Source organism: Diadema antillarum, unplaced genomic scaffold, assembly GCF_040938485.1.
Source record: "Diadema antillarum isolate AM-2024a unplaced genomic scaffold, OU_Dant_1.0 seq00001769_RagTag, whole genome shotgun sequence".
Classification (NCBI taxonomy): Eukaryota; Metazoa; Echinodermata; class Echinoidea; order Diadematoida; family Diadematidae; genus Diadema; species Diadema antillarum.
In genome coordinates this window covers 5,127-66,074 of record NW_027272450.1, presented here as the reverse complement: position 1 = coordinate 66,074, position 60,948 = coordinate 5,127, and the positions used below count along the sequence as shown (strand labels likewise).

General features: G+C 38.6%; 3 protein-coding genes across 3 annotated transcripts in view; 1 reads left to right on the top strand and 2 right to left on the bottom strand.

Annotated features, from left to right (window-relative positions):
• Positions 1-3,832: 3,832 nt before the first annotated feature.
• Positions 3,833-36,381, bottom strand: LOC139712173 (uncharacterized). Its single transcript, XM_071624013.1, has 19 exons — positions 36,273-36,381; positions 31,992-32,072; positions 25,449-25,537; positions 24,176-24,368; positions 22,860-23,188; positions 21,929-22,075; positions 20,203-20,329; positions 19,682-19,914; positions 19,050-19,250; positions 14,333-14,512; positions 12,199-12,477; positions 11,311-11,604; positions 10,621-10,725; positions 9,973-10,100; positions 9,139-9,256; positions 8,521-8,650; positions 5,733-5,936; positions 4,620-4,798; positions 3,833-3,919 (listed from the first exon to the last, which is right to left on the bottom strand). The coding sequence occupies exons 1-19, from the start codon at positions 36,379-36,381 to the stop codon at positions 3,833-3,835; spliced, it is 3,213 nt and encodes a 1,070-aa protein (XP_071480114.1).
• A 12,365-nt stretch (positions 36,382-48,746) lies between these two features.
• LOC139712178 (exosome complex component RRP41-like) lies at positions 48,747-52,746 on the top strand. The gene is made up of 3 exons (XM_071624017.1): positions 48,747-48,932; positions 51,055-51,261; positions 52,381-52,746. The coding sequence occupies exons 1-3, from the start codon at positions 48,762-48,764 to the stop codon at positions 52,744-52,746; spliced, it is 744 nt and encodes a 247-aa protein (XP_071480118.1). The 5' UTR covers positions 48,747-48,761.
• A 7,954-nt stretch (positions 52,747-60,700) lies between these two features.
• LOC139712174 (uncharacterized) overlaps positions 60,701-60,948 on the bottom strand; it is a gene marked incomplete at its 5' end in the record, with an annotated part of 4,842 nt that continues 4,594 nt past the window's right edge. Inside the window, one exon of the mRNA XM_071624014.1 lies at positions 60,701-60,948. This exon is cut by the window's right edge and continues 260 nt beyond it.

Below are 60,948 nucleotides of genomic sequence, written 5' to 3'. Positions count from 1 at the left end.
TAAATGCTTTCATTCTGAGAAATTTCCATGAAAATTGTTTCTCACTCTGCTATACAAACACACACTCCCCTTTCCCCTTTCTTGATAACATGGGAGATCAGTGGATGCATTACTGTTCATTCGGAGGTTGCATAGCATTAAATCACATATTCTGTGCTACTTCATATCGTCCTGCATGATAACAGACATTGATCCCGTAAATGAATTACCCATAGCAAATTTAACCAAAAATACCCATAAAACACTGAAGGACCCACATGGATGTAACAACAAAACAAATGCGTGTAACCTTTGATGGTCTGGTGCTCACTGTTTGCATGAAATTCCCCCAAACTCTGAAGTCAGAAATAGAACCCTTAACCGTGGGAGTGTACTGAGGCAATATCTTTTATTTTGCCTCTAAACTGACGAAACGTCAATCACTTTGCAGTTTTTACATGTCACTTCCAGTAGATAGATATTAAAGAGCGGTGAAAATAAATCACTACATGACCTGTAGACAGTAGAGATGGCTGGCCTATATGAATGCACATAGGAGGAATACTTGCTATACAGAAGGATTACACAGGAAATAAACGGGCAGTACACCTTTTGCAATTTGTAATCACTGGAAGTACTATAGTATTTCACTCTACCTGGTCTCTAATATTGCTTTCTGGCATTTCACTCTTCGATTCTGTTTTTGTTTTTTGTTTTTTGGCAGTACATATTTCATATTCATTTTACTATCATACTGCAGACAAGCAATGTACAAATTTCCTTGACTTTCGGTGCGAGATTGAAAACGAAGAGCTGCCCTACGCTTTGCACAAAAAGATCATCACATCATTTGTTTCATGGAGAGTGCACAAAAATTTCAAGCAGCAAGATGCAACTATGTCAGTTTAGTCCTATGTCATGTCATTGACTAAGGCAGCTAGGATGAGAACAATGCACAAGATTTTGACAACAACATGCCTCTTTGGTATCCATTCCAGACCACTATTTGGATTGACACACTGATGCAACTGTCAAAAAAAAATTATGATAATAATAAATAAAAAAATTTAAAAAAATTCCACCAAATTAAAATCGCCAAGTATTACATATTTCAGATGCCATTCTTAAACTATACATCAAGAAGCCCACTTTTGTATCTTTTTGTTTCTTGTCAAAAATTGTTCCACACAACAAAGACAGACAGAACATTCTACAATTTGTTTTTCCCACTTCAAGGAAGTAGTCTCGCCAGAGGACTGACAAAGTAGCTCCTCTCCAAAAGAAGAAAGAAAAAATAATTAAATCACTTTAGTGATAACGCTTTCACAACCATGTTTACAGGCTGCTACAGACACTGCAAAGACTTCTCACATAGACAACAAATGTGACCGTGCATCACAAAACCAACAAAAAGTTGCATCCTTTGATTTTACGTGAGGACTTAAAAAAAAAAGTGAAATGGGTCAACCATGTCAATCTTGAGTTTTTCATATTTTCTGAAAGAGCGATCCTTCTTCAACATAATTCTTTAGTTTGGGATCATAACATGAATGGGAAAGTGTGTTTTCAGCAGTTTTTCTACAACCCTATTTGGGAGGAGAGTAGAATGATCAGGTATGTCTTACAGGCCCCTTTTCATTTCTTGAAATTCTTTGCACACTCTTCACTTTCAAATCCAATAACTTTTGAAAGGATAACCCAACTGCTTTGAAAGTTGGCATTAATCATGGACAGAATGTGTTCATAGAACATGCTCATTTTCAGCTCAAGTGGATAATCCCTTCATTGTTGTTGCTCCGGTGGTTTACATCCTGTGTTTTGTCCCGTTTCATCGCACAGCTAGCATGGCTTGGAAAAGATTAAGTGCTTGAATAGACCCAGTACTTCAGAGCCTCTTTTATCAGTTCACACTTTCCCAGAGTGTGTGCTTTCTTTCCATTATTTAGATAGGTTAGGGAAGTCCATTTGAATTGAGTTATACATCATTCTAAAGCTTAGAGTCTGCTCTTTCAGAATCTGACCTTAACTACAAATCCATGTCTGGCGACTTTTTGTTGGTTTTGTGATGCAGGGTCCCACAAATGGTCTGTTATCAACAGTGTGTGATGTGATCTCCCATGAATTGTCAGTGGAACATGTGGAGTTAATTGTGGAAAATGCAGAGGTAAGCTAAACATCCTTGTGCACATTTGACCATTTAGTGAAATCGACAAAAAAAAAAAAACCCCAAGAAATTCAAGAAATTGATGATAAATAATGATGTCATTTCATGTCATGATTCATTATCTCTACCCTCACAGTCTTCACATCACAGAATGAAATGGATGGCACTAATAACATTAATACCCTGATCTTCATGCTCTATATATTGCAAGTGCCTTCGTGTGGCACAAATAACAAACGCCACATGATCAATGCTCATTACTCGAAAAAATGCCCTGCTAAGTGATGTTTGCACAGGTTTTTGTCACATACACCATTAGATTAGACATGGTCAAAATATAATATTATACACAAAAACACAAACAAACAAGTACTTGATATTGATGGGTTTTTTTCTTTTCTTCCTAAATTGAAATCACAAATCATTACTAACTGGATGAGTGATATTCACATCAAATCTTCCTACCAACAAAACACACAAAAGATATACACCTGTAAGATATACTGGATGTCTCTGAGTGAAGAGTAATCGAAGTTTGTATGGACACACCATGGTCAATGGTATTTCTAAAGTGGTCAGGAGACAAAAACAACATTTTTGTCTGTTCTTTTACCTCTCTTTAACTTTAATTGTTACTTTCTTCAATCAATATCAATCTTAAAGCATTTGAATGTATCACGCAGAAATGTAAACATAATAACACTAACAGATAATCAAATTAGGGCAGATATCCATCGCCTAATTTACCACACAAACTCTCTTGATAGCTTGCAGAATTCTGCTCATAGCACATTTGTACCCATTTCCTAAACTCACTGCCAAGAATCATAAGAGAAATTGTATAAATACTGAGACTAAACTGTCTTATTCATCATATGACTGAGCTTTAACATTTTCTTACGTCACACACCACAAAAGGATGCCACCCAGGGCACTCTCAACCTCTAAAGGTATTTGTTACACGCTTATGATGGCTCGCTGAATTCGGAAAGCTCCCTTGCAAAATGTCGATGAATACTGATGAGTGAAGTAGCCTCAATCTGCTTTTCTCCACGAGTTCAAAACAAAATAAAGTTTCCACACAAAAATCCTCATCGATTTCCACCCATTTCTCCATCCTGCATGGTTTAACTTGCACCAAGGGTGGGCCCTATTGCACAACATCGGGGCTCTTTTATACTGGATTACTTCATCTCCATTGGTCTACCTGCAGCTAGAACGGGTCCTTATGCACAATTTCCAGGACTTTACAGAATCATGATTCACTGTTCTCCTTTATGGATGATGCTTTATATTCCATAATCCTATGCATGTATGTTGTGATATGGGAAATTGCAGAGTTGGATGCCAAACTTTTACAGGAGCTGTAATATTTTTTTTTTTCCAATCACATACCGCTCTAGACGATTCCTTTCGGTTACATGATTCAATCCAGCAACACTTCCCTATTGCTTTGCTCTGTCTGATCTATTGACATGTCCTGATGACGTCGCCTATCCCGAGCCCTTGTTACCATGGCAACCGTCAAGAGTACTGGTGTCTTTTATATCATAATCAAGGTAATACTGTTCCTACATGAAGGAATTGTTGAGAGTACTGGGTACGTGAATACTTGGGACTTGGCAAATCAGTCAATCTATTTCTTGTTTGTTTGTTGGGGGGGGGGGGGGGGGAGGACTTTTCCTTTCATCACCGCCTGGGAGTGGGACGAGACGACTTGGATGTGGGTGTCTTTGATCTGGCCGGCGAGGAGTAGCTTGCCGAAGTTGGTACATCCTGCAAAGGTGAAATCACAGAAATCATAGGCTATTTCAGGTCATGGTACATTCAACAAGTTACAGTTGATTGCAAAACTGACTTATTGGTCCTTTTTCACCTGCAAACTGTGCATTGAAGAAACATACATGTACTAACAAAATGCAAATCTTTATAATTCAGGAAACTGCTGATAAAGACATTATTATTTTCACATTGGCATGTCAGTTTAATCTAAAATAAGGATATGGTTTCATTACTTTTCACAAATTTTGCACTTCTTTTGGTTAACATCAATTCTATAATTCCTGAAAAATATCTTCATGATTTTTCTGCACATTCTAAATGGGCTGAGAATTGTGCGCTTCTTAAGTGATGCCTCCCTGGTATGAGTATGTGCATGTGCTTGTTTGCTCATGTGCCCTAGTTAGTAGTAGTAATAATTTGAATGCACGTGTGTACTGGTATGCTAGTAGTTTCTGTGCAAGCCGCGCATTGGAATGGATCAGACAACACATCAATTTTCATGCAGGGAGTCTTTTTTTTTTGTTGCAAATTGCATGAAAATATGTGAGTAAACAATAGTGCAGCGTGAATTTGAAGTACCTGCTAACATGTTTTTGAGCTACTCAGTGCAAAACATCTGTTGCGCATAAATATTAAAGTTTACAGTGATTGCTCAGTGGTCACACAGAGCACGGATAATGGATCGTGTCCTCACCTCATACTGGGAGAGTCGATCCTTGAGCGCCGCCACCTCAGCGCTGTCGGTGCGCTTGGTGGCGGCACCCAGCTCCACGCTGCGCACCCTCTGGGCGAAGCTGAGGCTGCAGTGGGACTCCCCAGAGTTCTTGGCCACGGGGGAGACTTGGACCACCATCAGTGTCTTGCTGTCACCACCTACACAGAGATTGAAACATTGGGGGACGAGGAAATGAGAAGTGTCCCTTAAAAGTGCAACTCCACTCCACATGAAAGATCACAAAGTGCACAGAGTGAAATCAAACATGCAACACAGACATTAAACAAGAACAATTAAAACAAAGATATGGAATTTCATAGAGTTGCACATTCAAAGTAAGAGTGATGCCAAAGAAAGTGATATTCAGCACACAACACATGCATGTTAGACACAGTACTGATATCACAACAACAGATACAAATCATATATGGTGCTGATGAAATTGCCTCTTATTTTAGAAGGAATTGGTTTTTGGTTTTTATCAAATGCTTTATCTGCTCTCCATTGCTTGGTTTAAACACAGCACATTGGAACTTCTACCGTATGTCCCCCAAAAAATTACAACGGGACCCTCCGCGATGGTAACTTTAGAAATAGTGAATCAATCAACTACAATTTCAGGATATGAAACTATAACTTATTACCCACATCTTACTGAAAACCCAATCCGATTTGCTTCAGTGGTCAGAGAGAAATTAGGAGTTTTGTAGAGCATGTCAGGAATCCCTTCCCTCCAAGTTCTGTCCATTGTGTCCACACATTATGCACTACCAAGAACATCCATGAGTGCTAAATCTGGAAGAATCAGACCCATGACATGTTTTACAAAGATCCACATTTCTCTGTGACAACTTAGCCAAACTGAATGGGGTTTTGTGCAAAATATAGGTAAGATGTTATATTTTAAGACCCTGAAGTAGCATTTAGACAATTCGATCATATTGGAAGTTTTCAATGCAAAAACCTAATTGTAAATTTTTTTGAGACATACTGTATATCTTTTCTCTTTGAAAAAAAAAATTCAAAAGCTAAACAGTAGTGAATTATAAGAAGAATTTTCCCTGCTGGACTGCATTCAGCTGGAAGATTTACCAAGTGATTCTTGGAGGAGGTAGGTCAGCTTGGAATTGCGGTACGGGATGTGGCCCTGCTTGGACCGCAGGGCCTGGATCACGTCGCCCAGGGCCGACAGGGACTTGTTGATGGACTGGGCCTCTTTCAGCCTCTGCTGGTCAGTGCCGGACCCTGATTTGTTGACCCGCTCTGAGCCAGCCAGATCAACCAGGTTTAGTTTCCCTGGGGAGGTGAATGGAAGCAAAACGAAAGTCTTGCAGACATGTTGTACTTTGGCCCTGGATTATCATTCATATGTAAGCAAGGGTACTACTATTCCATTTTCAATGTTAAAGAGACCCCAATAACTATCAATTTATTGCATATGCAGCTAGGCTCATCTGCTAGTCTTACTCAAGACTTTCAATAATTCAATAGATTGAATACTGTATAAGGTGTTATTTTAGCGAGGGTTTAATTTTCGCGAATTTCTGCTGGACCGCGAATTTAACAACATGCGAAAATATCTCGACCTGACAGGCACTAGTGCACTTATGATAGCGTCCGTGTTAAAATCATGAAAATGTCCGTGACCTCCTCATTCGCGAAAATTTCTGTACGCGAAAATAACAGCTTATACAGTAATCTCTGTCTAATGACAGTGTCACATGCTAATACTTTGCAAAGATTATAATACAGCTTATAATACAGCTGGATATATCAAACTAGATTTTCAACTCACATATCACATACGCTTCAGGAATGCTTTCATATTTCTTACTTTTTTGGCCAAGCGCTTTTGGATTCCAGATTTGACTCAAACCAAGCTGAAGTACATTTGCATGATATATCATTTTAAAGGACAAGTTCACCTTCATAAACATAAGGATTGAGAGAATGTAGCAATATTAGTAGAACGCATCATTGAAAGTTTGAGGAAAATCAGACAATCCGTTCAAAAGTTATGCATTTTTGAAGTTTTTGTGCAGTACCCGCTGGATGAGAAGACTACTGCAGTGTATGAACAACTTAGATGTCACATGCGTACAACAATATAAGGAAAATATAAAGAGAATTTCACAAAATTCCATCTTTTGAAAAAAGTACACATTCCCCTGAATCATTACCGACAAATGTTATGGGTAATATTATTCCCCCTGCCTTTAGAAAGAGGCAAGTCAAGTGCTCTTTTATTATGCGAAAAAAGTGAAAATATGTTGAATTCTCTTTTACATTTTCTTTATACTGTTGTACGCATATGACTCACATGCTGTAGTAGTCTCCTCATCCAGCGGTTCCAACACAAAAATTTAAAAAATTCATAACTTTTGCATCGATTGTCCAATTTTCCTCAAACTTTCACTGATGTGTTCTACTAATATTGTTGCATGTTCTCGATCCTTATGTTTATGAAGGTGAACTTGTCCTTTAAAGACTTCTCCTTAGCACTGTGACAAGAACATAAAATTCAAACAGTAAGATCATCTCTTCATTCACTACTGTTAAATACACTATAAGTCTGAGGAGTAACAGCACACATTTTCTATAACTTGTTCCTACTGGAATTGGCAACCATTCTAATTCAAAAGGCATGCCTCCCCAAATCCTGGTTTTATAAATGTAGAAGCCCCCTCATTGTAAATGCTTCCTGCTTCTACTTGAAATAAATTGCAACCTTTCGTTTAAAAAAGAAAGAAAGAAAAAAACTAGATATATCGCTACGGCGACTGATATGCCTCTGCCATAATGCATGGTTCTCCTAATAGGTGTATAGTACAATGTCTTGACAATGTGTGATGACAGTTTCACACAATTAGCAAAATATTAAAATGACAGATTTGACACAAATGTGCTGAATGTTCACTTTCCTAGAACTAGGTTCAATTGGATGAATGATTAAAATGTCAGAGTGCAGGTATTTGGGGAACTGATGATTTTTACTTGACTTTTGACCCTTTTATAAGTTTATGCATTGAGTAATTTTTAAGGTATTGAGAAAAAGTATAATTTCAGTATCAAATGGGAAAATAGCATTATCTAAACCTTTCGTTTGACCTTTGACCTCACAGTTCCACAGAGAATCACTGTTAGGTAGAACATGCATAAATATGTAAGTTTCATGATGATACCTTGAGTTACTTTCGAGATATGGAGGAAAAAGTGCAATTTAGCACTTTCACTTGACCTTTTACCTTTTGACCTTTGACCTTTTGGCAAGAAACTTCCCCAAAAATATATATTGGGTAATACATGCCATACATCAAGTTTAAAAAAAAAACCTTCAGGCATATTGCATTTTAAGGAAAGTAGTGATATTTTGAGGAGTTGACCTTGACCTTTCACCCCCCTGACCTTTGACCCATGACCCCCAACTTCCCTAGATAATCACTGCCCATCGGTACAAGCATATATACTAAGTTCCATGAAGATACCTTGAACCATTTGCGAGATATGGAGAAAAACATGAAATTTCACATTTTTTTTCACAAAATAACCTGTGACCTTTGACCTTTGACCCTGTGACCCTAAAATCCACACAAAGTATTATCCCCCACGGATATACCCTCATACCAAGTTTGATGTAAAACCACCACACGGTTCTTGGGATATCGACAAAAACAAAACAGGACGGACGGACGACCCGAAAACATAATGCCTCCGGCCACTTCGTTGCGGAGGCATAAAAAACCTACTTCCGAAGCATACTCTTGAAGACTGCACAAGTTGTCAAATGTATGCAAAGAACTGAATTTTAAATTCTAAATCAAATTTCAAAGTCTCAAATATCTATAGAAACATAGAACACAAAACCTCTCATGGCACTTACCAACTGTTCGCTTTTTAGTAGCTTTGTTGGTCCCAATGATGTTGACACAGAGCAAGGCGTGTGACCGTGAGCTGTGTTCGTTCATGTCGGTACAGGCTGTGGAGCGATTCTTATGGCCAGTCACAAAAACCTGCAGAATTGGAAAAAATAAAAAAAACATTACATTTCATTACAAATTAACAATTCACCTTATATCTATTTAAAAATATATATATATATATATTAGAGCTTCAACCAACCTTTGGACTGGCTAGCATGTGTCTACTACCAAGGGCTTTCTAAGGTCAGATAATTCTCATCACACCTCTACTGGCATTCAATATATTCTGACGACAAAAGCTTCGCTGTGCATTCTTAACAAATTGTTGCTCCTCACAAAATGCATGAAAGTTTTCATGTACGCAAAAAATGTTGTTTGTTGTTGTTGTTTTTATATTTAAGGCGCGTCATTCAATCATGAATATTTACGCCTTTATCTTTATAATATCATTATTTTACATATAACTAATTTCTCACAAAAAATATACTTTTTGCAATTATTTTTATGCGCGTTATATGTCTGCTGTTATACGGTTGGTTTCTGGTTTTAGAGTAGCCTTCTTCAAGGCAGAGACTTGCCTCATTGATGTCGTCCACCGAGGAAACCTCCACCTCTGTCAGTCCAGGTACATAAAGTCCTCCCTCTGTTGACATCTTTACATCCAGCTTGTTGGTTGGGTCGCTGCTCAACAGATCTCTGTAATGGCACAAATAACGATGGTAGTCACAGTAACAGGGCACAGGACTTCAAATGACGTATGACAACATTGATGGGAGTTTCCTTATCTATCTGCATAAGTATACGCTTTTGTTGAAACTTCAAGTTTCCTTGCCCACTGATAATATCATCAAGCTCAGTCATCTCTGTGAATAATTTAGCAACCATAATTCCTCCTTCATCAAACTTATCAACACTGAATCTATCCAACTATGAAAAAAACAACAACCATGATTTATATCTCAATTTCTTTCAAAGAGGAAATACATTGAAAGTTTGAGTGTGAAAAAATGGGACATTCAGGAAGCAATAACATCATAATCTCAGCTCATTTTGCGTTTGGTGATTGTGATATTATGATATCTTTTGGGATATCACCCAAGGTGCCACCCCCACCCATCTCCCCCCACCCCCCCCCCCCCCCCCCACACAGATGCTTGCCTATTTAATGGACATGACACTAAACTTTCCCAAATGCCTGTAAATACAGTAATATATGTTTGTATAATGATGCTCTGTTACCAGTCATAAAATCATATGAAAATAAATAATTCCAAGACTTTCATACTCTTTGGCAAATTTTGATGAAACTTTCCCTCTTCCACTTGATCTAACTCCATTTATCAGATCAAGTTTTAACATGAGAGTGGCGATTTTCTTTGTGAAGATTTCAAGCGGGGGAGAACAAAGAGTACCTCAGCATCTCATTATAGATCTCCATGACAGAGACGGTGATGGAGAAGGTGAAATCCGAGCGGGCAGCAGTCTCATCAAACAGGAGGTGGAGTGCCCTTGGATTGATGCCTGGATTCTTAGCTGGACCCTGGGAGAAATATAAAACACAAATGATTTAGGCATGGTATCTTTGAAGTTAAAATGTGAAATGTCCCAAATCTTCCTTACCAACCCCTACCTCCCCCCCCTCCTCCTTCACTCCCTCAATATCCTTTCAGCCTATCCTCTGCAGTTCTTCCTCTCTCTCCCCCCCCCCCTCCCTCTCACTCCCCTCTCTGAGAACATCCTTATCCTTACAACATAGACAGTTAGTTTTTCTCTAGTTTCGTACACCACAGGTGTGATCACAAATGCCAAATTTGGCCCCAAATATTGAGATCTACTCTCACCCTTTACCCTTGCTTCAGGAGCAAAGTGTGGACATTGGTGCTGATGGACGACACCAGAGGTCAAGGTCAGCATCACATCTACTAGCTGAAAGTAAATTTTCAGAGTTGAAAATCTACTCTGAAATCTTGAAAGTTACATTTTCAGAGTCTCTGAATCAAAGCATGATATATCTGCATGTCAGTTTTGCATGAATTGTACTGCTCTATCAGCTTCAATACCTGCATGGTGAATGTCTTCCCAGATCCAGTCTGGCCATAGGCAAAGATGCAGACGTTGTAGCCATCGATGCTGGAGATGATCAGAGGCTGGACCTCATTGAAGACCTGATGATACAGAGTGAGAGAGATGGTGGGGAAACTAATAAATGTACTGGAAGAAAAAATGCATAGGTAGAGCATTTTTGTCATTGTTGTTTTTGTTCATGTATGGGTTTTTTTTTAATAGCATTTTTAATAGCATTTAAAGCACTGTATAGCATATTTTAAAGCAAGAAACTGTCAGCAACACTTCCAGGTTTTCTGCACGGTAAATCTGATTGCAAAGGCAGCACGATCATATGCCATATAGATAGCCAAACAAAGAGTAGGGTCAGAGATATATTCAGAGTTGGACAGGTCACGCAAATACAATTTTATTATCAATATTATTTTTCCCCCTCATGTCAATCACGTCCTGTCTAGTGCCTACAACTTTTCATTAAATGTTTTAACAGTGATAGCACTCTTAATTGACCCAGGTGCAAAAAGTAGGTATCTGGTGATAGTGAGGTGATGACAAGCAGTGCTAACCATGAAGAGGTTTCAGCATCTGGATTAGAAGGACCACATTATCATCATTATTGTAATAAAGGGGCATCAGAGAAGTGTAGATTGTTAGTCGATGACATCTTGACATGGTGTGCTGCTCACCTGATCCTGGGTGGAGGACATGTCAAAGACCTTGTCCACCTCAAAGGTGGACAGTCGCCCCTTGTTGGTCAGGTTCAACAGGCCATCGTCGTCCTCGTCGAAGGTCACCACCGGCTTGGCAGCGATGCCGCTCCCGTCCTCCTTGATGAGGGGCCGGACGCGGGCGAAGACGCGGATGTTGCCCTTGAGGTCGATGAGCTCGTTGTGGTACTTCTTGCGCAGGGCCAGCTCACGCTGGTACTTCTTGTGTAGCTCTTCGTTATGCTTGGCAACCTTGGAGAGCTTGGCACCAATCTAACAGGGATCGTGAAGATGGTGACATTTAAAGGGTGATTTTGATGTTAATGTCACTACAGAGGATATGAAGTGCTTTCTACTTCAATTGCTTGTCAATTCAGTGCCTTTTCTTTCCTCATTACCACAAATAAAAAGTCTTGTTATACAGTGCAATAATGAGCTGCAAATTATCACTACTTCATCCATGAGCGTCCATTCACAACATACGTCTGCAAGCCCTTGACCTGATTTAACAGTAAAGCTTTTTCTCTTTTCATTCCTGCAGTATCAAAAACAAACAAACAAACAAAGAGGTGATGTCATTCCAACCAATCCTATTTCACATTCCTGTCTGCAAAATAGTACATACCATCTCCAGCTGGCTCTTGTAGGTTGTAGTCCAGTGGGAGAATATGCCAAAGTTAACTAATACTCTGCATTGCTGTGCTAAATTCCCATCTTGCTCATAGAGGCAAATCTGCTGTGAAATTAACACTACTACATACAGGGTAAAAACTGATTCCTAAAAAGGGGGAAAATTATATAAAATTCAAATATCCCCCTCTCTTCCCCCATCCCTTCCTTCTTCCTCCATCCTCTTGGTCTCCTCACCTCCCTCTTGGTATCCTCAATGGCCTGGCTGAGCATGGTGGGAAACTGGCTGCACATGGAGCGCAGCTGCTGGTACTCCTCCGCGATCATCAGCAGGCCCGGCCGCAGCTGCTGGAAGCGGGTGCGCATGGCCGTGTACTTCTGCAGGAGGAAGCTGCTGCGTTGCTCCGCCTCCTCCCTGGTCTGCCTCAGCTCCTCTTCCTTGGTCTCCTCCAGCACCCGGATCTCCTCCTCCATCTGCTGCTGCACCTCCGCCATCTCCTGCTCCCGCTCCTCCAGCTGTGAGGGGTGGGAGGAAAAACAACAACCCTCCAATGCATCATCCTTACATCAATATGGTAGTTCATAACATGTGGATTTAATTTGTAATCATCATCATCCCCGCGTGATGGTTAACATCAGTATGACAACCTTCAAATCAATAAGTTCACTGAATGAAGCTGTTGCAAATATTTTGTGTTAGAGTGTGTGTGTGAACTAGTAGCCTCTCTGAATGCCACAGGCATCTTCCATTGAATACAATATTGAAGCATTTTCTCAAACAGGCTTTGAAACTAGTAATGTGACGTCTCAACCCATCCAGTCTGTTTTTTAACCACTCCACACATTCCTTTTCTATATCCATCACAGGACAATTTAAATCTCAACCCCATTTCATTAAAGTTGCTATGACAGCAACTCTGGCTGCAACAACAAGTGTCACAGTAATGACAAGATTCCTGCTGTCTGATTGGTTGTTGTTACGAGAGGTTGCTATGATTTTAGCATGAGTAGGTATCCTAACGTACATCTTTTATGAAATGGGACCCTGGACTCATTAAGGGTGGGATTTCATGGAGCACGCGAACGATTTGCAAAGGACGCGAATGACAAAACCCAACATTCGGAAAAGTTTTTCTCCGAATGCGTTCCGACAATGAAGCCGAAAACTATTCTTGCGCAATTTGTGCGAAGTTTCCATGACGTATGTGCGAATGTCGTGTGTATAATTGCTAAAGTACAGCATGTTACACACACGAAGAACACGCGATGGAAATGCGAACAACGAAAAAAATGTACCCAAGGAGAGGTGGAAGCTGTCTTGAGTTGATTTTTTTTTTCTTTCCTCTATTTCTTTCTTTTTCTCTCATTTTTCTATCGAGTGCTTGCCTACATTTTTTCCCCTAGGACCTATCTCCACTAGTAAAGCATTTGATGTTTTTTTTTGCAGTTCCTCCAACACATAATCTCTATAGTTCAAATGAAATTTTGCATACTTTAGATTAATATTAAGTGTATTCTGCGATTTTTTTGTATCAAACATTTCTTTCTCTTTGCTAGTCTTTAATTTCTTTTGTTACTGTAGTTGTTAATAATTGTTTGATGTTTAGATGTATGGTACGATTTTTATTTGTAAAAAAGGTATAGGTCATACATCCCCCAAACGTGCGCCAAACGTTCGCGAGAATGTCTCAAAAGGTACGCGAACAGTTTGCGATTACGTCGTAAAATGATTGGAAAAACTTTGCAGATTTCGCGTAACATACGCGAGACATTCTCCAAAGTTTCGGAGTCTGTTTGGGGTTTCACGAACATTTTGCAAACATCGCACGTGTCTTGCGAAGGTCTTGCGCATATGACGAGGCTTTAAAGACACACTTTCGAGAACAATTCACGAGAAAATCACGACCAAGTGTGCGGAAAAGGTTCGCAAAAAATTTCAAACTTTTTTGAAATTCTCGCCGAAGTAAAAACGACATTCGCGAACAATTGACGACGCTTCCGAACCCTCACGTTCGTTTGGCGATCTTTTGCAGCCTAAAATACGAATGCTGGATTTTGCCATTCGCGTCCTTCGCAAATCGTTCGCGTGCTCCGTGAAATCGCACCCTAAGAGTTCAGAGTCCTGTGCCCAATTTCATAAAAAACTGATATGATAGTAACTCTTGCTGGAATGGCAAATTGTCACGGTAATGACAAGAATCCAGCTTTATACTGATTGGATGTTGCTATGGGGAAGTTGCCATTCCAGCAAGGGTTGTTCTTCTCCCATCTTTCATGAAATGGGGCCCTGGACTCTTTACGAGTGAAAACTAGATTCTGGACAATGAATACAAATGACACCAGACCAGGGTCAAAGGTGACAACCATATACCTTCTGTACAAGTGAATCCACCTCAGTCTTTGACTCTTCCAGCTGCTTCTCAGTGTCTTTGTGTACCTCCGTCAGCTCCCCAAGGTCCTTCTTCAGCTTGTTGTTCTGAAGCTTGAACTGCAACAGCGCCCTCTTTGCCTCCTCTGACTCGACTTCAACCGTCTTGGTAACTTCTTTGATCTGAGCAGCAGAAGAAATGTTTTTTCTTGTTTGTCTGATTTTGTTTTTTGTATTTTCAGTGATTTGTGCCTGTTGACTAAACTAACTCCCAACAACTAACCGGGGGGCCAAAAGCTAAAAACAGAGGTCGAGTTGCACTCTCTCTACAAACTAAGTAGACCATACTTATTTTCAAGTTTTTATTGTAACAAACAACATTCCACTGGTCTACCTCAAAAAATTTGTTGCGAAAGCCTCCAAATCCAAGATGGCGTCCAAGATGGCCGCCATATTTACTGAATTTGTTATTTAAATGATAGAATTCGATAGAAACATTAGATTTCAACAAATGTGATGTCATATGAAAGAGAATAAAATTGTCTACAAGTTGATACCATTTTTGTGGGTTATTGTGATAACTGGATTGAGATTTTAAGGAAAAAACACTCATTTTTTGATACTTTTCTGAAAAAAGGAAAATCATGAAAATGCTTGATTCAGCATAAATCAAAGAAAGACAAAAGAATTATCTTGAAACGTTTCCAAAATTTTGTTTGACATATAATTGATATTTGGAGAAAATTAAGGGTCAGTACCATTTTCGGTTCAGGAGTTATAATGTCTCAAACTTGAAAACTCACTACGTAAAAATGGCCACTTTAGTTGTGACCAAGACCTTGTTGGTCATAAAAAAGTCTGCGCGCGCCAAGACTACTACACGCACCACTGGCACTGGCGCTTGTAGCAGTGCCAGTGGTGCGTGTAGTAGTCTTGGCAAATGCAGACTTTTTCTTTGACAAACAAGGGTTTGTGCCTGCAAACTAACTTTTCATACCAAGTGGTAGCTCAGGTGATACTGATCGCTATTACTTCAAAGTAGATTGTTCTGAAGCAGATGAGATGAAGCCAAAAAAAAAAAAAAAATCAAATAGAGGCAATAGCTTGAAACTTGGCACCAATGTTGTTGTAGATAGTTTAAGACAGAATTTAGATCAACCGCTCAAAAAAAAAAATCAAGATGACAGCCATCAAAGTTGACATAGTGTATTGCGCCAAATTAAATGTATTATTTCGATTTTGATACAATTTTGTCTGTTGCGCTATCTTAAACCGTCTAAGGTTTTTATGGACATATTTTTAAAACCATTGATATTCTACTCTCCGAAAAAGAGTGGAAGTTTTTACTTTTGATGTGAGGAGTGAATAACAGAAAACGGTGAATTTAAAGTGAAATTGGAATGACTTTTGAGTGAAAATGTTCATTTTCACTCATTTTAGAGTGACCTTAGGCAGGGCCCCACACTAACTTTTATTTCTGGTGGCCCAAAGGCAAATATCCGACCTTTTTCGGTGGCCCGATCAGGCAACCAAATTCTTCATTTCTGACATTTTGGTGGCCCGACGTGCGTTTTTGGTGGCCCTGGGCCACCGGACCACCGTTAGTGTCGAGCCCTGCCTTAGGGATCACTCGTCACTCTTCGAGTGATCCCCGAGGTCACTCTAAAATGAATGAAAATGAACATTTTCACTCTCGAGAGATCCTTATATCTAATATGGGAAAGCATCTACCAATGGCATAAGACGAATCAGACATTATTACACAATACATCATCATTCACGTTTCTACAACAGCAGAGTAACATACAAGTAAAAACGCATATCTTTGATACAGAAGCATTTCTTTTTTATCAAAGATTGGGCCTTACCCAAACACTGGAATGAGCTCCACCCCCCCCCCCCCCCCAAAAAAAAAAGACCCTCAATATGGTTTTCACTAGTACAATATCGTTCGGATGTATAGAAACATGTAATAGACAGCAATATAAGAAGATCAAAAAATATATCAAATTATAAGTTACCCTGGTTACAGTGTATAAGTTGAGATTTAACTTTCACGCAACACACTAAAGGTATTGTTTACCATTGGGAGAGATAACACATTCGATTTATATGTGCAGGTTAGTTGTATCACAAAACATTCTACCATGTAAAAAAATTACAATAAAGCCTAAAACATACGGAGATAACACCATTTCTTATCAAGAAACCATAACCATGATAACCGTTAACAATTTAGTATATAAAAAAACATTCTTATCAGATCTATTTAGTATATCTAACAATATTTAGCATTAAATATACTGATTTAAGTTTGTACATTAGTTGTTCTATCCCTAACTCACAGGTTAGAACTAGTTTGTGGAATGATCTAAAGCTGGGTTTTTGTTTTACGTGCACTAATGGTAAATAATGCCTTGAACGACAACCTTGATTAATTACCGAGTGTGGATACTCTTTTTATCGCTAAATATTACACATTGGCAAAATTTGTGCCAAATTCCAAGCTCCTATCTCTTTTTGGAAATTACTTTCTGTTCAATCTTATCTGCCTTAGAAACAAAACAATTCTTCAGTTCTTCTTTAAAATTTATCACAATACACAGCAAAGTGGTATCAACTTTTATGAAGTTTTGCTCTGAAAAGTAAGCACGATCTTGGATGTGACCCTCTGTGACGTCTTTGGGAACAGATGCATGCAAACATATATTATGTAAAATTGGATTTCAAGTTTGAGACATTATAACTCCTCAACCAAATACAATACTGACCCCTAATTTCTCAAAATATTGATTATATTATGGGAAAGATGTTAATTTCTGCATGGTTTTCATAGCATTTTTGATTTTATCTTTTTTTTTACTTTTTAGAGAAATATTCATGGGGCATTCTGAAAAATGTCTCCATAAAAACCTAAGATGGTTTGGAATACCATCAAAATGTTCAGAATATATAAAAACCATATAAATAGACAGCAAAACAGACAAAATTGTATCAAAATCAAAATGATACATTTTCTTTGGCGCAATACACTATGTCAGCTCTGATGGCCTGCAATCTTGAAATTTTTGAGTGATTGATCCTAATTTTGTTTTAAACTTTCTATAGCAAGGTTAGTGTTTCAAGCTTCTACCTCTATTCAATATTTGAAAGATGTTTTTGCTTCATCTCATCTGCTTCAGAACAATCTACTTTGAAATAATAGCAATCAGCGTCACCTGAGCTACCACTTGGTATGAAAAGTTAGTTTACAGGCACAAACCCTTGTTTGTCAAAGAAAAAGTCTGCGTTTGCCAAGACTACTACACGCACCACTGGCGCTGCTGAAGGCGCCAGTGCCAGTGGTGCATATAGTAGTCTTGGCGCGAGCAGGCTTTTTTCACGACCAACAAGGTCTTGTCACAACTAAAGTGGCCATTTTTACATAGTGAGTTTTCAAGTTTGAGACATTATTGCTCCTGAACCAAAAATGGTACTGACCCCTAATTTTCTCCAAATATTAACTATATGTCAAGCAAAATTTTTGAAACGTTTCAAGATAATCCTTCAGTCTTTCTTTGATTTATGCTGAATCAAGCATTTTCATGATTTTCCTTTTTTCAGAAAAGTATCAAAAAATGAGTGTGTTTTCCTTAAAATCTCAATCCAATTATCATAAAAACCCACAAAAATGGTATCAACTTGTAGACAATTTTATTCTCTTTCATATGACATCAAATTTGTTGAAGTCTGATGTTTCAATCAAATTCTATCTTGCAAATAACAAATTCAGTAAATATGGCGGCCATCTTGGACGCCATCTTGGATTTGGAGGCTTTCGCAACAAATTTTTTGAGGTAGACCAGTGGAATGTTGTTTGTTACAATAAAAACTTGAAAATAAGCATGGTCTACTTAGTTTGTAGAGAGAGTGCAACTCACTCGTTAAGGAAGCGACTTATTGGGGTTTGGCCCTCCGGTTAAACAAGCACAACTACATTCTACAAGGATGTTTGTTTGCTTGTTTGTTTGCTTGTTTTGTTGCAGAAAAAAAGGAAACAACAATCTTTCCAACCATCGAGAAATTCCCTATTGAAAAAGGCACAAGAAAGTAAAAGGTTCGCAGGCAAAATTCAATCATGTGCCTATGACTAACCATGACTAATCATGTCTGCTAATGTATCCAAACATGTATGCTTTTCTAACTTAGTAAACTTGCTAGTCATTGTTATCCAAGACACTTTCTAAATCTGTTCTGTCCATACTAGAAAATAATTTGCATTTACATTCAAGTCTATGCATATCTTTTTTTATCCTCTCTGATATCTGCACACTACAACAACACATCAAAATGCATTCTTCAAGAGAGAAAGTATGGGGAAAAAAAAGGTAGGAAGTCTTGTGCAACTATTGGTTCTCTGAGTACCTAAGCATTGACCATGTGGCATACATAACCATTTACTGTAAATCAAAAAAAAATTCTGCATGCATGAAACTCATGTGAATTTGGCAAGGAGGCCAGATTTACCAGAAATAAAATGCAAACAAAAGGTTTTTGTCTACACAATGCATTCACTGCCAGTGACAATTTGCTTGAAGTTTTGTGCTGAGAGAAAAGGCCGTCAGCTCCAATTTGCGAAAGTTTCATGCTGCAAATATTTCTGGTTTTACAGTACCATTCTGTGCTTTTTCAGAAAAAAAGCTTTATGTCAAACGGGACGATACAGGTGACGACCTCTCACCTCTGGGTTGGCCTTCAGCTCCTCGTAGTCAGCACGCATCTTCTCCAGCTGCTTCTTCTTCTCCGTGAGCTCCTCCTCCAGAGACTCCTGTACCTGGAGCTGTCTGTTGGCTGACTCCAGGAGCTTCTCAGACTCCTTGGCTAGTCTCTCCTCCAGCTGTTTGATCAGCTTGCTGTTGGACTTGTTGGCCGACTGGAGTTTCTGTTGGGGTTTGGACGGAAGCATCACACGTTACACAGGGATACATGGCATTATTGCTCTATTCTCCATAAGGCAAATACAGGCACATAACAGAGCAAATGTCAAAATCATGCGACACTGCGGAATCATCTACACACTCTTTCATGTGCTGGGGTGTCTGGATTTCAAGTGGAGATATCACGGGTGTGTGAAAGACTAAGTAGCAAATCTCATATGACTTTTACCATCTTTTGTTTTAGTTGAGGGTGAAGATCAACCCTAACCCTTTCAAAGCCTTTTGATCTACGTAAACTCAGTCAAATATAATTTGATCTGCATAACCCATTAATACCATTTAATGAAATACAGTATTTTGACCATAAGCTGATGCACAGTTTCCATACACACCAAATTTTGGTATCTCAGGTAAAGGATGGTCAGTGGTTTAATACCTTGATCTCATGCTCGTAGGTCTCCTTGCTGCTTAAAATGGTCGACTCTGACGTCTGTCTGCTCTCCAGCAGCTCTGAGTTGAGTCTTGACACCTCCTCCTCCAAGATCCCCGCCTTATCACGGTAGGCCTCAAGCTGGGCGATCTGTGCCGACTTCTCCGCTAGCTGGGATTCCAGCTCGCGGATCTTCTTTCGCGCCTCTGCTTTCTGTCGCTCGACATCTTCATTTAGCCCTAGTCATTACCAAGGGGAAAAAAGACGCAGAGATACACTCAAGTACAGAGATAACAGAATCCTTATGATTATTTCACATTTCAGGTGTCATTTTACATCTTCACTTTACATTTCTTGAAAACATTTTGCCTTATGCTACTAATTTCTACAATGCATTCAGCAAAATAAGCACAGTCACATCGCTAAAAGGTAAAGCTTTGAATTAAATTTTTATGTTTCCACTTGACACACAAAATACATGGCGTATACAGTATGTCGTCTGGCATGGAGTAGGTGTAAATTTTTACCTGCTGTGAGGTTCTTTGCTTCGGCTTGGCTGGCCGACAACGCTTCGAGTTCCTTGGTCTTGCTGGCTATCTCTGCCTCAAGTTTTATTACCTGCTTCTGAAGCTGTTGGCGCTCCTGTTCAGATTGCTGTAAATCCAAGAACATACAGGAGAAAGACTTTTTGAGATGCAGTGAAGAAGTAGTCGTGCCAAAACATGCGAGCTCTGTGCAAATCCTTTTTTTTGTGTGTGTGCGTGTGTGGCTTTACAGCAAAGCCTACTTTGCATTTTCTTCATGAATTTCGGAAAGTTACCATTCCACACTGACCAAAGTATCATTTCTGGTAAAAGATATACTTCTGTGCTTTTGATTTCAAGTGATGTCAGGTCAGAAACACGTTATCATTATTATCACCTTTTATTTTTTTTCTATCATCACAGGTATGTCCACTCTCCTAGTTTACTTCTGTTTTATTTTTGCCACTGCAAGTCTTGACATCCATTACTACAATTTGGCCAATTAACATATGATCACAGAGTACCATGCAGAAATACTACTTTATGCACATCTACATGTCACATACTTATTTCTAATATGGAATGCAGGGTACTCAAATTCCATGAAATAATGAGTGGCATCTTGGCAGGTTTCCCCAATATGTAATGGTGCAATTTAAAATGTATCATCCCCTACATTGGATCCATGGGAGACATTGGGGACTTTACACAACTTTCATCAACTGGTTGAGGCATCATATTAACGCAGTTTCCACAGGTTGGGGGACAGGACTTGCATGGTTCGATGAACAAACTGTTATGTGCAAGTGGGGCAAAGTGGCTCGTGGAAAGGCACATTGGGTCAGTACCACTGCACATAGAGGATTGTTGAGAAGACTCCCACATGGCATTGAGTGCTTTGTTCCACAGGACAATGACAGGATTAAGGTGAGTAGGCTTCTCTATCCCAGATGACTCAAATGCTGAGATGGGGTTCATGTTTTGTGGCAATTCCTGGTTTCAAAGGATTTAGGCTTCCTCTGCCTCTCACTGGCACATGTGGTCCCCATTGAGTGCGTACCAAGAATTACTGGAGAGAGCCCTTTTGCTTAGTTTGATCCCCCTAAAAATCCAATGAAGATACCATGTCTAAGGTGTCAGGAAGAGCAGTAGATCTGAAGGAAATAAAGCAGCTTTAAAAGCCCAGTCGGGGACATACCCTTTGTTATGAGAACACAAAAGATTTACCCATACTTTTCCTCACTGGTGTTAAAAGTCAGGACTAACACTCCCTGTAGGCCTACACGTGGCAAATACATTGTATGCAATGACTTTAGGTTGACAAATAAACATATCTCAGGCTGAAACAGTCAGTTACACGTGTATGCACACCTAATGATGGCACTAATTTTCCTGTTGACTGAGCATGCTGTCACACACACAGAAATATATGCATTTGAGTACACATGCGCACACACACACATATATACACAAACACATCTACATACAAGAACACAAACACACACACACAAACACATTCACACCCACAAATATACAAAGATACAAAAACACCCATTCTTGCATACGCATCATTATACAAATACACCCAGCACATACACACAGCACATAAACCCACACAAAATAGATACAGCAGGCATAATACTCTGTTAGTCGGGTCTCATTCACACCACAAATCATATGAGGGCTCGATTCCCACCTCCCCTCCCCCCACATTCCTCCTCCTCCTCACCTTCAGTGATTTGGACTCCCGCCTCCGGACCTGCTCCTGGTGCAGGGCCTCCTTCTTGTGCCTGGAGCAGTCCTCCTTCAGCTTTCCCACCTCCTCCTTCAACTGCTCCACCTCCTTCTCATAGTCAGTCACGCCGCTCAGCTGTCTCTGCCGGAGAAAAAAAAGGAAAAGAAAAAGAAAATAGACGAACAATTCATCAGGGGAAAAGGAAGTGTTTCAATCTACATGTTAAAATACTGCAAAGAGAGCCCATCTCACTTGAGGCTGCATTCTTGAGGGTAAGAGAACAAGAAAGAGGGAGAGAGAGAGAGAGAGAGAGAGAGGGAGAGAGAGAGAGTAGAGATCTAGCGTGAGGGCATTTCCCTTTGTGCAAGTTTTGCAAAATAGAATTACATCACAGGACAAGACTAGGATTTACAGTGAATGAAGAGAAGAGGAAAAGCTTCAAGTGCATACAACAAGAAATATTGAAATGATGCCATTGCAGTGGCATGGAATGAATCATTTTATAACAAACTTGCCAGCCTAAAAGCCAAAATACAAAGCATATTGAAGATGAAAATAACTTGCTTTTCGATGCTAGCAATTTTGCTAGCATCAAGCAAGCAATAAGCTTGGCACCTTGGGTGTTGGGGGGGGGGGGGGTTAAATAGGAAGGTGACATAAATATGGTCTGTGTATGAGACTAGGTGATTACACATGAAAATAACACTAGGACCTTAACAACACTTATGAGATACATATTTCACATCAATATTTTTGTTTTTTCGTTTATGAAAAATATGAAATTTGTCCTACATAATGAGAAACCAAAGCTGAAAGAAAATGAAAAATCACCAACAAACAAGAAACACATTGTCATTGACTGTACAAAGTACAAACTGACTGGAGTTTTATAGGACTCCACCGAATCTTCTACATCCATACTCACTTGCTCATCTCGTAGTTGTTTGATCATCTGATTAGCATCCTCCAGCTGCTGTCTAAGCCCCGCCTCATTGTTGTTAGTCCCACCCTTGGGGTCGGCCCCGTCTCCTCCCAGGATGTGGTAGGAGTCGAGGGCGTCACCTCCCCGGTCCAGGTGGCCGTTCTGCTGCTGCTGCTCCTGCTGTCGCCGCTGCATCTCCTGCAGGGCCTCCTCCGCCATGAGTTGCTTCTCCCTCGCCTCTGCCATCTGGGTCTGGACCTGCTCTAGGGCATTGATGAGTTGCTCGAGTCGCTTTGAGATGCTTGGGGACGGAGTCGATGGGATGCTCGTACCTGCGGTTGCAATGAGAGAAGCGTTTAGGCTTGATCAACAGATTCATAAACAGCAGCAATGAAAATGACGCTGATGACAATGACGTTAATGATATTGATGATGCATCTAATAGACTGTGAGATGACATTGATAATGACGATTGAGTAGTAAAAGCAACAAAGTTGCATCTTACTGATCTGTTTGTCTCAACCTCACACCCTTCTTCCATTCCTTGAAATCCTTCCTCATTTTCTTTTTAATTCAGTTTCATATTAATCATTCGTATGTCAATTACTAGTCACTGCTTCAAAAAAGTACCATATCATATAGCCCACATACTAGTGAGATAGTGTGAAGCCTGTATCTGCATCTGATCTCTTCATCTGCTTGTACTGGCTCAAATGTGACACTCACTGACCACAAGTGGTATTGCATGTGTGTGTGTGGTTTTTTTTTAGCAGCAATGTTTTCTTGATGTTGCAGCCTGCAACGATTATGTAACTATACATGTTGTACTTCATTTTGCCATGCACAAATAATAAATCAACTCAACTAAACTCAACTCAACTCACATCTCAACCCTCCGCACCTGTTCTCATTTCAACTCAACTCAATTCAACGCACCTCATTCCCATCCCACTCTCACCCAACTCATCGCAATGCCATCCCCTCCATTCCACTTTGCTCCACTCCACACAACTCAACTCAACTCAACTCAACTCAACTCAACTCAACTCAACTCAACTCAACTCAACTCAACTCAACTCAACTCAACTCAACTCAACTCTACTCTACTCTACTCTACTCTACTCTACTCTACTCTACTCTACTCTACTCTACTCTACTCTACTCTACTCTACTCTACTCTACTCTACTCTACTCTACGCTACTCTACTCTACTCTACTCTACTCTACTCTACTCTACTCTACTCTACTCTACTCTACTCTACTCAACTCAACTCAACTCAACTCAACTCAACTCAACTCAAATTGGAGACAAGGCTTACCGTTTGCCGCTGCCTCCAGCTCCAGGATCCTGGCCTCCTGGTCATTGATGATGTCCTGGAGGTTCTCTACCAGCTGCCGCTTCTCCTGCATGTGCAGCTCGTGGGACTTGCGCAGGATCTTGATCTGTTGCCACTTGCTGGCCTTCTCCTTCTCATAGCTGGATCGGTACTTTTGGGAGCTCTCTCTGAAATTCTGGGCGGGCCAAAGTTTAGGGTAATGGGATGAGTTTGGGTTTTATTTTGATGCCACTTGCTCACATTTGCAGATGAAAAAAAAAAATGACAAACAAACAAACCAAATGAAAAAAACAAAAGTTGTAAAATGTGAGTTAGGGATAAAAATAATCAACATTAAAATGTTAATCACTATAATCTTTTACATACTGTTAAATATACAAAATGAGAACAAAATTATTAAAAACTGTTCCTAGAGCAAATTGTTGCTGTAATGGTTTATTTAGAAAATTAGTGGTATCTCCTTCAATTTGTGACTTTATTGCAAAAATTTTGTATGGTAGGGTGTTTTGTGATACAACTGAACTATACATATGCATCAAATGTGATAATTAAAAAAAATTGTATCACTGCTCCCAATGTTAAAGAATGGCTTTGAAGTGATCACCACGGAGAAGTGTATTGTTCATTACAAGAAAATGACTACAGGACCAATAGCTTTACAGTCCTTCAGAAGGACAATCCAGTAGGTGATTGATTTAGAAATGTTGGTGATTTGATCAGACATACACATGTGTAAACCATGTGAGAGTCAAACATAACAACCAGATTGCAACAGAGGGATATCTTTGCCTACAAAGGAAATAGAATCGATATCCAACTTGTTGGCTTTCAATTCACTTTGTAATCACATTGTAATCACTTTGTAAAATCACTTTGTACTGATACACACTCAGCTCCACAGGCCGGCAACATAACTAACATAGGGAAATGATGAATGATTCTAGTTCTGAGCATTGAACATACACCTTCAAGTGAAACCTATTCATGTTAATCATACAAGGGGAACAACACAATGCATTGCTTTTATAAATATAACCCTTAAATACAATGTAGAATACCACAAGACAGTAACATGAACACATGACACACAGCAGATATTTCTGGTGACTAATTCCTACAGCAGTCATTGCATTACATGAAATGGGGATGAATGTCTGTAGTACACAAAAGAATCATTTCACATCAGTACCACTGTGGGAAAAACAACTCCTCATATACACTGTTGTATCTACCTCTCTCTTTCGTATTGTCTCACCTTGACTTTGAGTAAGAGCTCGTCACGCTGCAAGTGAACCTCTTCTAGTTCTCTGCGTAGGGCGTGCACGTTTGCCGCCGACACCATTGCTGCAAGATTTGGAGTGCAGACGAAATCAAGAAACATTGGCACTGACTTTCTTTACTATGTTGCTAAACCGACATTAGAACACTACACATTATTGAGTACTATACTAAGAGAGTTTTAGAGACTTGCAGTTTGCGTTTTAGTAGGTCGCTACGGGATGTCAACTTGGCCAGACAAGCTAGCTGCCTTGAAAAGAGGTTATTGGCATTGATACGGAATATGATCATTTCAAACATGCCCTCCACAGGTGTCTGAATCAACAAAAGGGATTGGGCTCTGCATGTGGTCTGAATAAACATGGCACAGGTTTCACTTTTGACAGTTCAGCCATGCATTGAAAAGTCAGGAATGAATAATACACCGCCATTCTTTCAGCAGAACAAATGTTGCTAGGAATCTTCTCAAAACATCATCACCAGAGAACAATCCCAGCCACATGTGAGTACATTCTCAGTGATATTTCTAAAATTATAACAAAATTGACTCTCTCTTTCAAGTGAGGGATAGGCTTACACATAAAACATTATAATTGTCAATGTGTGAACAAACAGATCAATTTACATTTGTACCACCACAAACCAAAGACACAAATCTTCTAGGGTATGGCAAATAGGCTTGTTCAAACAAAAAGACATAATTCATTCTATTGATTTGCACTTTACATTTTGATGAAGATCTTTGGTGAATTATTATTTTCAAATAAGCTCGCTACTTTGATGATTATCTTTTAGTGGCTGCTTGCTGGAAACTTTAGGTCCAAGTTCAATTTTGGAAAGCTACTGGAGAAAATTAAGACTCCCAAAATCAAATGTAATGTAGAAGCAGAAACATTAATAAAAGGGAGGCGACAGCCTTTTTTCGCATGATGAAACTTTAGCAAATTGCCACTGGCATGCAATACATTGCATAGACAAAGACTTTGCATGCATTTTACCTATGTTTATCTTCAAGAAAGTTTCATGCACACAAAAATTTCTGGTTTTATAATATACTGCATCTATGCAGGCAAGGTTGAGAAAGCCAGTACATAGCACAATTTCAACAATTATATTGACAGGATTGTTTCTTCAGTTTTGCTTTCAGATTCCTTGTTTTATGAATTTTTGCATGCTTGTTTTGGTAGTTAAGGGCATGAATAGTCAGGAAAAGATTCTTTAATTTGCATCTCTTATTCTGTTTCAATTTAGTACAAACTGGTAGGCCTACATAGTTGTGAGAGAAAACATAAAAAAATTACCTGATTATTTGATTAAAAAAACCCCCAAAGCATTATTTTCAGTTACTATATAGCTAGTAAAATACCACTTAATAGCCAAGAGCAGTCTTAGAGCTGAGCAGAATGACCACATTTTATTAGGTATGAATTGACCTTGATCTAAGGAACTCAGTGTGAAAGAGGTAGTGGTACAGTTAAAAGGACCACTGTGAAAGCAGCACTGCAAGATAACGCTCAGTTTCTGATCGATCTGCTACTTCTGATAGCAAGACAACTTTAAATGCAGTATTTTAAATGTTGATATTAGACTACAGTCAGACATCAAATGTAAAACGTGACAACTATTATGATTTGTGATCATAGATTCTGTGGCAAACTCATAACCAATCAAGATAGAATATTGCATAAAATGAAAAAAATTATAATTTGTGATAAACGAATTGGAGTACACACTTTTATATTTCCTAAGTATTATTGATGTGGGTGAATAATTTTACCTACATGTAGTAATAAATAGTGGTCAATAATGGCATATCTTTGAGTCCATGAGCTGGATAAGCACCAAGAAATGTTTCATAAAGGTCCCTTATACATGTAAGAACTTCTGTACTTTTAATAGAACACAGAAAGTGTATGCACACAAACATACAGTACACAAAGCAAGAGTAGAGTGCTCATCCTCACAGGTGCATTACACAATAGATGAAGTAAAACACTATTGGATTGCCTGGAATTTGGCCATTAGTCAGGAACAGCAACAACACAAAAATAAAATCAATCAATAAAATCAATAAGCACTTCAAAACCCTCCATCAATCCAGATGGTCTGACAGTGGAATTACAAGTGCAGCATTGATCTGTGGAATTCACAATACACAGGTGCTTTGTTAAAATTCAATAAGTTCAGTAAAGGCATCAGATTAAAGCAAAACCAACTCTTAGGAAAACAATACACACTTAATAAACACAAACACACACACACACACACACACACACACATTTTAGAAGTAACAGTACTTGAAAGCCTATCTACTGGAGATCTATGGTAATACTCCTGAAAGAACACCCCCCCCCCTTCTCATACATACAAATTATTGATATCTGAAACATAAAATTGGTTATTTACCTCTGGGAAACAACGACAACCCCTTACACACACACACACACACACACACACACAAAAGAAAACATAATGTACACACAGGTACAGAAGTACCATATGACAGCACGTAATATTCTTAACAATTTATATTTCAGTTGTTATTCACACGTGCACGCAGGAAAATGTGGGAAAGAAATAAAAGAACAACATACATGAGAATTCCTTCATCTTGCTGACTGCCACTACTTTTTCAATTCCTTAAGATTTGAGGAAGAAATTGGGATAAAAGACTTGTTCAGAACATCAGATCCTACATGGAGAGTGATTTTCCTGTATTGTATGTAACCCTTCTGGAGTTTTAACTGTGCTGTCATTACAGTTGTATTTCCCATTGTCCAAAGTTGCCTTGTACTATGTGACCACAATTTGAACCCAAATGCAGTTCCACTTGACTGGGCAAGTGTGAAAATGCCACTCCAAGATCCTGTTTTGTTTTGTTTTGTTTTTACTTAAAGCAACTGTGTCGAGAGCCCCAGACAACAAGCGGTGTGATTGCTCAAGAGCCGCATTCAAAGGGGGAAAAAAAAAAAAAAACCTTTTTTTTTCAATAAAAACAGCACAACACTTGTGAATACAGAGAATACAATATGTTTCAAATACATTCATTTTTATGAAGAATGAGCTTATCATTTTGTGTCCGAGTAGCAGTGCAGTACTGGGGAGCTGCTAGCTCTCATGAAATCTTGAAATCTTGAAAATCTTGAAAAGTGATAATAAAAGTACATTTAAAAAAATCAAACAAATTAATAACAATGCATTCCCATATGTCTAAAATTGAAGGCTCTGTTCACAATTCAAAGCATGCATTTAATACACATTATAATCAAACATTCCACTATACAGTTGAATTTCTGCTCAGTGTACATGACCCATATGCTCACCCATTCAATCGTTGTGCATTTTCAGAAACAGTGTATTTGTTTACTACAACTTCTCCTTTATTCTGCTAACTGATAAAAATGAACAATCCAGTATAACCCCAAACAAGACCCTTTAAAAACTGTGTATGCTCAAAGTACACAAAATGCACAAATAGTGATAATAAAAGTTCATTTAAAAAATCAAACAAATTAATAACAATGCATTCCCATATGTCTAAAATTGAAGGCTCTGTTTGTGTTTTTAAGGAAAGTCATTCTAAAAAAGAGTATATTTTACCCTTATTGAGTGCTGGAATGCTGGAGTACACATGCCAAAATACAAACCACAATTTAGCATTTTATATGATGGGACAGTTCTCAATCTAGAGTTCAAAGGCTTCATAAGATTGGGAAGATAGTGTAAATTAACATTCCATACCTCAGATGAGTGGTCATGTGATTAACTGACTTAGCCTTGGTACCAGACTCTATGCACTTGAATATCTATACATGTACCTCCCCTCTTTTTAGTCTGCATAGCATGAAACAGCTGAACTGGGGGGTAAAAACATTCATCTCAAAAATAAAATTTGACCTGGTATCCTTTCAGATATTTGCTAGTGCTCTATTTATATCATAGGTGAAACTATTTTCCAGCTGAAATTTGATAAAGATGAAATATCAAACAAACACTACGGTGAAATTATAGTTTTGTATCACAATTGGGCATAAAAGAGAAAAGCTACATAATTTGAAGTTTCATATGTTTTCATAAAACAGTGATATCAGCAACCATTTGAATATTGTTTAATATTGGATGGGGGATTTGATGTGACCTCACAAATAATGATACAATGGTTTTGTTTGGCAATCCAGCGAATACCTCTGTCATAGCTACAATGTGTATTATTGCAACTCTACGATGAATTGATGTGCAGGATACAGTTTAGTTGGTGCATTATTTCATTTCCGAAGAAAGTTGGAACAAAGATTCATTGTATGCAAGCCAAAGGGCAACTTGTGAGGTCATGATTCTATCAGCTCATCTAATTACCATGGTTATAATTGTGCCCAATATCAGAATGTTTCATGAAATCAAGTAGGTACAATCGTGTAACTCATATGTGCCTCGTAGGGATTCCGTACATAACTACAATGTACATTCCTCTCTGTATTTAATACTTCCACTGTTTCGGTTGTTTGAACTACATAAACATCTGATGTGAAATTAACCAGGGGTCCATTTCATGAAGTCAGCACATAAAAGTCTGTACATAAATCTCAGAATGGCCATAGTCGCTCATCATGTAGCTATGAGAGACTTTCAAAGAGAAGTAAAATTCATTTCACGGGGTATCTTATAAGTGTATCTTATATGAGCAAGAAGGTCTCTTATATGACTTTCATGAAATGGACCCCACAACATGGGGTGGCATTACACTTCCAAAATGACAAAAACAATCCAGAGACTGGGGACGAGGCTAGATCTGACAGCTGGTGAAAATGTGACAAGCCACATGTCGACTACATGCATGCATGCCTGATCATTAGGAACTAACAAGGCTTGCCAGCATACAAACACTCTTAATTGCTGTATACAGCAGCAGACAAAGCATCACAACCATACAGCAACTTGCCAGGCCAGGTGCATGAGTTATAAAATATGTGAACAGGGTATTTCTCTCTGTATCGTAGAACCATTGGTATCATCTGCTTACATAAGGGGTTAGCTAATCTTTTTTTTCCAGCCCTGTTCACATCAATAATATAACACATTTTTAAATATTAATCACATAAATGTAATGAACAATATACTGTTTGATAACTCGCAGACTTTAACAATAAAGTTTTCCTCAATAATCATTGGATTTCATATGTGGGTATAGATTATCAATGGGCATTTATGAATATGTTGTTCAAAATGTAAATGACATACAGCTGTACATTTTGGCTCATTTGTTTTCAAAATCCCAACAGTGATTTGGAAGTGATATTATAGCTATAGAAGACCTCTTTAATGCTAACACTGCTCAAAAGACAAGGTAACAGTTTCCGTCACGGTTCCCTCACAGTCCCGAAATTATGACGTCCACAAATTGACAGTCCAGACCTCCTTGACGGTTAGACGGTATAACATATCCCCAGCTGATATTTCTTTCACTAAGATTCTTCTCATACCAAGGACTTTCATCAATGATGCACTGTTGGATGAATTCCTTTCCTCTCATCCCCGAGTTGTGCGTACACAGTCTCACACATGTATACAAGTGCACACACAAATTCTTTTGTGTTACATGGTATATAAACATATGCACTCATACACCATAAATCACACACATGTACAGTATGTTTACACCTTTAACACATCATACACATGTACACACAGGCACAAACATACAGATCTCCGAAAACCCTCACTTTCACGTTTGCTGAATATCATACATATTCTCGCAATGTTGTATACGTCCAGGTTGCATGACCCTGGATCTGGCCATTATATTAATATGGCAAGCACAAAAAGAACATACCAATCAGGCATATTCTGGTGTGAGATTCATATTGTTGCTATCAAATGCAAATCACATTCAATATCAAAATAATTTATAAATTCTTTTGTTTAAAATACAAGTATACACACAAATATGAACTCATGAATAGCACTTTCTTCTCCTCTCTTATTCTAATGGAACATGATTAATTTCCATACTGCAACTACAAAAAGTGTACTTGTACTGTGTATGCTTTGCCCAACCATGTACATAAGTACAATGTATGTGTCCTCTGCAATATCTCACTATTCCACTATAGTGTGAAATCAATTAACTGCAGCAAAACTGAAGGGGAAAAATACAATCATGCATTCAATTTACCATGTATATAGGCAACTTATTCTGGACTTCATACAATGTACATTGGCATGCTAAGGTACTTATCATATAAAAGAATGCTTTCAAGAACACACATAGAAATATTTGGTTTGTAGTGAGAGCTATATAACAGAGACTCCTAGAGCAACACTGTAGCAATGGCAGGCAGAAAACAAGTGTGGCTGCTCACATCTGCCAAGAATTCTTCATCATGCCAGTTCTAGTCAAACAGCACCATAATTGGCATAAAATCCCCTTGTAGAGATACTATCCTCATTATACACTCATCCAGCCACACAAAAACATTCACTGACCACAAAAAGAGAGAGAGAAAAAGGAGGAGAATCCCACCTTTTTTGCCTCCGACATCGCCATCTGCCGAGTCCTCGCTCCCATCGCTGCTATTTCCGTCCTCGTCTCTAAGGAGGTCACCTGACGCACGGGGAGAGAGTAAGCGAGAGGGGAGACAGCATCTGATTATAATCTCATCTATGTAAATGAAGCACCCTGGACGTGCGTCATCCCTCAGACTCTCATGGTCGAAATCCCCGGGAGCAGTAGACGTCTCCTTGACAAATACTTCATTACTCCATTACTCTGGATCCACTTCCACCTTCAAATTCCTAGATATCTTCTGATCGCTTGAAGTAAACAGTTTGGAATATCCCGGGGAATTGATGTTTGCTCAGCATCCCATAAACAGCATATATTTCCTACTCGTCTTGATCAGAGAGCTGCTTGGGCGGAATTTTCATGAATAATGCACACCACGCTAGAGCAATTGCGAGCATGCAGCTGCCGTTCAAAGTGAACGCTACGCATTCATCATAATTGGTATCTGTGTATTGATTTGTGGTGCATGGCCATGAACTGCTTGTGATTAATTGTTTAGCTGTTTATTGGCATTATGGGGGATGAAATGCTTCCAAGAACAACAAGAAAGAATGCTGTGAATGCAGTAAAATTGTGCCTCTTCAATCGTACCACAAATTGGACAGGCAGAATAGGATCATCGACATTGGAGAATTACTGGGAGATAATAGAACTTGTTCATTAGTATTATGATCTTCTGGGTATCTAATGTGCCAGACTAGAGGGGAGAGGATATATATTTTATAATGTACTTAAATGATCACTTTATACTATGAGATTAGATGGAGTACCTCATATCTGAGTACTACACGTTGTACTAAACTCTTGCCTTGTTTTACTGTTTACAACATTAGAGTAGTGCATGTATGTTGCACTGATGTATGTTGTGTCTTTTTTTCTGCCTCAAAAGCATTTATTTTGGCTCTATTGACATCAGAATCAACGTAAACCTCATCTTATTCAATCTGCAATCATTTTTTTTTAACGGTACAGCAAGAGCATATTTGGTGATCATACATCAATCTATTTCTCTCATAAATATCTGAAAATTTTTGTTAAAAAATCACTTTTCCTTGTTTAATCATAGAAGTGTTATAGTATAGAGTATACAAGAAGGTATTTCACATCTACTTTAGAGAAAGTACTGATACAAAATAACGTACAGCTGTCCTGCAAAAGTGGATATTTTCAAGTGACTAATTTTTTTTTGCGCTCGGCGGGGTAAGAAGAGTTCTGCATGTTTTTAATTCCACAGAATTAAGACATCAACTACTGGAACATATGGCAAGCACAAATATTCACGAGCTTTTATTTTCGCGCTAGTTTCGGGTTGAACGAAATGCGCGAAAATTGCAACACCACGAGAATTTCCACTTTTACAGTAGTACAAACTGCACAATGGCTCCTTGGGTGGCAGAATGACAACAATACAATTCAGGCAATGAGTCATACATACATAAAATAATTGTAATACTAATCATTTCTTCTTCTTTTTTTTAATTACGTCAGAAGTAGGCAGAAAATCAATAGATACTGTAAACACACTGTACAGCTGTTGCAAATTAGATCATTGAACACTGGCTGCCTAGCTCTGCTGGAATTCTGCTAATGGTTAATCTCCATAGGCGGAAACACAATGCTGAGTATAGATTTTAGGTAATTAGTTTGGTATTAGATAATTTTGCAAATAATTTTGATCTCAATGTCAATTTTTACTTTGATAATCACTCAAAAAAGGCTTTTCTCATGTTTTCTGTGTCTCTTGCCTATTTTTCACTTTTGTTTTTGTTTTTCACTTTTTTATCTTTTATAGAGTAAATTGCCTAATCAAGAGACTAGTAATACTGTTGTTTTGTAATCCTGTCAGACCTAGCACAATACATTGCAGGGCCCTGTTTTATCAAGAGTTAAAATTGATTATATAGTTGATTTCAACTGTAAGTCTATGTCAGCCTGTGTAGTAAGGAAATTTAAAATCGAATCTATCTTTTGATAAAACAGGGCCCTGATCTATCAAAACATTCATTTCTGTTTGGTACTGTGGGAAAATGTCTCTTGAATGTCTTTCAACTTCCCTTGATTGAGTGCCTGTCACTTTCCAAAGGCTGGAACTGAAAATATACATTAGATCTTGTTTGTACGTTGTACTACTTAATCAAAAATCCTCTGATATCATTCATGCTGAGACCATTATTGGATTTGAGATGTGAATTTTCTTCAATTTGTCTTCTTAGCTGCAAATGAAATTTATAAGATTGCAACTGTTGATATGTAAATTAACAGACATGTCAGAAAAAAGAAACCACAGGACTTGAACCTGTCATCTACTGCAGAGGGATACAACTTCAAGAAAATTCACACCTCAACTTTCACCCCTCTGATTAATATTCTCTCTCTTTCACCATTGGATTTTATGCAAAAATTTAGCGCATATTGGATTGCTTTTTATAACTCACATCCGTTTACCATAAATACAGATGGGAGTTTATGACTATAAACATACTCAATCATTCGGATACAAAACATTTTAAAGTACATATTAATTACCAAGGAGTTCCTCCTTGATGAATTACGTTGGCGGTCATACCAGGCTTGACAGTTTCAAGCCTAATGTACATAATATCCAAGAAGAAGGCCAGATCCTGTCTGAAGTCTGGCTGCTCATTCAACCAAAGCACATGTACAAACTTGTACAGGCTTCTTCAGTTTCCACTTATAGCTGCTGAAGGAGCACTCAGAAGAGGGCATCTATTGTTAGCATGATAAAGGAAGGTCTTTGCAGACCGGGAGCGCAAGAAAGTGTCTGGACACAAATGCGGGTCTTTTGGGCTGGGTGTAAATGAAAGTGTTATGAGGCTCCATGGGGAAGGGACCAACAATAGTCCTTTATTCATGACCACAGGCGTGTTTGATGGGCTTGTTACTGTCTATTGAGCTATTCCTGGCAAAACTGCCTCATCTTTCTTCTCTATCTCTCCCTCTCTCTTACTCTTTATCAACTTGCTCTGTGAACCCTGTATAATATGTGTATCTATAAATGGAAGGGACATGGTCCTCTACCATAAATTGCAAATTAACAATTACTGGCAGCAGAATGGGCATAAATACTTTAGTGTGAACTGCCTCCAGGAGTGGTTCTACAAGAATATGATGGCATTTCTGGAATGTGATCACTTTGTTTGTAGTGCCTGCATTTTTCAGTTTCCTAGTAACAGTTGCACATCCTTTCAATACTATAGTGAGTTAATATGATTTTCATGGACACACAGTTATTCTCAGTGACTTACATTGTATCATTTTCTACTTGCTTTTCTGATTCTCTTGATATGAACATACATCAACATATACATTTGTACCTGCACTGTAAAAGCTGTTATTTTTGCGAGGGTTTAATTTTCGTGAATTTTACATATCGCTATTGAGCCGTGAATTTAACAGCAAACAAAATTATTGCAGACAGGCATCAGTGCACTTTTGTTAGTCTTGGCATCAAATCACAAAAACAACATCTCGGTATACACTATATTGTTTTCTTGCCTGCCCTGGTTTAAAGAGTGGGTGTGAATCAATGTACCTGGTAATCAGTAGCAACAGCCCCAGCTTGCACAGCTGGTCGGATAAAGCTATATTAGGGCTAATTACTCTTTTGTTGTACAGATCTACTACATTGGAAATATCCCACGCGTCCAATGAACAAGTTGAAAAATGAGAATGCTAAAGTCTTCTGGATAATGCAAATGTCACAGAAAGAAGTTACCTGCTGTAATTTCACATTATATGAATTTCAGTAACAGTTACTGGTGACACGCTGTTTATCATTTACCTTTCTCTTAAGGTTGAAGTGTGCATGTATTTCCTACGATGGCATACACAAAGAAATCATTACCCTCTCATATTTCAGTCAGAAATTCATGCGACACATTCCCCGTTAATTTCAATTTAATAATTCAGAAATTGGTCATTTGAAAATTCATGCGACACATTCCCCATGAATTTCAATTTAATGATTCAGAAATTGGTCATTTGAATACTCACAACAACAAAAAAGGAAAAAAGACACCATTCACACCCCCAAACTATTCAGTATGAGATTACTTTTCAGGACAGGTCCCCAACCTCTTCAATCAAAGACATGCTAAACAGTTCTTCCCGTGTGGAATATTTCCTTCCCCTTAATAGCAATCTAAATCAAGAGAATCCTGTTTAAGTCAATTTCTCATGTTGCAAGTGTGAATAAGGTTTGATCAGTCATTCACTTACTGTTGTCAAGTCCTAGTTCTTCCATCATGGACTCTGCTCGCGATGGGGTGGGGGAGGGCCTTGTCACCCGCCCCCCTGTGTGGTAGCTTTTTGGTGTCTTGAAGTTCATCATGTAATTGTCTCTCTCCTGGAAAAATCAATGAATAAATTACTGTAAAATGACCCATGTGCACATTTTGTTCTACATTAATCAATGCAAAGTGTGTCGATTGCAGAAGAAAATTGTGCAAACACAAATGGTACAAATGAAGAGTTTGTTCACAAAAACCGATAAGTCCAGATTTGCCAAATGGATATGAACCCGAGCGAGCGGAGTGAGCGAGGGGGAGGGGAGGGTGTGTCCCCCGTCCCCACGGTGAGAACTTTTTGCATTTTGACGTTGCAAATGGTGCAATTTGATGCATGTTTTTGCGCGTTTTATCGACGTGAAACAGTAATTTGCGATTAAAGGTCAAGAAAAATAAAGAGAATAACACACAAAAAATTGCTTCTTTTGACCATAACTTCAAAAATGTACCTTTATACGTAGTGGCCAATATATCATTTTAAAAGGTATTATTTTGTACTTTATGACAGAGACCGTACTTCAAAATCTTCAAAAATGGACTTATCGTTTTTTGCGAACAAACTCTTCAAATGCCACAAGAAAAGCTCACAGAGATACTGAATTCCTTTTAAATCCAACCCAACTGTTGAATATAGTAAATAGAGTCATTTTATTCCCTAATAAATGGGTATATCAGTATTGCAGTCTGTGTGTATGTATGTGTGTTTGTCTGTGTCTGTGTATGTGTATGTGTATACATGTGTGTCTGCATGTGTGTGTGGTGTGTGTTCACAGCAAAGTGATAGAAATGTGTGAAAACAGATATCAAGTGGATCTCTTCAAAGTGCATCTCATATTCTTTTCAATGATCAGTGAATGATTGTAAAAATACTGGGAACAGGAGGGAAAACCCCATGATTACTGCTTTAGGGCAAACCTTTATGGTACAATGAAAAATATGGTCGGGAAATAGAGAGATCTGATGAAAGAAAATACCTGACGGTCACCCAACTTTTACACCAAGCTCTTTTCTATGATTCCTATGGGCCATGCTCTTTTCTAAGCCACATAGAGATCCTTGGTATACATACAGGATATTTGGTAAAAAGAACTGCAATACTGTATACGCTATATATTTCGCGGGGGTTTTATTTTCGCGAATTTCGCGAATCGGGAGCTATTCGCGAAATTAACAACACGCGAAAATATTACCTTCCAAAATGAATCCCTTGCTTTGATGATACGAACATTTCAGTACTAGTATACCATGTCACGGCTTACCGAACAGACCATACTGGCTAAGCTTGTTTACGCTCGTCCACGTCTACTTACGAATACTGTAGAGAGCCAATCTATTATCGCAAGGGGACCACTCGTCAGAAATCTAGCGCGATGGACTTAACCACTTCAAAAATGTTGAATTCTAACTTACTAGTTTGCAGAGTTTGGTAAGTTTTATTCATGCAGTGTATAACTAGTATCATTCTTATTTGCTAGTAAGTTGAAAATTCACACTTTCTTTGCCACTTCATATTTTCTCTGGTCCCCCAATCGCGAATTTAATCACTCGCGAAAATGTGTGACAGCGGCAATTCGCGAAAATTTATGTACGCGAAAATTATAGCGTATACAGTACATGCTGTACAACAAAATGTTTGATAACTTTTGCCACAAGCTCCTTTCTTTCAGTTCAGTGGAAATAATTCGTTGTTGTTGTTTAATTGTTGTTGTTGCAGTTATATGACTCAGCAGAAGACGCTACACAAATCTCACGATGTGCAGCTTTTTTAAAGTGAATGTCAGAGAAGATAAGATTACAAGAGGAACTAACGAAGCCATGTCAATTTTGTTCACTATGTTCCATCACCATGGACACTGACACGCATCTATCACCCAAGTCAACAAACAGCAGCTGAATAGGATACAATAAAGGCTGACTTCGTACTGTAGCAACATCATTCCCTTGCATGGTTGTCCCTGGCAATAAAATCTGTTTGTCAGATTACACGCTGCATACAAAGAAGCCACCCACAGAGGCATTATAAACATGAGAACCCCCATCCCCTATACATACTGTAAGCCTATAATGGAGACCAGCTCTGGACAGCAGAGCATCAGGAATTTGATGGCTAGCAGACAAACAAGCAATCAAAGTCCCCAAGAACCCTCTCTGCTGTGTAGAAACTATTTAAGTGGCCTGACTTTGCAGCAAAATTAATTTTTCAGTCTAAAGTTTGCTGCCACCCCATTTTTTCCTCACACAAACACATAAAAGTAAATGATAAGATGGTACACTGATTATGTGATATGTACACAAATACATCACAATTATTGAATAAATGGTGAATTTGGCTTCCTACTGCATGCCACACATTATAGATTCTTTTCTCAGGAATTTCCGTTTCATTTCTTGGCTGCTATTCAACTTTTGTCTCACATGGTGAAGAAGACATTCAATAAACCTAGGAACACCTGCAAATTCAGCTCTAAAAATTAACATTCTCTTCTCAATCCAAGATCGATCTTTTTTTTTCCTTTCCCATCTACAAAAAAGTGAGAAATCTCCATCACTCCTCTTTGCTGTTTGCTAAATATGAGTGTGTGTTTACATATCTCTGTGTATTTTTTTTTTTTCAACAACTAGTATCTCTCTTTTTCTTTTCTTTTTTTTTCTTATTTTGAAGACTGGTGTTGAATAGATCACCAGGTGAGAAGTGAGGTAATGCTACTTCACTCCACTGAATAACAGTGAAAGAAACCAGATGGTCCATCTGAATTTCTCATTGAGAGAGCCCTGACCTACATTGTATGTGTAACAATCGATCAACACACAAGACTGGCAAATCCATACAAATAAAACTTAAGATTAGATTACTCCTAAAAAGACACTTATTTGGCTCAAAGAACTTTTGTCCTCAAGTGACAGATGCTGCTTTCAAATATTTTGAACAAGTGGCGAATATTATATCAATGTCAAATTTCAGTTCATGAAGATTCCAGTATTCCCTGTTGTGTTAACATACAGAGCAACATGGTTGTTATCACCGTCAGATATTTTCTCTTAACCTGTTGAGGACAGGCTGATTTTGCTACCACACGCATTTCCCATAGACGCTTGCCTGAGTATACTCGGGACACGTCCTCAACAGGTTAATCAACTCCACAGATATGGATTGAATTCTCATTGCACTAGCTAGAGTCGCTATAGATTAAAGCATACTATCAAATGAAAACAGACTGATCAACGACAGACAGTCTACAATCAATTTTTCAATCATGAGAAAATAAATGTAAGTGCAAAACAGCTTGGATAATGAAGAAATTAATCATTCTAATGGGAGCATAAATGCATTAAAGAGAGAGAGAGAGAGAGAGAGAGAGAGAGAGAGAGAGAAACAAAACTCAATGGGACTGGATCCTGGATATCAAAGACTTGCCATCAAGCTAAACACAGAAAAACAAAATCCTGAAGAATTTTTACAAGAAAGTTTCTCAGATCTCATTAAAATTTCTGGCCAACAGCTTCATCAAACAAAGAAGCCCCGATGGCTTGTTTGGTTGTTGGTTTTTTTTGTGTATTTTTTTTTCCAAAAAATTATTTGCAAGTAAAAATGTCTGTACATGAAAATCTGTTGAAATGTCATTTGTTCTCAATATCTTCTTTATATGGAGAGCTAAGCATCATGCCTTTTCAGAGAATCAATACGTATTAAGGTAATTTCTGATCAGGCACAATTAAATCAAATATTTACAGCCTGTTACAAAAATGTCCTCCAGAAGCTCTGATCACCACCAATTTCACAGCAACGCTACTACTGTAAGCTTCGTTACCCAGGTAACCTCATTTTGCCAATTAACGAATCAGCTTCCCTGGGACTGAAGAGTCAACAAGGGAAGGACACTGTGCCAATATTTTCTATTCGCACAGCTGCAAAACATCATGTGGGCCACTTATTAGAATTACTTCCAGCATCATAATGACCAAACATTCTAAGGTCACCGCACACAGTAATGGAATCAGGAACCTACACTGTATATTGCTTTGCCTTGGCTTTTCTTTGTTTCTATTTATGCCAAAATCATGCCCTTGGAAATAATTTGCAGAAGTACCATTACTTAAAGCACAATGGGTACTCATACTTATTCATTAGAGATAATGCTTTCCGGTCTCAAGTACTGTAAAAGTGGATATTTTTGCGCGAATACTTTTTTGCGCTAGGAGGGGTAAGAAGAGTTTCGCATGTTTTTAATTCCACGCAATCAAGACATCAACTGTTGGAAGATATGGCAAGCAAAAATATTTGCGTGCTTTTATTTTCGCGCTAGTTTCTGGTTGCTTGAAATGCGCGAAAATATCAACACCGTGAAAATGTCCACTTTTATAGTACTAGTACACAAGAGTAAAAAGATGATATTATAGCAACTGTACCCCGTCAAGCAGATTGCAATTAGAACAGATTCAATACAGTGTACACGGCATACAAACTTGTAAAAGCTATCATATGATACCTGCATGCAAATGACAATAAATGACTTTATCTCACATCTCAAACAACTAATCATTACAGGTTACAGCAAAGAATGGGATGAAACAAATATTGTTAATGGCAGTATGGAGTGGTAGATTGGGGGGGGGGGGGGTGGGGGAGAGGAATACTGTAAACTTACTTCAATTTGATACATAGTTGATGGTAATGTTCCCTGAAATCTTGGGGATGATAAATTCCGACCATCAGTGAGTCCAGCTCATGCTCATTGACTGTCCCAGAATTGTCAAATGCAGGGATGGGTTGTGGTTCCTGATGAAAGGAAACATACAGGCCTAATCCGAGTTTATCTTCAGGATACAAGTAGACATGGATGCCAGAAATGGCAAATGAGTATTGACTGATGATGAGGATCATGATACTGCAGCTGTTCATCAACAGTCATCAAACCACAACAATTATAATATGGCTATTTTGCTGATTTACAGTTTTGCAGTGCGGCTGCAGTGAATAAGGAAAACATTTTTTTTGTTGATTCGAACTGCATCTTACTAAAATTGTGTGAAGAAAAATGTTAGACTTCCAATTACTTTTAAAGCATATTCTCACTTTCCAAAGGTATGGGGTGTCAGGAAATTGCTACTTATTATTTCTTCTTGACTTCTTCTTAACTTCTTCTTCTTTTTCTTCTTCTTCTTCATCATCATCATCATCATCTTGAAAATGAACTTGGGGAGTTGACTTTACATGCTTGTTTTGAGGAAGAACAAGGTCATACTTAAGAGGCTTTTGTGTGGGCTATATAAGATCTGGGAATTGACATCCAAAGTAACTTTCAAATCAAGTATAAAATCTCAAAAGAATACCTTGGTACTACAAAATAGAAGACCTTAACTATTGTGGTTGAGGCATGATAAAATGAAGTACAGTGTAGACCACATGCATACTATGTTATCAACCACCTAAGTCACCCCTGGGCAATTCCGCGAAAAATGTTACCTTTCCTAACAATCATAAATCTGCAATAATTTGAAAAATATATGAGCTACAGGGACAAATTTAGTATCAAATGCTAGAACTTGTTCAGTTCTTTCATTACAGTGGTATTTTTATACAATTAAATGTTTTTAGGCATTCTTTTCTTTAAAAAAACATTTTGGGAAAAATTTTTGATAATTTTTGGAAAAACACAGAATCTTTGACTCTCATTATTCCATATTCAGAAACACTTCAGCATTTGTTTCAAAGTAGTTTACTGTTAAGAATGAACCAAAAAATACTAATATTAGCCTTGTCTGAGATATGGACTGAGTTAATGTCTGAGATATGGACTGAGTTAAAGTCTGAATATTCGGAATTTAAAAAGTGGACAAAGTTGTAATGTCCGTAACGCTAATAATGTCCGTAACTCTACATTTGTGACTCTGTAGAGTAAGTACTGAATGTGTTGCACACCATGATCAATCTACAATCTCTAAATTATGTAATGTCCATTAAACGTTGGAATTGCCCCCCTGTATTACAAGAGATATCTACAACATCTTAACATTTTGTGTATCATTATTAGTGTTGCTTGGAGGGCAGGGGAAGGGGTACAGTCTCGACACCTGCCAGAGTCTTGTTCTAAAGAGTCTGGTGCTATAGGCCAAGAAATTGGCTGTATCACTAACCCACACAATTCAACCTGAGGAAACACACACATAGTCACTATATAAATCTTTGACTCAGGTCTAGAGTCTAGATTCTATATAACTGCGACAGCCGCCACTGCGTGTGGCGGCTGCGCCGTGCTCCCATAAAAGATCTTCATGTTGAACAAACGGGTGCCTTTGCGGCGCTATATTTCCTTAATTTTTCAACAGAAACTACTAGGAATACTTACATGGGTCGATGAAACCTAAATGACTATCATCGGCGACTGTTTGATGCATTTCATTGCTTGTGATGCACAAAATGATGTCTTATAAGCAGCTCACCGATGTTCACAGAATTCACAATCACTTGCACAAGCGCACAGAATACTTAGGAACTAACATAAGCGAAACTGCGGGGAAGCCGCCAGGACCGCGCCGCCAGGCGCGGTCTCCGGGGCTAGATTCTATACACAACTGGAAGTTTGAAGTTTGAAGTTTTATTAGCAGCAACATTTTGAAGTACTACTGCAACCAGCCTGAACGCAAAGCATACGGCCACTGGCTGTAGGCCTATGTGTACAATGGAGTGCCCCGGGGGTTTCACACTGGGAGCAGCATTGAAAACAGAGAGGCTCTATTGGCCTCAATGTTTTTAACAGTATCAACGCCAAATCTGATGAACCAAAAAGTAAGCAATGACTTGTCTAAAAACTCAACGCCAATATTAAACACCACGTCCACATATCCAGTTAAAATTCTAGTGGGTGTTTCCGAGACACCAAATCAATCCAAGATCCAGGCAAGAGTAGACACACTGTCACTGAATGGAGATCATGGTCTACCTACTAAAAGTTTTACCTCACTGACGGGACTGACACTGAGCGGGTGACTTCAGCTTCACTCAAGTACATACACAGGCCAGCTACAGCTACAGCTACTGCCTTAAATCACCAGTACACATACACATGTGGTCATATAACCGCAGCAGCGACCCCATACGGACAAATACGTACCGTCCCGCGACGGGGTTAGTGGTCATAGTGAAACTTCGCCGATAAAATTTGGCTCCAGAGCACGACATACATAAACACCATACAAAAGCCATAGATTTCATACCGTAGGACCCTAAATGTTATGTTACTACACCATCCAAGAGACAAGACGTTAGATTCTGCATAGTTGTGAATATGTTAGTTTAAAAACTTATTTCGCTTTAGGGCCGTCGTAGGCCTATATTATCTGATCTGACATAAAACTAATTGTTACAGGATGACACTCACCTTTTCGCTATAAACTGGACGACCATATACCGGTAGGGATAGTTCTAAACTTCTTCAAAGGAAAATTAAAACGTAAGATTTCAATCGACTCTCCTCTAGCCTCTTCTCCTTTCCCGGTGCAAGCCCTTCGCTCGTACAGCATTGATTAACCTACACAGATTTTCATTGTACCGTAAATAGGACCGTATTATCTAAAAGTGTGCGGCATCGCACCTTGTGGATGGCGATCGCATGGTCGACACAGCGGCCGCGGTGGCGTTCCTAGCAATCGCAGTTATGGAGACGAGACGCCGAGTGGTACCATGGTACGTCGTGCATTCATGCATTGCTAGCTGCGGCTGCAATCAATGCGGATGCGGGCAGCAGCTGTTCGCTGAGGGCGTAATCACATGACCACTAAAGAGATTTTTCCTCGAGATGACCTCATCGCTTTCCGTGTACTACTCCACGTACCTGTGGAGAGCATTACATAAGAAACATAGTCTCAGAAATAAAGATTTGTTGAATAATTTAGGGTTGCACAAGTGCAGTAGAATTGAAACAAACGAACAAATAGATCTGTTGATGAGTCAAAAGCGAAGCAATTATACGCAATTATATATATTTTTAATAACTGATAAATCCCCTCAGAGGAGAGGATGACGGACGGTATGACAACGAAAGAAAAAAACTGTACTAGTATCCCAGACTAAGTCAACAACACGCAGATGACATATTCGATATGGTATGCAGATTTTTATTTTTGTTTTTTCTAGATGACGTAAGTCTGCAAAATGGACAGGCTGGGAAAAAGAAGAAAGAACCAATACGGTAAATAGGATAAAGGTGTATTATCAGGAGCATTAACCTGCATACAAAGTTTCCCTTTTTCCTCTTTCCCTCCTCCTTGCTCACATGTTTTCTGTCATACCAAAGACTAAGAAAAAAAAAACCCACAAAACTTTATACGACATAATTATAATTTTACATTGGTCCCAATTTTACAAGTGACCAGGATAAACGAAGTTGTTGGCTAGTCAGATCAAACGTCTTATCAGTTTTGGCCGATTCCATGTGTTGCCCTCTAAGTACAATTCGTGATATCACATTAGCTGTGTAAAGCTGTTTAAAGAAATTATGCAAAACAATTTACATTATTACTCTTTCAGAAGAAGCGAAAATTCGAATTCCCTTGAATTCGATCAAGGGATATGTCAAGGGGCAATTCCGCAGTTAGGTGGACATGACATGGATAAAAGAAATGTGCCTCTTTATCTTACTCTTTAATTTAGGTATCAACTAATGCCATGGATGTTCACCGATCACTAAGGTCTTTCAAATTCAGTAGATTTTATTTTTCATATTCATTGATTTTGCGAGATCTAAAACCATCATTTAAAATGTACATGTGGGACTGGGGATGCTGAAATTAACTTAAATGCAAATTACAGTGGGTTGCTTTGAAATTTTTTCCTCAAATTTTTGCTAAAAGGTAAAAGATGAATACATTTAAATACTCCAGAAGTCATGTGACATTTTGTTGATTACAAAAGGGTGAAATGACCTGCGGAATTACTCCGGACAAATGTAACGTTACTAACCGTAACGTTACTAACCATGCATTTGGGGTCTAGCTAATAAATCATCGGTCGAACTGCTAAAAATATTTGTGTGAACATTTGTCATGACGCAATAATTGAAATTTATGCAACACTTTGTTTTAAGTAACTTGAAATTTTGCACACTTTTTGTTTCAAGACATTGATTTTTTTGTCATGTCCTTTTTTCGTAACGTTACTAACCAGCCCTTTTAGTTGCCATAGCAATTCTAATATTTATTGGATTGTACTCATTCTTTTCTATATCATAGACCTAGAAAGGATGAACATATTTTAAAATGATTTTGACTTGAAATGAATAAATGGTGATTTAGTAGTAAAAATAAATATCTAAATTTCTTTAAATGTAACGTTACTAACCACGGAATTGCCCCAAGGCAATTTTCTGTGCCTTTATGTAGGAGCAATATCTAGAGTGTTCTTATAGAAATATGCTGACTCTTTGAAAATGTCCAAATATTAATTTAGAAGAAAACATAATTTGCAGATTCACTCCGTATTCAAGAGCACGTGATGAATATAGGATAGCATAGTAAATATTAGCAATTAAGTTTCATAGAAATCTGACCAATCGAGTAGAGAAGTTGTGAAATTAAGATTTCTACAGCATGCAGCACTACGAGTACCACTCTCATTTTTTTTTTCTCTCTCTGGTCATCTCCATCTTCTTGGAACTGTTTCTGAAAATCTTCTCCATCAGCTTGTTTCAGTGACCGCCTCTGACCTTTAATGTCCGTTCATGGTTTAATTCAAAGAACATTTTTACGATCACTCGACCTGTCTATCAACTGTTTCGTGACCATTTTAGTTATAAAAAGCCTCGCGAACAATGTCACTTCATAATGCAGACCGCCATTCCTTGCATTATAGGCCTAAAGCAACGGGAGATGAACAATGCTTTCAATTAATGAGTCAGTTCGTAATTAGGTAACGCCATACGCATGCCCATTTACTGGTGCAAATATCATGACCTGTATTCTTCTTCTTTTTTTTTCAGTCGCAGGTTAGGCACTTCACTCTTGGAAACGACATGATAGACTTGCCCGACATAACAATGGCATTCACTCACGTTCATGCAAAGATATCAGCAAGGAACTTGCGTAAAACAGAGACCATATGATGGCTCGTCAATAAAAAAAAAAAGTGATTTGATTTGATTTTGATTTGAGGATTCTCTGTATGGCATTTCCTTACAAGTAGTAGCCTACAACCGTCCTTAGCAATTTCATTCACATTGTATAGATATGGCATGACGCAATAATATGACTATTTTCACAAATTTTCGTTACTTTTATATTACAATTCTTGCGTCGAGATGCTATTTCTTTATAGTATTTGATTGACAAATACTGCCCTTCACCGACGTGAATAAACTACAAATATTATCCAGTGTCTGGATAAAAGCCATGATTTAAAAAAAAAGGTAAATATACACATCCAAACCGAGTATAAAGCTATTATATACATGTATATATACATAAACCCTTCAACAAAAGTTTGGAAATATATGAAACTACCTATACAGGAATTTCGTGCGGAGGATTTTTCAGTGGCCGCTATAGACAGGTGGCCGCTAAGACAGGACTGACTGTGTGTCAGTTCTCTTCAAACAGGTCCTGTTCGCAAGGGGGAGGGTCACACCACACCCCCTGGGTCTTTGTTGTGGTTAATGTGGCGAGGTTCTGAGTGAGATAAAATGGTTTTAGTCATGATCGTGTGCGTGTGTTTGTGTGTGTGTGTGTGTGTGTGTGTGTGTGCGTGTGCGCGTGTGTGCGTGTGTGCGTGTGTGTGTGATTGTGTGCGTGTGTGTGTGTGTGTGTGTGTGTGTGTGTTTATCTGGTTGAACGCATACATGTTTCACTCCATAAAAATGCTGATGTTACAGTAAATGAACACCAAAGAAACAACGGGTAACTCACTCATAACAATTAAGGAAACTCCATTAGGGACGTCAAAAATTGGGCCATTTTGCAGCTTTTAAATTCTGACTTTACCTCATATTGTAAGCACTGCACCTCCATGCATACGATAATCATAACAAGTATATGATAGTACATATTCACAAACAATATTGTAAATCCGTCTCCTTTACTCTTATACATAGTCATCACTGCGGAAAGAGAACAACTCTATAGAGAGAAAAAAAAAACAAAACAAAGATGAAGTGATTTTTTCCCCGTCTAATAGACCGTTTCAATGTATTACAATTACAATAGATGTTTCTTTTCCTATATAACAACCTAGTAACGAAGCATTTCACTCACCTGCTCCCTCCCATTAAAGTTAATAGTTGGAAGGAATTCACTTAGTTATTGATAGGTAGGGCAAGCCTCCGGCAAGTTTTGTGGTTGTTAAGGACATTTTTGTGAACAAAGCACGCATGGATTCTGAATAGCAGAATACAGAACTGTCTATTCATATGAGCAAAGAACAAAAACATCGAAGTTTTCTGTATAATGCCCGAGAGGAACATCTTCTCTGATTCGTATTTATGGCTGTTCATTGGGACTATGATAGGAAATATCTCTTCTGGTTACAAAAGATTTTTTTTTTTTTTTAACAATCCCTAAAATAAGGGAACGCCCACCCCCTCCCCCCTGGGGTATCGTACTCATAAAAAAATGAGATCATGATTTACCGTAAGGATATGATATCTGGCAAGTTTTGTGAAAAACCTTGTGGGTTTTCGAGAAGAAGCTGAAAATGTGAAAATTCTACCTCCTAGATCCCCCTTTTGAGTATCCCCTCTTCCGCCATAAATGTATATGGCAAACTTGAATCTACATTCATACAGTAGCAATAATAACTGTATATCACTTTTATGGTAACTTCCATAGAATTCTTGATTTTGATTGGCTGTTGAGTGTTGTTGCCATGGTAGTTACCATTGGATGGCAAAGTTACCATAATTGTAACTTTTATGCAACGGGCCCCTGATCTTTTAACTAAACAATCCTATATGGTGGGCCCGAAGTTGCCCTCCCCTCTCTCATCCGTGGATTTGGTGCCCTTTGAATAAATAATGAGATTCTATTAGCCTAAATTAGGAATGGATATACCTGTCACGTATGGTGACAATCCATCATAGGGTTGTCAAGAAGGAGCTGAAAATTTGAGAGTTTTGCCCCAATTCCCCCCCCCCCCCCCCTTCCATGGATCAGGGAGGTGGGAAGTCTCTTCCCACCTCCCTGCATGGATCCTTTATCTTTTTGGGGTCAGCGGTTTGTCGACTCGCAATGCGTGGACTGGGACTGTTGTCACGATCGACAAGGCTTCGCGCTACCGCCAGTGAGGCCGGGGCTGAGAGAGGCAGGGATACAAGTACACACGTGTGTGCATGATCCTGATCCTACGGATCTTTGATGTACACCGGCACCGTGTATATGTGTATACATTTTGCATAGCAGCGTACTAGTACCATACCGCGGTACCACAAGAAAAGTAATGGCCGGGCTTGAGCTGCTCTCCGATGAGGGTTTCCGGCTAGATGGGCGCCGACCATCCGAATTGAGGAAGATCCGATGTCGACTAGGAGTTTTTGACAAGGCAGATGGGTCTGCTTACATGGAACAAGGAAATACTAAGGTCCTTGCTACCGTTTATGGACCACATGAGGTATGCATCTATTGTATTGGCTTCAGTCCCATACGCTTTAATTCATGTTGGTATAGTTGCTGTACCACTTGCACTTCACCGTGCACCCTTCACTTTCTTGACATGTCGAAGATAAGATACAGACAATACTAGTGTGGTGTCAGTACAACAGGACAGGTTAGACCTTCGGTCATACGCCTGCAGATCCTGCTGAGCTAAGTCCACTGGTGCCTACACACAAACCAGAATCAGAGAGTCGATTAGCGTTGAGTCATAGCCAAGTTAATTAATGTAGTAATCAACAAACTTGGCAATGAAGACATGGAGACAGGCGACGATAATAAAAGTAAATAAAAACTAACACTGTTACTTGGGCAAGACTTCCATATGTACCCCCCCCCCCCCCCCCCCCCCCCCCCCCCCCGTTATGTCGAAAGTAACATGAAGAAGTTTAGGTGGCTTTGGGATTGAATTAGAGTTTACTTAGTTTAGGATTAGGGTTAGGCCAAGGGTTAGAGTTAGGGTAACATTCATCTCGGTGTCCTAGGGAAATGCGGACTTCAGAGGAAGCTCATACAATAGGTGTATAATAGTGGGGAGTACATAAGGAAGTCTTTCCGTTACTTGTTTAATAGAGGGAGACAAATTGAAAAAAATTCACAGCTCAATGTTAAATGTTCTTTCACATATTCCACATTTCACATAAGGCCACTGTAGAAAAGCGTATAAATTTATCAAATTCTACAAAATCAATCAAATCGCACCAAAATCACGGGAAATAAAACACATTGATAAATAAAGCCTATTTCCAGTCACCTACCCATACAAAAATTTGAGGAAGCGTTGATATCAACTTCTACTTTCATGTCATCTCTCATCAGAAAAGACATAATAATTAATATATCACTTGAGTCACTCTCTCTTTGCAAGGGATTGCAGCGCACTATGCCTGCACCATCTGAAACTGAAGTTAGCTTAGCCATTTAATATTATGCAATGAATCTTTCAAGTCAAATTGATGGGGAGCTAAAAACCAGAATTTGTGGCCTATGTGGCAAGTTTAAAAAATGTCAGTTGAATTGACAAATGTGTGTGTTCAAATGTCTGCCTTTGTCTGTCTGTGTCAATTCGTGTGTGTTCTTGTGCGTATGAGGAACTGCATTTCTCAACAGATTTCTTTCAACTTGTCATAATTTTGTACATTGATTTTTTTTTTAGCTTCTTAGGGGCATTTCATGAAGCGTTTTTCCGACAAATTTGTCAGACAAATTTGCATTCAGCCAATCAGATGCAAGGATTTCAGTAGCTTATACAAGTAACAGTTTGTCAGAAAAAAATCCAACCAAAAAGCTTCATGAAATGCCCCCCTGGTTGCTTGAAAGATACACTGCATAATGTTAGATGACCATCTTCAGTTTCAGATTGCGCAGTCTGTGTACATTGCAATCATTTGTAAAGAATGAGATGTTTTGAGCGATGACATGAAAGTCAATGTTAATAATACCGCTTCCTGATAACCTATTTTGTTCAAATGTTTGTGAGTGATTGGAAATGGGCTTAAAGTATTTCCTGTGATTTTGATGCAATTTAGGCACGTGGAGTTTGAAATACGATGAAGGATACAAAAGTGCACTAATGCCGTGAATATGTCTGTTGACTGGTGGTAGAAACAGGTGACAACAATTTGTTTGATGTTTTGGATGATCAGTTTTTGCAGGACACATACTGAAATCGATACTGCTATCAATATGATGTCCTACCAGTACTAACAGATGTAATACCCTTGCTTGTATGATATAAACAAAAGGTTTCATATTAAACTGTACCAACTCAACTGCAGATTTAGCACAATATCATTGCTTTAACCTGATACCTTGATATAACTATAAGCTGATACTGTCTAAGCATATTCATTTTTTGAAAAGGACTTGTAGCAGGTTCACATACTGTATATAGTAGAAATCTTAACCACATGCTACACTGCACATGCATTTTTAAGAAACAGCTTGACTATGAATATCACACCCCACAACCAAACCCAACCATTTTTAACTTATTTTGTATATCGTCTATATGATTATAATTGAGGGAGTATTACCTGATGTTGCTGATATCTTTCATATCATGTGCATTTCTATTTTAGGTGCTGGGAGGGAGAAATAAACCCCAACATGACAAAGTGACCATCAACTGTCAGTACAGCATGGCTACTTTCAGCACAAACGAGCGAAAGAAGCGTCCAGCGGGGGATCGCAAATCCATTGAGATGTCACTGCACCTGCAGAGGACATTCGAGGCAACCATAGAAACACAGCTCTACCCTCGATCTCAGATTGACATCTATGTTCAGGTAGAAAATCATTGGGTTTCTGCCAAATGTTTGTGTATATTTTCTCAGTCTAACTTGTTTTCGGTTTAAATATCTACAGACTTTCACTTTGATTGGACTTATTTTTTCAAAGGGTAAAAAAGCCACCCCCCTCCCAAAAAAAAAGGGGGGGGGGTAAGAATAAATTGTCCTAAAGCCCTTGTCCCAAAAAAGGAACAACTACTCTCAAAATAATGTCACATTTCATTTTTGTTTGTTTAAAACTTGATATTGGTATAAGGTGTGTCACTGAAATTCATTTAGATTGTCCAAAATTTGATGTGTCTGAGTTTGTTTGGTAGTACCGGAGTGGTCAATGTCAAATTTCATGAATCCCATTTCACAAAGAAATTCAGTTATTGTACAATGCAATGTACAGTATTTGCAGCCTCTATGGTTAAAAAAAAAATGAATAAATTATCGAACATTCCCTGCAGTGATAAGTTTTTGTCACGCTGCTATCATACCAATTGCCATTATTTGAAGTTAAAGTATGGAATAGTGTTTTATGAAGTGTGTCACACAACATACATTGTACTTTGTATTATTGAAGAATAGCATAAGCTATGATGTAACAGATGTCAGTGACAAGTGAATTCACTTGTCATACTTCATCCTTTCTGTCTCCAGGGTCAGAAATCAAAGCTCACTGTGAAGCATTTGGAAGGAATCTCACTGCCCTACTGCAGAAATTTAGTCATTGTCAGATTACTAGTGGCTACAGGATTAAACATTGCAACAAACCTGTTAACATTATGTTGTCATGATGCATTATGCTTATAGTATATTGACAGAGAAAATAAAAGCCGATCTTGTAGAAGGCACAGAGAAGAAAAGTGAATTGAATTTAGTGAATTGTTTGTGTATAATGTATTGTGATACAATGTCCAGAGTAACATGTGAAGGGAAAAAAAAATTTAAAGAGCTTTTATTTTTTAAAACCCTGACTTGGTGTGGGATGCTCAGTTTTCAGACTTTCAATCATGGGTGAAAATCAGCTAGACATGAACAGGAATGGTTAATGTATACCATATTTCTGTGTCACTGTGGAGTGCACAGTGGAATATACATTTATGGTCTTTTCGTATGTTTATTCTGTAGATTCTTCAGGCTGATGGAGGCAATTATTGCGCAAGTGTCAATGCAGCCACGCTGGCCATCATCGATGCGGGCATTCCGATGAAGGACTACGTGTGCGCGTGCTCGTCCAGCTTCATCAACGACACGCCCCTTGCCGACGTGAGCTACCTCGAGGAGTCGCAGGGTGGCCCCGTGGTGACCGTCGCCATGCTCCCGAAGTCGGAACAAATTGCGCTCTTCAAGATGGACTCTCCGCTGCACGTTGACCACCTGGAAAAGGTGCTGGACACAGCGAGCAGTGGATGCAAGGACATGTACGCCGTTATGGACAGGGCAGTGCGGGACCACGTCAGTCAGATAGCCAGGAGCATGGAAAGCAGTAGTTGATACTGCAATATTGTCTTTCACTGTCTGGGGATGGGGTGTCAGGTTGCAAACTTGTGTCATCATATTTTAAACAGCTTCTAGCAGCTGTCGTGTAGCCAATGCACCTGCAAGACTGTAGCATTGCAATTTCTGCCCTGGAGAATGTAGCTTATGCAAGAAATGCATGGACAATGCGCTTGATAAGGGTGTGTGCATTATAACATGATACAGTGTATTTAGTAAAAAGGGTTGCAGATTTGCAGCTTATTCATACTTTTGGAGAAAACTAGAAAAATGTTTAAATAGATGTTGATGCGGGTGATCATGTTGAGGTATATAGCAAGTTGACAAAGTCACTCAGACTATGAAAATACACCTTCATAGGAAATTTTGATGTTTTGTTTTGATCCCCTGACTGCGTGTGTATGTTTACAGGTAGCAGCAATAACTTTAAATTCTCATTACAGTAGTTACTGCTTATTTATACAGATCTTTCTGATTTCCGAACTTAGATTAAGATAAGTTTATGACATCCTTGGCTTTTCTACATGTCACCACCTTTCAAAATACTACAAATGTATCTCTTTCTTGCAGCATCATTTCCTTGAAGGTGCAAATCATGGAGAAAAAAAAATTATGCCAGTACTCTACATTAGGCATGAAAGTTTCATGTGACAGCCTCATTTCTTTGGTTTTGTTTGACGTAGTAAAATACAATGTAAATCTACCGTGGAACAGGATAACAGATTTTATCATGTGATTACATAATTGCCTGTGTATGAGCTACCCAATACCTTTTTGCTTGTGGGAATACCTTCAAAATATTGGATACGGTTAATCCACAGTAGCAGCAGACTTTGTGCTGGCGTCACTACTTTTGATATTGTGTTTTTATTACCACCTACAGTGTATTTGGGTTTTCTTTTCTTTTTTTTAACTGTCATCACTATTCTATTTGGTTTTAACCAAATATGTACGGTACATGATTTAACCCTAATCAGGCCGGGCTTTTTTGGCCATGCTTAAACCAAAGGGGGGACGGATATCCCCCCCCCCCCCCCCCCCCCACGTCATAATCTACAAGATTGTGTCATAAGATTTTTTGAAACAATCAATTTCTAATTTAAATTAATTAATTATGCAAATTATGCTCAAGATCATATTTTAGCCTAATTAAAAGCATTGAGAGTCTACTTTTTGGTCTGTATATCTGTTTTTAGCATATTCAACAATTGTACATCACAAAAACTATTAAAACTCATTTCAATTCTTATGTATTTTAATGTTTTCAGAATTTCTTATGTATTTCATTGTTTTTCAACTTTTGTTTTTCTTTGTTTTTTTATTGGAAATTGTCACTGACCACTTTTCTGCCATAATTAGCATAAAATTAATCAATGAAAGTGATTAATTGTAAAAATAATCAGGTTTTTATGACTTTCATGACAGAGCACTGTTTTCCATAGGAAATGTACACAAAATCACAAAATTGTGCCCGTTTTGGGGCGACATGCCGTTACAAAAATGGGCGTGGCTTCGAAAAAAAATGCGCGGACGTTGCAAATTTGGTCTCGAAAGTTGCACGAGACTTGAATGAAGAAAGTCAAGAAGCCTCGCGACGAGGCCTTCTCGCGTTACAGAATTATAGTGCGAAACGTCGAGGGGGGGGCGGATTCTGCCCCTGGCCCTGTTAGGGTTAACATACTGAAGTACAATGTTATATATATATATATATATATATATATATATATATATATATACTGTACTTCTTAACATGTTTGTGTGTGTGTTTGTGTGTGAGAGGGAGAGAGAAAGATAATTTTATGAATACATAAGTTTTTAGAGTTCTAGTAGTCTTGAATATGTGAACAATTTATCTAAGATCAACTTGTCTTTGTTGTCATGATTTTCTATCGACATCAGTATGGGATCACTTTATTTTACCTAGTTTCTGGATATCTTAGCCATTTTAAAACCGATTTCCACCAAATAAAGTTTGAATTCCTCTTAGAATTTCATAAAGCAGTCTCTCAGCATCTCGCACAAAAAGTTAAAAGCAGGACTCGGCTTTGAACTTTTTGCGAGATACTGAGCTACAGCTGTACCACTCTATGAAATGGTAAATAGCATACAATTCTAAGAGGAATTGAAAGTTTCTTTGATGAAAATTGGTTTTGAAATGGCTGACATATCCAAAAACAAAGTAAATCAAAGCCATCCTAATACAATGTAAAAGGTGGGTCCCACCTTTTATAAGGATTGCTTTCTTTTGGATATCTAAGCCATTTCAAAACCATTTTTCATCAAATAAACTTTGAATCTCCTCTTAGAATTATATGTTCTTTCATATTTTATATGAAGTTTCTCATCTCAAAAATATCATGATTAAAAAAAAAACACTGGAAACCTGAAACCCCATCTCAACCGAAACTGTACGAACCCTTTAAGAAGAGAAGTGAGAGGGATGAAAAGTCAAGAAAAAGAAAGGTGGTGGGGGGTTCCAGCAACATCGATAGCATATCAGTCTCTTTGAAATGTCGGCAGAATGCAACGTTCGCTGAATCATGTACTTTAGGATGGAAAGTAACTTTTACTACACGTATAATGTCCCATCTACTAGACTTTGTTCAATGATACAAGAGATGAGAATTATGGCCTCCTTTGAAGCAGGTTTCCTTGTCAAAATCTATCCAAAGGAGAGCATTTTGTCTCCAGGCAGGGAGGCAGTACATGTAATAACTTGGAAGCAAATATCTGTCACACATATGATATAGTCTGACTTCCCGTGTTTCAGGGAAAGTGTAACACTATACAAATGACGCACAGGTCTGAATGTGGCAGTCCGAATTGTGTGCATAAGGTAACTATGGAATGCTTCACCCACGAGGCAAAGCCAAGTGGGTTTAGGCTAAATTCCATAGTTACCGCATGCACACTATTCCGACTGACGCACGAAAAGACATGTGCATCATATCTGTGTGATAGAATGGGGACAATTTTCTTGCCAAAATTCCTTTTTTCGATGTCACCCTACGGCAAATTTACTGGATGCCTTTCCTTTTGGCTTGCCATAGACGAAAACCCGAAAATCATGCATCCAGTACTTCAAAACCATGCATTCAGTAATTACTGGATGCATGGCAAAAGTACTGGATGCATGATTTTTCAGCCAATAGGCATCTCGTACTGAGTGCGCAAACGCTTGTTAGTGCGCGAAACTGTTACCAGTGTGCGATAACATGTCTACCACTGTGAGGCAGTGTGTGGCCAGTAGAAAATCCACACAGTTCTCAATCAATAAGATCGCAGGATTCTCGCTACCTGTTCTATAATATCCTTGATATCTCATGTGGCTGAAATGGCAATTTGACATACCCATGGGAAACCAATAATGTATAGCCAACCTCGAATAGTCCCAGCATTCTCATTGTGTGAAGTAACTGAAACATTTTCGCTTAAAAGTGAAGCCCTATAAAATGAGGTTTCATTCTACAAGTACTGTACATACTGTACTATGAGTGTTGTCCACTGAACATGAAATAATTCTGATTTCATTGGATCACACCACACACAGATCAGAAACAAACTTCTTTTGAATTCTAGCTTGTTTATTTCACAAAATTCAACGGAACATTTTGCAGATCTGTCATCTGCCTGTACAAAAGAAATATACTCTCTACCTCGCTCACTACAAGATGATTAACATCTCTCATTTCAAGTCTTTTTGAGTTTCTTTCCACTTTTAGCGTGCACTGCAAAATATTGTGCAGTCTTCTACACTTCTTCCATTAGCCGTCTTCAAATTATTCCTTGAATGCCATTAACTTGCTGCCCTCAAAATCGTGCTATCACTTCAAAATTCCTGCGTGGCAACATTCTCCTTACTTGAACTTTTCTGTAAAACCCTAAAATAAAATGCAGTTAGGGCTGGTTACACCACTACATGTGCTGCCCACGACTGTTAATTTTTTGGACACCCTTTGCCAATCCTTTCCACCTAAGAAGAGTCAACACCATGTTCAAGTGCCACCACACAATTGGGACTGCGCATATCACTTCAAAATGGTGCTCATGACAAGCATTCAAATAGCCTCTTGATGATTTTGGTCACAAGAAATTTCTCCAAGAGAAAAGCGTTCGACCTTCAGTTATTAGAAGTACATGGTTTTTCTGCAAAATCCTATATCGTCACTGGGGTGACAAGACCTTGTATCTGAAATTTTGGTGAAAATGACTTTTTCTGATAACGGTCAGATAAACAGTGAAGTGATGTCCTATCCAAATCCTAGCTGTCTTACCTAAAAAATGAGGCCACCACGGCATGTCAAAGGAATGTCTATCCTATTGGATACAGTGCTTTGGCTGCCATGTTTTTTTGTTCTCCTGAACATTTGACATTTTGTAGATATGAGGTCTACACTTTGAATTGTGTGAATTAGAAAAAAAAAAAAAAAAAGATTAACTGACCGAGTCGGAATAATTATGTTTTTTTTAAAATAATTTCATTAGTTGTTCTCCAAAAATATTCTTGTCTACGCTTACAAACACACATATAAATGATATATCCTTTAACATGCTACGATAATGAGAGCATTTCTACACAATTAACAGTAGCTTTCTGTTTGTTTCCTGTTACAATACAGGGACCGTTCCTGTTCCTATTTTACTGCTGCGAAATACACTCATCATTGAAACATGTTTCTCTGTAACTCCTGCCATCCAAATTGTGTGCTGGCACCCCTAGGAGCAATAACTCAACACTGTCTTTCATTCATTCATTAACATCTCCTAACTGTTCAAATCAACTTCATTCTCTAGTTTATGTATTATATCAAAGGAAAAGTACACTTGTTTTCTACATTTTCCACCTTCCATGGCAATAAAATGACTTTCCAGTAATACACATTGTTTTCTCAAATGATGCACAAATTTTTCATTCAATCCATTGGATTCAAACTCAAAAAATGATCTCACTTTTCCATTTTTTGTCTTCAAGGAAACAACCCAAGTCTGAATACAAAATTCTCAGTCGTATGACATTCAAGTGAAATTACATGAAAATGTTTTTTTTTTTTTCCTAGGTAGAATTTAAAGCTCAATATATTTATAGACAATTTACACACTGAAGTGCTTCCTGGTGACAACCGTGCTGGTATCAATAATGATCCATCCATCATTTGGATGGGACTTAAATAAACTTGTAGTATGATCACATGTTCAGCTACAAGTATTTACAAAACTAACAATACCATTGCTTTCATGGCTTTTGTCCCTGGACAGTGGAGTTGCATACTCTGCTTCCTTGCTAAAAGAATCTCCCTTAAAGGTATTAGCCCACATTTGTAAACCTGCAGCAATTGGTCTCATAGTTAGCATGGAGTTTGGGTATGATTGCAGTAACACCTGAGCAAAGTTTCGTTCCAATTAGTCCATTACTTTCATAAAAATAAATGAAAATGCAACGTATGCATGCGTATAACGCTCGCTAGCTCCGGTCCGCGTACGTACTACATGCATGCGATACATGTGTAAGTTACATGTACAATTTGTATGTAGCTAGCCCGCGCTCGTAATGCGATTTTGGGTCGGGTTGACCCGGTTTGAAAATTGACTTTAAAACGATGATTTTCTCTCTTTTATCGAATGGTATAGACAAAGGGCAACAGGTGAGGTATGTTACTGTTATAACTTGTACTTGAAGTCATATTGGACCCGTTTTATGCAGTTTTGATTTTCGTGGGTTTGCAAATGTGGGCTAATACCTTTAACATTTGTCAGAATTACTCCGCTGTCATATTGCCCAAGCAACATATCAACAAGACTTCAGTAGAACGTGGCTTTATCTCACCTCTCTGGTCACTTCTGTATTTTATATTCTTTGTAAAGTGCAGTGGCACTTGAAACACAGAGAAAATTTCCAAGTGGCAAGACAATCTCTGTATCTTGCCAATGGCTTATTGGAAGTATGTGAACAATGGGAGGGTGCCTGCGCTTTCATTTGCTCAATTCAGTACCAAGTGGTGTTGGTGACCACACATTGCACCGACAGTCACTGATGGTCTCACAACATCATCACCATCACATAACTTCTACATGGCAGTCCATCTGCTTCAAAAACAATATGCTATTTTTAATACTGACATGAATGACACATGGAAAGAACTGCTTCGCAATTTTCCTCTTGCTTCCAACATGCATGTAATGTGCGCACAAGGGCACTTAGACAAAACATTAAATGAAGATGCACGTAACTCTGGAAACTTTTGTTTTCCATAAGAAACTGCTAAAACAAGTTGGGAGCATGCGCAGCATTGCTGTTATTCCTCAACGCGCAGAATGTAGTGAAAGAGGTTCACATATCCATTTAAAATTTCCTTCACTGGGAAGATGTTTGGGTGGACAATACAACCACTGTCTAAATTCCATGATCGTATCCGTAGTTGGTACACTACTGTTACTCTGTCAAACAATAGGAGCGCACCAAATTGCCTAGAATACCTTTGAATATACACCTCTTTGCTTTGGGTGCTGTATTTGAACCAAAACTGGGAGGTTCAGTATGTCTTACAACAGTTGATTTATGCACTGACGTAATGATGCACTTGACTTATTGCATAACCCATCGAATCATATTTTCTTCTCATTTTCGAAGTCACCCAGTTATGGCTGACATAAGTTACTGTATACGCTGTTATTTTCGCGAGGGTTTAATTTTCGCGAATTTCGCGAATCACAGCTGGACCGCGAATTTAACAACACGCGAAAATGTTGCCATACACTAGGCTAATAGTGCACTTATGATAGCTTCGGTGTCAAATCACGAACATCTCGCGAAAATGTCCGTGACCTCCTCATTCTCGAAAATATCTGTATGCGAAAATAACAGCTTATACAGTACAGTGTTTTAAAACCAACTAGGTCTTTACCAAACAGTATAATATTTCTCTCTGCTTTTGCAAAATGCAGCACTTTCTCTCAGTTATTCATACTCAATTATCATAATACAAATTTACCTATCCACCTTCCTTACACTGATGGTGAAAATTGACAACCTTTGAGTTTTGCATGAGGGTGCATGTATATTTTGGTGTCAGAGATAGCACGACTGGCATCTCTTTCAGCATGTATTATCGGGTATTGACACCAAATCAAATGTTTCATCAGATGCAGAGGGCTACAAGTGAGAAGGATCCACAACATCTCTATGGGCAAGACACGCCTGCTTTGCGTACTTTATTGAGAGTATGAAATAAGGCCAATTTCTGGAAAGAATTGCTTTCAGTTGCAGTAAACTTTCCACGATCGGTCATTATCATATTACACATGCCTATGACTGATAAACATCATATTAATCTCTGGCACCTCTGCTCACAGATGCTGCTTGTGTCCATACAGATATAAATATTGTGCCTTTGGTAATTACGTGCACAGATCAAAGCGCATCCATACCATGAAATCTTCCGCTTCACCTGTGATGCAATTTAGTAAAGAATGCCAACTTTGCTCATTTAGCCAAGTGCAAATATGATGAGAATAATAACAGAACTTCTTCCCTCATGAAATGGCATATACTTCATCAAACCCTGGCAAAGAGGTGCCTACACATGACCATGCTGACTGTGTTGTAAGTGTGGTGAGGTTATGTTAAGCACCATACTCTCGGTATCTCTGTTCACAATGGTGAAAGAATATTCTAGGTCATCAGAAAACTTCATAGGAAACTATACACCACCACAAGTGAGTATTAGTAGCAAAGCAGACCCCTCATATGCAGGCCTGTGAGTATGAAGTCCATCTCAATTTAAGATGACACTTTGTACCAGCAAAAGAGGTGACAAAAAAAAAAAAAAAAAGATTTAGCACAAGTGTGCAACTGGCTCCTAAATGTACAATGGTAGGCAAAGAAATAAATAAAGCGAACAGACAGACCTAAAATTAAACAAAACAAAACAAAACAAAACAAAACAACCTCACAGTCCATTGTAAGAGTCACGATCCAGAGTCTGACAAGTGTAGCGTCCCCCAAAGACCGATCAAACTTCACATTGGACACACAGAACCACTGCCACAGGCCAACAATGAAGAATCATGATGAACTATCATACTCCTAACTCCTCTTCATCTTTCCCCCAAAGAAATTACAGTGGGATGGAGATCTACTCCACCACCACTATCTGCACACCTGGCTGCAGCATGTTGCTTAGGTAGTATCACACATTTCTC

Coding starts and splice junctions, on each gene's coding strand:
- LOC139712173 (XM_071624013.1), bottom strand. CDS start 36,381: ATGAACTTCAAGACACCAAAAAGCTACCACACAGGGGGGCGGGTGACA. Junction 23,189..24,175: donor GCTGGAGGCAGCGGCAAACG/GTAAGCCTTGTC, acceptor TTGCAACCGCAG/GTACGAGCATCCCATCGACT. Junction 3,920..4,619: donor ATCGACTCTCCCAGTATGAG/GTGAGGACACGA, acceptor TCACCTTTGCAG/GATGTACCAACTTCGGCAAG.
- LOC139712178 (XM_071624017.1), top strand. CDS start 48,762: ATGGCCGGGCTTGAGCTGCTCTCCGATGAGGGTTTCCGGCTAGATGGG. Junction 48,933..51,054: donor CCGTTTATGGACCACATGAG/GTATGCATCTAT, acceptor TTTCTATTTTAG/GTGCTGGGAGGGAGAAATAA. Junction 51,262..52,380: donor AGATTGACATCTATGTTCAG/GTAGAAAATCAT, acceptor TTTATTCTGTAG/ATTCTTCAGGCTGATGGAGG.